Source organism: Manis javanica, chromosome X, assembly GCF_040802235.1.
Source record: "Manis javanica isolate MJ-LG chromosome X, MJ_LKY, whole genome shotgun sequence".
NCBI classification, from domain to species: Eukaryota; Metazoa; Chordata; class Mammalia; order Pholidota; family Manidae; genus Manis; species Manis javanica.
Genome location: NC_133174.1, coordinates 93,789,327 through 93,861,415, shown reverse-complemented (window position 1 = coordinate 93,861,415; position 72,089 = coordinate 93,789,327). Strand labels below are relative to the sequence as shown.

The 72,089-nt window shown below is 44.3% G+C and overlaps 1 protein-coding gene across 1 annotated transcript; it reads left to right on the top strand.

The window, feature by feature from the left end:
• The first annotated feature begins 17,000 nt into the window (after positions 1-17,000).
• Positions 17,001-64,232, top strand: NXF3 (nuclear RNA export factor 3). The gene is given in 19 exon segments (XM_073227517.1): positions 17,001-17,004; positions 45,147-45,313; positions 45,316-45,323; positions 45,545-45,698; positions 46,317-46,377; positions 46,380-46,399; positions 46,492-46,552; positions 46,555-46,595; positions 46,716-46,796; positions 46,918-47,001; positions 54,577-54,686; positions 55,702-55,738; positions 56,103-56,171; positions 56,254-56,309; positions 56,445-56,552; positions 56,646-56,710; positions 56,811-57,059; positions 59,128-59,217; positions 63,991-64,232. Coding segments are annotated over 19 exon segments (1,707 nt in total).
• Positions 64,233-72,089: the final 7,857 nt, after the last annotated feature.

Below are 72,089 nucleotides of genomic sequence, written 5' to 3'. Positions count from 1 at the left end.
AAACATGGGCAGAGGAGCTGAACAGACAGTTCTCCAAAGAAGAAATTCAGATAGCGAACAGACACATGGCAAGATGCTCCACATCATTAGTAATCAGAGAAATGCAAATTAAAACCACAATGAGATATCACCTCACACCAGTAAATATTGGCACCATCCAAAAGAAGAAAACAACACATTTTGTCGAGGATGTGGAGAAAGGGGAACCCTCCTACACTGCTGGTGGGAATGTAAACTAGTTCAACCATTGTGGAAAGCAGTATGGAGGTTCCTCAAAAAACTAAAAATAGAAATAACATTTGACAATGGAATTCCACTCCTAAGAATGTACACTAAGAACACAGCAGCCCAGTTTGAAAAAGACATATGCACCCCTATGTTTATTGCAGCACTATTTACAATAGTCAAGAAATGGAAGCAACCTAACTGTCCATCAGTAAATGAATGAATAAAGAAGATGTGGTACATATACACAATGGAATACTATTCAGTCATAAGAAGAAAACAAATTCTCCCATTTGCAACAAAATGGATGGTCCTAGAGGGTATTATGCCCAGTGAAATAAGCCAGGTGGAGAAAAACAAGTACCAAATGACTTCACTCATCTGTGGAGTAAAAACACAAAACAAATTTCCCTCATTTATAGAGTATAACAACAAAGTAAAACTGAAGGAACAAAACAGCAGCAGACTCCCAGACACCCAGAAGGGACTAGTGGTTACCAAAGGGGAGGAGTGGGGGGGGGAGGGAGGGAGAAGGGGATTGAGGGGCATTATGATTAGTACACATGGTATAGGGAAGGTCACAGGGGACACAGTGTAGCACAGGGAAGACAAGTAGTGACTCTGTGTCATCTTACTACATTGATGGACAGTGACTGCAATGGGGTTTGGGGGGGACTTGATAATATGGGTGAATGTGGTAACCAGACTGTTTTTCATGTGAAACATTCATAAGAGTGTATATCAATGATACCTTAATAAAAAAAGAATTTAATGACATGATTTCTTCTTAGCTGAACAAAGAGCTTCTAAGACTTTGCCTGATCTTCAGAACTGCCTGAGGCACTACTGAAAAATAAAAGGTTCTGGAACCCTTCACTGACCTGATTAATTAGAACCCCAAGGACATAGGCATGGGATTCTCTGCATTTAGCGCACACTTTGGATGATTGTTATATGAGGGAAGATTTGAGAAACACTTGGCCAGAAAGGATTGATAAAATACTGAAACATTTGTTGGCATAGGGAGGGAGAGGCTAGGAACAAGGATAACAATTCATTCTAACACTGTTCAAAGCGAAAATATTTGTGAAAAATAAAAATAAAAATAATAGCAACAATAAGCAAACAAATATAAAAAGCTTTGCATTCCCATCAACAGGAAAAAACGAACTATGGTGCATTTATATGATATAATACTATACTTAAATTAAAATGAATGAACTATAACTCCACCCATCAATATGGATGAATAACAAAGCATAACATTATGCAAGAAAAGTATGTTTCAAAAGCATGTATTTCTTATAGTACCATTCTCAACAGGTCTTAAGTCACCAAAAGTAATATTGTATATTCCTTATGGACATAAAAATATCTAGCAAAGTATAAAAATGTACATCGTGTGTACATCAGTCTTAAAGTGTGGTTGCCTTTGGGGAGAGAATGGAGTTAACGGAAAGTGAGATGATTTCAGGTATACCCATAACATAATTTTTTGAAATCTAAAACATATGTGATGAAATGCCAGTATGTTATAAAATGGTTGATGAGTACATTGTGTCTGCTATGTCCTTCTCTCTATTTCTGTATGTTTTAAGCAATTAGAAAAGATTTATTATGTCTTATGTTCATGAGAGCATGATAAATCAGACATCAAAATATATTCACTGCCATTGGGCATATATGTTGGCACATATCTTATGGAATACAATGTGCATAATGTGTTATTGGTACAGTATTGATAATAAAGTGTGAAAGTAATTAAAACCTCTCAACTACTGATTGATTCAACAAATTATGGCATGACTTCAATGGATGTGTTTTCAGGAATTTCAAAGAATGAATATTGTAGAACCAAAAGTCAGCATAATTCCATTGTTAGATGTCCTTCTTTTTGGTCCGCATTTTTTAACAACTGATGAAGCATCCATCCACAAACAAACATGCCTCGGTTTTATTGTGGGATCCAACAGCATATACCAAGGGACCCAGCAGGAATCTTAGCCACCTGTGCATCTGGTAACAGCAACCACACCGCTACACAGGCTGTGAAATCAGCAGGAGCCTATGAAACTGCTCTAACCCCTCTCAGCCATGCTTGGGGAAAACCTGGAGATTGCTGATTCGAGCAGACATACAGAGATGTGACAAACTTTATAGAATGCCAGCATTCCTGAGGGGAGAAGAACCATAAATAGCATGTGATTACATCAAAACATAAATATATGATGTATATTTTTCTATGCATAGAAAAATAAGCTCTATACTAAACTTTCACTTTCTACACTATAAGGTTTATATTATTAAAAACAATTTAAACAGGCAATTGCTAAAGATAACAGCAATAAAATAATGTGTAAGATAAATTTTATATGTGGTGAGCTAAGATTTAAAGATATGTTCACTAAGTAGACCAGAATTGCCTGTGGTAACTTTTCAAACTGCTGGCTCCCTTGCCATATCACAGACCTATTAAAATTAGCAACTTTAGAAAAGGAATCTGTATATTTGCTTTTAAGATTGCCCTCAATATGTTGTTTTTGCTGCTATTCAATAAACTTACTGGGAAATTTCAAAAGGTAATAATAAAATGGGAAAAAACAGAAATACCGCTAATCCATCTAAATATTAAAATTCTGAATTTGGTTGACAATGAAGAACTTCCCTAAAGCAACAAGAGGATTCTAACAATGGTTTGAGAAGTGTGTACATATTATTCTAATCTGCATCCTTGCTTAAGAGGCCTGGTTCAACATGGCAAGGTTCAGAAGCCCTTGTCTTTATTGCTCCAAGGACAGAAGGAAAATACTATGTACTAAGGAAGAAAAAGAGGAAGAAGGGAAATCAGTCAGATGTGTACCTGTTGCAGATGGAGGCCAGAAGTTCACAGCAGGTCTGGGATAGCAGAGAAAAAAGTTTCCATGTACAAAGGTACCTGTAGGGAAAATGAGTTCCCATGACTCCATTTGCCTGACCCTGACCTACTTGTAACACTTGGCACATGCTATGCTATCTCATGACTCCTCATAGTGCTCATGCATCATGACCTCATGCCTGTCTATTGAGCATGTTCAGGCTGGGGTAATTGTTGTCAGGGGGTCAACATTGTCTGTGTTGCTATATAAGGACATTTTTCCAGTGCCATATTGTGGATTGTGGATTACAGACTTGCTGCATAAGGATATAGCAGATGTGATTTGATTGCTCAACTGGATGCTGGGAGAATAAACTTGGTATGAACCCTATAACCTTGTTTTTTCATTCTTGTCAAATCTAGTGTGAACCTGCCAGGACCTAAGCACCTGTGCTACAATTGGTATAGTTGGCAGGATTCACCACAGACTGAAAATACAGAGCAAGAGGCCCTCATGGGAGAGGGGAATTCATTTGGCTTCTCCTATGGGTAGGGGAATATCTGTGCATCCAACAATGGCTATGTGGTTCATGGTGGCAATCATCCTGGAGGCGTGGGCCCTCCCCAGGAATTAGGGGAGGCAGTGGATGAGTCCCTCCACAAAATCTGGGAATTCTTTGAGAAGTGGAGTGCATGCATGGCAGCAGAAGCAGTGGGCTGGCTATTCCTCACAGTATTAAAAAAGACTATAGTTGAGAATGACACGTTCTTGTGAGAAGCCTGAGAAAACACAGCACAAGAACATGAGATGTGAGGTGCTATGGAGAAGGTAAATGATATATTGGTGGCTGAGATGACAGCACTTTTCACAGTGCCAAGAGAGTTGTTGTTGGCCCTGGAAGCAGTGGAGGAGGATGGGAAGGTGGGGGTAGTGCCAGAGGCACCAACCCCTCCTCTACTGAAATTCTTCCCAGTTGTGGTCAAGAAGGTAAAGATGCAGCAACTGTGGGCCCCTCTGGGAGAAGTACAGCCCCCTCCTCAGGCCATGGATCACTCCACATTCCACCCCTATACACAGGTGGAGCTGGTGGATTGGGTTCCTGGTTTCAGCAGAAAGCCTTGAAGTCCATAGTAGCTTATATTATGCATTTTGGGGATATAGGGATGAATGGTATCCTTCTGTCTGAGTCAGAGATGGGAAAGTGGCTTTGGGTTAACATCCAAAATATATAAAGAAATCATATGCCTCAACACCCAAAAAACAAATAACCTGGTCAAAAAATGGGTGGGGGACCTGTACAGACACTTCTCCAAAGAAGAAATACAGATGGTCACCAGGCACATGAAAAAATGCTCCACATCACTAATATCAGGGAAATGCAAATTAAAACCACAGCAAGATATCACCTCACACCACTTAGAATGGCCACTATCGAAAAGACAAGAAACAACAAATTCTGGCGAGGATGAAGAGAAAGGGGAAGCCTCCTGCACTGTTGGTGGGACAGCAAGTTGGTGAAAGTGCTGTGGAAAGCAATATGGAGGTTTCTCGAAAAACTAAAATTATATATATCATACAACCCAGTAATTCCCCTTCGAGAAATTTATCTGAGGAAAACAAAATCCCTGATTCGAAAAGATATATGCACCTCTATGTTTATCACCACACAGTTTGCAATAGCCAAGATATGGAAAGCAACCTAAGTGTCCATCAACAGATGAATGCATAAAGAAGAGGTGATACATATACACGATGGAATATTATACAGCCATAGAAAGAAAAGAAATCCTGCCATTTGCAACAACATGGATGGATCTAGAGGGTATTATGCTCAGTGAAATAAGCCAGGCTGAGATAATACCATATCATTTCACTTACTCGTAGAATATAAAAACAGAGCAAAACAGAAGGAACAAAATGGCAGTAGACTTATAGACACCTAGAAGTGTCTAGTGGTTACCAAGGGGGAGGAATTTGGGGGAGGGCGGGGGAGGTGGAGATAAAAGAGCACAGTAATTCACAATCACAATATAAGTTGATCATGGGACTGTTGAACCACTGTGACGTACATCTGAAACCAACACAAGATTGTATACTAATGATACTTTAATAAATAAATAAATATAATGAAAATATGTATATATAAAATGTTTTAAACTTCATGGTTTGAAAGAACAGTTTCAGGAACTTTCACAGAGAGGCATACAAAGGAATTTGCATACATATGAGCTAGGGCGGTAAATACAGTATTGTTTGTAACAGAAAAAAACAGCAAAGGAATGCAATTTTCATCACTAGAATACTGGTGAGTTAAATTTCTGAGGCTTACGTGCAATGAAACACCCAGATGATGTAATAAAATTTAAAAACCTAAAGCTTTGTTGTAAAGCAGTTTAAAATGCTATCTTGGAAATGTATTTACAAGGAAAGATGGTCATAATAAGGGCCAAGGTGGGTTACAAGGATCATAAATGGCACAGATCCTTTTTTGCTTATATAGGTCTCTAGCTATTTTTCTAGAGGTTTTCAAAGATAAAAATAAAGACGGTCTTTTTCTTCTTCTCACATCAGCTTTCTCTTCAGCACAGAAAGCAGTCATCAGTAAGCCCGACCCTCGGTATGCTGCTTTTCCACCCAGACTCCCAGAGAGCTAGTTCTGTGGAGGGGTTGAGTTTGAGCCACAGCCTCTCCTGCCACCTTCCTGCTCTGCAACGTTCAAGCTGAAGTTCATGTCTCTGCGATGAGGTGCCACTAATGTACCTCTATTTTCAAATATCTCTACATAAATGTTTATTCAACGAACAAAAAAATACCCCTCTCTGAAAATCTAGCCCACGAACCTATGTACACAATGATTATTATCCTGTCTGCCAAGAACTGATAGGTGTAAAAGAAGACAGTGAAGGCATATTCTCCAGGGTCTGCCGACGACACAGTAAGTGGCAGGAGCCACGCCTTGTCAATGGGTGGAGAGCAGCAGGCTCAGGGCTGTGCAGGGCAGGTGGGAGGTGACTGAAAAGATGGGGCGTTGGAAGTGAGGATCTGGGCAGCTGTGCCCATAGCGTCCTGGGCAATGGGAAGAAACAGTCTGGCAGAAGGCCCGGGTAGCCTGTGTAGGGATGGGGTGATGGAGGGCTAACACCCTGCTCTCCAGAGGGTCCTTCTACTGTGTGGACACATCAATCTACAAAGAAGAGGGAAGAGATACATCAGTGAACATGATGTAGATTTGGGGTCAACAGCAAATGGAACTGCTTTACGTATGAAGTTTCTAAGCAGATTTGGTATCATAGTAAATAAGCCATTCCGAGGCATCTGTTATTCTTTGCAAAATGTACTCCTTTTCCTTAAAAAGGGAAAAATGGAGGTGGATGCAACCAGGTGGCCAGATCTAGGGGACTCAGCAAGGGGAAGGGAGGGGTGGAGTTTGGGATCTTGGCTCCATGGCATCAACCAGAGTTTTACGGAAATTTTTAACCGTCTATGTCCATCATTTTCTAGGATATCTAAACTGAACTGAAGATAAAGTTGTCCCTGGGAGTGTGTATTTGGGGTGACAGAGCCAGAGGAGACCTAGACACACTAGACCACACACACACACACACACACACACACAGTCAATTCAATTTTGTAATCTACTTCCCGTTGCCACAGAACTGAATACAAAGAATGCTTTTCCAAGGAATGAATATTTGTGCAGATTACTTTTTTCGATGTGTTCAAAAGCATTTTGTTTTCTATTTTGAAAATTCTTTTCTAAATACAAAGTTTCAAATAATATACAGAAATGTATTTATAAATTGGAATTGTCCTGCATCTCTCACAGTCCCAAATCCCACCCCCTGACCCAAAGGGGTCTGTTGTCCTAGGATGGTGCCTCCTCTCCATGTGTCCCTGTAGGTGAGGAGTACATGAGCATAGATGCCTGCACATACACAGGATCTCTTCCAAAAGATGATCCACATTACTTTTTTTGCACATTGTCTTTTCCACTTAACATGACCCTCAGGCTTTGTCTTTGCATCTTATTAGTTCTTGATTGGCATAGCTTAACAAATTGATTGCTTCTGTATATTTTTATGTGAATTATCTATAGAAACTACTTGCCCATCTCTTTGTGTTGGTAAGCATGCTTCACACAAACCATGGATAATAACCCAATAGTTGAGATGAAGTTTTGAAATATTTTCTGTCTAGTTTTCACAAAGTTTTTAGTGATTTTCCACTTTGAATATGTTTCTAAATTTCAATAATGTTGTAAGTTCAAAACTGTACAGTCATGACTTTGTAAATCAGATTGAACAATCTATGGGAAGCATGTGTTGTCAGCCTCCAGAAAGATTATGGTATTTGGATCTCAGGAGACATCAAGACAAAATGGGAAAACTTTAGAGTAATTCCAGAGTTAGCTGCTGATTGGGAGACAACAAAGGTGTCTTTCTACTTTACTTAAAGTCCCCTAAAGCCAATACCCTAAAGTAAATAATAGTCATAATAATCAGTAACTTGAATTGCTGTCAGAGTTAAAGGAAAGGAAAAATAAGGTATATTTGCTTCAAGCAGCTCCATACATATATAACCTTCCTTCCCTCCAGATCACCTGTCCCATTGGCAACACCTGAGCTTCTACTTGAGCCCCAGTCCTCTTTCATGGATCATCCAGTGGATGTGACCTGACACCCAGGTCCGGGCACGAGAGGAGAGGTTTCACTGCCATGTCATCTTCATTACCCAGAGGGGTTGTTGAGTGAGTGCCTGTGAGGCCACAGTGGCAGGAGAGTGTGGTCCTATCCTTTCTCCAGCCCAGGAAGCCAGTCTTCTAGAAGGAAGGCTGCTCTGTGGCCTCTGAGGAGTGAGAGGGGTGGAGCCTCATTCCCATTCCACCACTGATCTAGAGAGTTGACTCACGCTCTGTTAGCCTGAGCTTGGTCATCTGTGACGTGGGACTCAAGATACCACATACCTTCCTCTCAGGGCTGTCCTGAGTGGTAAATGAGAAAACCTGGCCAGAGCATATGGCAGGGAGTGGGACTTCATGGGAATTTAAGTAATGTAACATGGCAGTAGGGGCTCTCTGAGCCTCAGGGCTAAGGCAGGCATTGTGAAAAGTATTTCTCATTGTCTCTCTTAATGAAATTACAGACATCTAAAGGAAAGGAGCAAGTGCTCCTCTGATATGCCCTCAGTTCAAAGGTTTGGGGACCGAAGGTTCTCTACTTTCTTGGGTGTTTCAGAAGCTCAGAAGAGCTGCTCAATACCATGCCTCTAAGCAGACCCTAATCAAGTTCTCACGCTGTGACAACACGCTTGTCTTTGTCTCAGCCGGGGCCTCAGTGAGAGATGGCACCCGCACAGAAAGGTGTGATGCTTGCCTAACTGCCGTTAATATATTTGTAGGAACATTCTGGACACCCTCCACCCCCACAGCATCGCCACTAGTTGGGGTTTCCACAGGTCATGCGCTATCCAGCTGCATCACACCAGGACTGCAGCCATCTGCTGCCTCCCTGAGAGGCAAACATCCAAGAATATCTGGCATTTTTTTTTCCTCAACAATTCTCCATTCTCTCATTCACTAGTAACTAAATGCGTACTGAGCTTAAAACCCATACTATTGCACTGGAGGTTTCTTGTTAACTCAAACAGTGAAATAGAGGTTAAGAAAGGATGTGAATATATGGCAAATTTGGTGGTTAAATCTGAGATGAAATGGCTCCTTCACGTTAACTTTTAAATGTGTCTAAGTTTTGAAGAATTGAGGTTTTTAAAAATTCCACCTTGGATCCACCATCCCCATTCAGCCACAATAATTTATCTTCTTTTGTCTCTGTTTCTCTCTAACAGTCTCTCTCTGTCTCTGTCTCTCTTTTGCCCTTCAACGACACAGTGACTTTTACATTCTACACTGACTTCTATTGTTCATATTCTTCACTGCCTACTGGTGCCTTATCTTGATGCACTGTGCCTTCTGTCCCTACAATGCAGTGAATTGAGCTTTCACCAAGGGCACAAGCCACTTTTTTGTCAATAGGTCAGATATTTTGCATAAATACATTAATATACTTTTATGTGTTACTTTTAATGATGTCCTAAAATATGCATGTTTGTGAAGACTCTTTCTGTGACTTGACACCAAGCCTTGACAGCCTCCAGGCTCTGGAGCATGAGGTGCTAGGCACCAACCCAAGCTGTCCTGTTCCCAAACTGTGCAGTCCTGGCCTGAGTCCTTATTCTCAATTTAGCTCATATTTTAGAAATTAATAGACTATTTTTAGAGCAGTTTTAAGTTTATAGAAAACTGAGCAAAATATATAGAGTTCTCATATGTCCCCTGGACCCCCTCCAGTTTCTCCTGTTATTAACATCTCACATTAGTGTGCTACATCTCTTACAACTGATGAGGCAACATTGACATACTATTATTAATAGTGGATAAGCCCATAGTTTACATCCAGGTTCAGTCTTTGTGCTGTACCTTCCATGGCTTTTGTCAAATACATAATGACATATCCACCATTACAGTATCATACAGAATAGTTTCACTGCTCTAAAAATCCCCTGTATGCCACCTATTCATGCCTTTCTCCCCACTCTCTGGACTCCCAGCAACCCCTGATCTTTTTACCATCTCCATAGTTTGCCTTCTCCACAATGTCCTATAGCTGTAACCATACAGTATGTAGCCCTGCTGGACTGGCCGCTATCACTTAGCAATATGCATGGATGGTGCCTCCAGGCCTTTCCAGGACTTGAGAGTGCATTCCTCTTTCACTGCTAAATAATGTTTGATTTACAGATGCCCCACCATTTGTTTATCTGCTCATATATTGAAGGACATCTTGGTTACTTCCAATCTTGGCAGCTATAAATAAAGCTGCTGTAAGTAGCTGTGTACAGGTTTTCATGTGGACATAAGTTTTCAACTCGTTTGGATAAATACCAAGATATGCAACTGCAGGGACATTCATATAAAGACTATGTTTAACTTTGACAAAGAAACTGCCAAATCATCTTCCATGTGGCTTCACAATTTGCATACCCAGCAGCAATGATGAGAGTTCCCGTTGCTCACTATCTTCACCAGAATTTGGTGTTGTGAGTATTTTAGATTTTTGCCATTCTGATAGGTGTGCCGTGGTATCTCGATGTTGCTTTATTTTGCAATTCCCTAATAACATGAGTTTGAGAATCCCTTGTAAGTGCTTATGTGCCATTTGTATATTCTCCTTGATAAAGTGTCTGTTAAGTTCTTTTGCCCATTTTTAAATTGGGTTGTTTTTCTCTGATTGTTGAGGTTTAAGAGTTCCCTGTCTACTTTGAATAGCAGACCTTAATCAAATGTGTGTTTTGCAAATAGTTTCTCCCAGTCAATGGCTTCTGCTGACATCCTCTGAACAGTATCTTTCACAGAGTAGAACTTTTTGGTTCCAACTTATCAGTGTTTCCTTTCATAGATTGTGCTTTTGGTGTTGTATCCAAAAATGATCGCCAAACCCAACATCATCTAGATTTTCTCCTCTGTTAACTTCTAGGAGTTTCATAGTTTGTGTTTTCCATTTGTGTCTATCATACAGTTTGAGTTAATTTTGGTGAAAGGTGTAAGGTCTGTGTGAATTATTTTCCTTCCTTCCTTCCTTCCTTCCTTCCTTCCTTCCTTCCTTCCTTCCTTCCTTCCTTCCTTCCTTCCTTTCTTCCTTCCTTCCTTCCTTCCCTCCTATGTCTATATCCAGTTATTCCAGCACCAATTATGGAGTGGCCCTCAAATTTTTTTTTATTTATAAAACAGGGATTCCAGTAGTAGCTATTTCATAAGAGTGTTGTGAGCATTAAGTCAATGTTTTAAAAAGCACTTGGAACTTAATAAATGTTGACCATTTTAATTTCTTTTTATACATCTGTAAGTCCAGGAAGAGGAAATCCCAGGACAAAATACCTCTAAAAACCAAAATCAGTCAAAGGGAGAAATAAAGTTTAAAATCAATTTTATTGCTTACAAACTGCAATACAGGGCCATCTCTCTCCTTTGCTCCTGGAGAAGCAAGCAGGCAAGCAAGCCAGCCCCTCCTTTTAAACTCTCAGGTTCAGACATGCCCTTGGTTGCCCGGGTAATTACCCATTGACATGAAGATGAACTTCTCTCCAGCCCGGAGGATATGCAAATGCACTAAAGGCAGGTGAGATACCCTGGAAATGTTACAATTTTACCCACAGGCCACCCCTCCAGAAATCTCACCTTACAATCTACTTGTTCCCCTTCTTCCGCAATGGTCCCTGGGTGAGAAAACTGGAGCCTTGTGACAAGACTAATGACATAACAATAGCAACAGCAATAAGAATATGACAATCCTCAAGCTGGAGGATTCAGTTAGGTTCAAAGTCTTATGCAGATTAAGTCCATAGCTCGTCCATTCCATAGGCAGGCAGTACCTGAGGGTTCAGAGAAATCATCACGTAGCAGCTGCCGCCAGGGGGTGCATTCAGGCCACAAGGACTGTAGGAGAAAATAACTTTAAGGGCAATAAGATACATATTTTAATGATACCAGCATAGGCAAATCTTGTCCATCAGGTCAGATAAATGCAAGAGAGTTGTCTTGTGATAAAGCAGTGGTAGAAATGGGATCTTGTCTCCATCTAGTATACCAGACTTTCAACCCCCTCCCTGTGGGAGTTACAGATGGGTCAATATACAGGGCTCTGGGAGGTACATGCACTGGCCATAAAGATAAAACAAAACTTCCCCACAAGATGCTCTTACCTCCTGGATGTTCAACACTACTGTGACCTTTGGGGGCCATTCAGCTGTTACTCCAGGAATACACACGAGGCTAGCTTCCAGGTCTTTCCCCCAAGGTGTCAGAAGAGCCAGCCATCACTGGTCCATGTGTAAAAATGTCCAGGGCCAGGGCCATTCAACAGTGTCTCCAGAGCTTAATGCAGTAGGGGCTGGCTGCAGGATGTTGTTCTGCTGGCCATATCCTGGCTTCAATAGCTCTTCTTAGGTTTGGACGTGCAATTGTATAGGAGAGGCAGCAAGGTGTGTGAGAATATCAACAGGGCTCAAAGCTCCTTTACATGGTTTCTCATTCAAACGCTGTAGCACTGTCCACTGGCCACAGGCAAACTGGCCAACCCCATAGACTATTGGTGTCCAACTTCAGGCCAGATTTCAACAAACTGTTGTACCTCTCTATAATGCCTGCCCCAGTAGGATTATATGGTACATGAAATTTCCACTTTATTCCTAATTGCTGCACCCATTCTTGTAACACATGTCCAGTAAAGTGGGTGCCTTGATCACACTCAGTCACCTGTAGCCGGCCATAGGCTGCAAAGAGATGCTCCAGGCCCCTCTTGGTGGTTTGCTGATCTGTACAACATGCAGGAAAAGCAACAAATAGTCCATTAGCCGTGTCCACACAAGTCATGGCATACTGATATCCTTCTGATATGGACAGAGGTCCAATGTAGTCTATTTGCCACCTGACAAAGGATATTAACCCCCTTACTATTGTCCCATGTTGCTGTGGGACTCAGTGTAAGTCCCTCTTAGAGCACACAGGCCCTCCTTCCAGAATCTGCTGACTTCTTCAAAGGTCAAGGCAAGCCCCAACTCCAGGCTACAGCCCACATTGTCTTTTGCCCCACGTGCAACAAACACTGGTGTAGCCATTGGGCCACATCAGAGGTAGGCTTTCCTTCTAGCCAGTGCACCTGGGACAATGTGTCTCATTCATCATTCCCTGGGGATGCCAAAGGCAAATGGCCAGTCACATGATATACAGTAAGTGTCTTAGTCTGACCAGAGGCCCATAGGTCTGGCAACAACTCTTGCCCCCAAAGGTGCTGGTGACCAACCATCCAGTTGGCATGGTACCCTGTCAGTAGTCACAGGATCAAGCCCCAATAGATGGCCCAGCTGTCAGTACAGACAACTATGGGGGAAGACTCCTGGGTGATCATAAGCCATACTGCTCGCAACTCAGCCCATTGACTGCTCTTCCCCTCTCCATCCTCCATCCATATTATCTCAGTCTTAGGATGGAAAGCCACAGCCCTCCACTTTGGGGGCTGCCCATGACTAAAGCCATCTGTGTACCAAGCATCTTCGGTATAGGGGCTTTTCTCTCCTGATAAGGAGTCTCGGCTACCAATACCTCAAAAGCATGTTATTCCTGCTTTCCACTGGTATAGGTCACGGGCCCCAATAAGCATTGGAATTCTCCACCTAAGGGCTAGTAGAGAGGGCGCTGTGCTGCTATAAATACGCACCCCATTTGGCCAGTGTAGGTGTCTGTACCACGCCACTCCATGGCCTTTGGGTCCAATCTCGCACCCACCCTGCAATGGGCTAGGTGGTTATTACCTTGTTCGGAGCTATTCCGGTGATGGGCTCCATAGTCAGCAAGGCATGGTACACAGCAGCTGATTGCTTTTCTATCAAAGTGTACCAGACTTCTGCTCCTTTCCATTGTTGTGTCCAGAATCCAATAGGTTGGCGTGACTGTTCAAGTCACTGCCAAAGACCCCACCCATAACCATCTTCGGTTACATGAACATCTAGCTCACTGGGCCTTGATGAGTCCATTACATTCAAGGCCTGTGAAGCCTTGACTGCCCACTTGGCAGTAGTAAAAGCAGCTGTACATGTCTCATCCCAGTTCCTCCTGATGCCCTTTCATACCAAATGGTATAAGGGCTTCAGAATTTGTGCCAAGTGTGGGATAAACACTCTCCAGTAGCCCAAAAGATCCAAAAACTCTTGTAATACTGCCACAGTGTAGGGGTGGGGAAAGCCTGGACCTTGTCTATAACTGCTTCAGGAACAGCTTTAGTTTTACCAGACCAGACAACCCCCAAGAATTTCACAGACAAACCAGGTCCCTGCACCTTTTTGTTGTGCACAGCCCATCCTTTTTTCCTGTAGATGTTGCAACAGTTTAGGAACTGCCCTTTCTAAATCAGAAAGATAATCAGATGTGAGCATAATATCATCAATGTAGTGATACAACTGCACTGTTTAAGTTTCCTCCATGTGGCCAGGTCCTGGGCTACAAGTCCATGACAGATGGTGGGACTGTGGAGATGTCCCTGTAGAAGGACTGTGAATGTCCACTGCTGGCCTTCCCACATGAAGGCAAACTGTTCCTGGCTTTCCTGGGCTATTTCGATAGAGAAGAAAGCATTAGCAAGGTCTACTACATAATGGTACATTTCCAGTTCATAGCTGAGGATGTCCGGCATATCTGCTATAGAGAGGACAGCAGCATGCAAAGGAGGTGTGACTTTTTTCAATTCCCTGTAGTCTACAGTCATATGCCAGGAGCTGTCTGGCTTTCTCACTGGCCACACTGGGGAATTAAAAGGACTATGAGTAGGCTTTATGATGCCCACCTTCTCCAACTCCTATAGAGTTTCTCCAATTTCCTTATGCCCCCCAGACAATTTATACTGCTTAATATTTGTCACCTACAGGGAAAGCTACAGATGGGTGTTTAGCATGTCCCCTCAGAACTGCATTTACCACACGTACCCTCAGTCTGAACTCATCTGCAGTGGTCTGTAACCACAGGCCCTGCAGGATATCTACCCCCAAAATATATTCAGGGATGGAAGACATGTACACAGTATACTCCTTTGGGGGTAAAAGCCCTATCCCCAAAGAGATTTGGGCTTTCTTCACTCTAATTGCCTTACCCCCATAGCCATCTACCACAGCAGAGGTCCTGGGAAAACACTCAGGGTTGCCGTGAATCAAAGAACACTCAGCTCCTGCATCGACCAGCGCCAGGACATGTTGTATATTCACAGGGGACCAATGAATTGCTAATTCTAAATGTGGCCTCTGGTCACCACCATGTTCCCCAGGGTGGGGACTTTGAGCCCCCCTAAGTCGAACCATAATGCCTAATCATCCTCCTGTGGGGGTGAGGGCTCAGGCGAATCCTGAGTACTGTCTCCTATGAAGTTTTATAGGGACACAGGCCGGGCATGAGGCCTTGACTCTGGTTTCCATGTCCTGGACCTCAGCAGCTGGAACTGCTGCTCTGGCTTTAATTGGTTGCCACAGCTCTAACAATACTCTATTGGGCTGCCCATCTATTTTTTTCTTTCACTACCCTGGCCTTTATCAAATCAACCCACATCTGGGTCCCTCGAGAGCTTCACAGGGACTTTTGCACTTCTCCTTTCAGTCATGGCCTGTACTTCCCTCTGTCCACTTATGGGTTTCCCTCAGTCGGGGGGCAAGGGTATTCACTAGGGACCCAAAGAGAGATGTGGGAGCTGTATGCAGCACCAGGTTTCTCATTCCTATAGTGAACACCTCCTCATCAGGGCCCTGGGGGTTCATATTATAGATGATATTTTCATACCCAATTCCCGCAGTACCTGTTGGAGCTCTACATACATTTTACAACTACTGGAAAAATATGGTAAATCACCCTGATTAAGCCAAACTATCCTGATGGCAGCTGTCAACCATTCTAGGGGTATCTGATTCCCTGAGGTGTGACAGGCATTTGGCAACCACTGCCAGAGGGAAGGGTGAGTCATCAGAGAAGCCATTCTACTCATCTCAGTAACCAACACAACAATGTTTTCCACCCCCATATCCCAGAGACATAAAAGCCATGTAGGCAGAGATGCCAATGGCCTATGCCTATACCAGATGCTCATGTCCACCAGCTCATTCTGAGTATAGGGGTGGAGCATGGAGTGCTCCACAACCTGGGGAGGGAGTTGCTCCTACCCCTGAGAAGCCTGTGGTTGTTTCATTTTTATTTTCTTAATTATATCTGGGCAGGCCTTTAAAACAGGGGAAGATGGTACCTCCGTTGGTGGCCTGGGTAGCAGATCTGTCAATGGCCCCACCTACTCCTCTTCTCCCTTGGGCTCTTCCACCAGCGGCTCCTCCACCATTTCCAGGGCTGAAGGCACTACTCTGTCCTTCCCCTCCCCCATGGCCTCCTGCAATGCAGCTTTTCCTGCCACCTTCCCTCTTGCTGCTGCTAAGGAGTCTTCTAGGAGAGTGACCTGCCTTTTCAGTAACTGTCTTTCTTCTTCAACAGCAACCCATAGGTTATTGCCCAGCTTCTCCAAGTGATGCTGAAGTGTGTCTCTCTCCTGCCTAAGTCCCTCAATGATCCTCTCTTTCTCCTATACAACATTTTCCACTATCTCAATGAAAAGAGCCCCTACAATGCTAGCCACTACATGGCCCCCTAAGGTCTCCAAGAAGTCTTCCAACTCACAGAGGGCTAATTCTGCAGCTTCCCGTGTTTCCACCCATCCCCAGTTCTGGAGAAGTCCACAACCCTCTAAGAGGTATTTTACCCTAGACCAATTAAACACTAGGGGTTCCCAACTTGGAAACCCTACACCTGGGGGGATAATAACAGGTGAAGTGGCACCCTCTGCTGCTGAATCTGCTGGGGCCTCCCTACCATTCACAGGATCAGCCCTCCCAAGGGTCACACCCATTATGACAGATATTGGGTTCAGAGGCATCCTGCCAACTACGCCAGATGTAAGTCTGGGGAGAGGAAATCCTGGGGCAAAATTTAAAAACCAAAATCAGTCAAAGAGATAAATAAAGTTTAAAACCCATTTATTGCTTACAAACTGCAGTCCAGGGCCATCTCTCTCCTCTGCTTCTGAAGAAGAAAGCAGGAAAGTCAGCGCCTCCCTTTAAACTCTCAGGTTCAGACATGCCCTCAGTTGCCCAGCTAATTACCCATTGACAGGAGATGAACTTCTCTCCAGCCCTGAAGATATGCAAGTGCACTAAAGCCAGGCGAGATTCTCTGGAAATGTTACAACTTTACCCACAACATCTTAGTTAGCATTACTATCTCTATAACAATGAAAAATAGGATATAGGCTGATGTTTATTCCCAAAGAGTGACATTTGAAGTACGCTATGGGTGAGTGTATTAGTCTTTCAGGGCCACCATGACAAATAACCACCAACTTAGTGGCTTAAAACAACAGAAATTCATTCTCTCACAGTTCTGGAGACCAGAAGTACAAAATCAAGGTGTCAGCAAAGCCATATTTCCTCTAAAGACTCTAAAAGAGAAGACTTCCTTGCCTCTTCCAGCTTCTGATGGCTGCTGGTTTCTTTAATTTGTGGCAGCATCACTTGAGTCTCTGCCTTGGTCTTCACATGAACATCATCCCTGTGTGTGAAATCTCCCCCTCCTTTCTCTGACAGGACCCTAGTAATTGGGTTTAGGGCCCACCCTGAATCCAGGATAACCTCATCTGGAGAACCTTAAGGAAATTATTTGAATCCTATTTCCAAATAAGGTCACATTGACAAATATGGAGGGTTAGGACTTGGGCGTATGTTTTCGGCAGGCACAATTCAACCCACAACAGTGAGAAAAATAGGTAACAAAACTAAGTGTAAGATGAGATTTTATCTTTTTTACGTGAACACATAAATGCATGCAAACAGCCATAAATCTATAAATGTCTTGATAATAAAATATCTGGAAGAATGTAAGGCAGATGAAAGTGTTAGCAGGGTTAAGCTCTGTGTGGTATGTTTTTGAGGCAATGTTATTTTATTTCATGTTCTACAGTTACTTTTTCCTATAAGAAATACCTGTTGCTCTTGCAATTTCACAAAAATAAAGCATAAAATAAAATGACAACAAACCATAAACATGCTCAACCTCACCCACAGGAAAGCCACTACATTTCAGAATAAAGAACATCTCTGAGGCATAGAAGAGAGAGATGAGACATTGAATGAGCCCCATCTACAGTTTAACAGAATTTCCCCATTACAAACCACAATTATTATCAATATATTAAATCTCTGCATAAATTGGCAAATGGACAGTTTGTTTTATTGTGCTGTTCCCTGCTTCTCAGTAAGATTGTGGTCTCATCACATGAGAACTGGTAGCATACACTGGTTACATGTGGGGCTCAGCAGCCATGCAGAACACATTCTAGTGTGCCCTACTAGCTCTGCCCTCACTGTGCCTCAGTTCCATGATGTTCAAAGTCGGGCAACAGGAGCTCCTTCTCACAGTGTTAGCACTCAGTGGCAGGTGAGCATAAGGAAGCACAGGGCAGTTTAGACAGTTGAGAGAAACGAGGTACCAGACTCGAATTTGAACTGCTTTATCCAGTGTCCGGGAGATGGGATGGCAGACAGGGGGTGGGTAAAGGAATGGACAGCATGTACAGGGGTGGGGTAATGGAGGGTAAATGCCCTGCTCTCTGGAAGGGACACTGTACAGTGTGTATACATAATCCCACATTGAGGAGGGAACAGATACATCACTGAACACAATGGATGTATATTTGGGATCAGCCACAGATGGAACTGACTTAGTGTACATGTGAGTTTTCCAAACCGAACTGGTATCATACTAAACAAACCATTCATAGGCTTTGCAAAAGATGCTCCTTTTCCTTAAAAAGAATAGTGGGGTGGATGCCACCAGGTGGTCAGATCTATGACAGCTCTGATAGTTTCAGACTTGGGGGTCAGCAAGTGGGGAGGGAGGGATGGAAATCGGAATCTGGGTATAATTGTTGTCATCAGAGTTTTCTGAAAATTTTCACCAGATGACAGCAGTCTCTCTGTCCATCATTTTCTGAGAAATTGAATCCTGAGATGGGAATTCGGCCTTTGTCTGAACTGAAAATAAAGCTACACTAGCAAGGTGAGTGACTGAGCTAAGAGGAGACAGAGACAGAAACACACATGCACACTGTGAATTCCATTTGCAATCTATTTCCTCTCTCTGTGAAACTGAATGCAGTCAACCATCTTCCAACGTAATGAACATATGTGCACATAGATGAGCACCACATATTCACCATTAAAAGGGAATTTTTAGAGTACCCTTGGGACCTAGTCTATCAGAGGACAGCAAAATGACCATTTCTCTGGCCCTGCAAGCCCATCTTCTAAAAAGGAGGCTGCTCTTTTGTACTCGAGAGAGGACCAGGGATGGAACCTCACTCCCAAATGGCCACTCCTCTGAAGAGGTGGAGTAGGTCCTGTGAGCCTGAGCTTTGTTGACTGTGAAATGTGACTCAGGATACCTTTGGCACAGAGCTGTCCCAAGGGGAAAATGAGAACATTTGCCTGGAGCATATGGCAGGCAGTGGGACCTCAAGGGCCCTTTAAAGGTCGAGGCACATCAGTGGGGCTGGGCTGAGCCTCAGGGTTAAGGCAAGCCCTGTGAAAAGTCATTTCTCATTGTTTCCTCTGATGAGAACATAGATATGTTTATAAAGGAAGCAAATACCTCCCTCATGTGCCTTGAGTTAAAGTTTTGAAGACACAAGATTCCCTACTTTCTTGGGTGTTTCAGAGGCTCATAAGCACTGCCCAACACCATGCCTCTGAGCAGACCCTTACCCAGGTCCCCATGCGTGGAAGACGGGCTTATCTTTGACTCAGTTGGTGAGCTCAGGGAGAGAGGGTACAAGCACAGGAAGGTGTGGTGTTTGCCAGTTGCTGCTTCTGTAATGCTCCTTTTCTACATACGTAGTATTTATAGCAAAATTCTGGACCTTCCCTGAAGTTTCTCTATCTTTTATTTTTGATATTTTAATTATTATGTGTCTTAGTGTGGACTTCCTTGGGTTCAGCTTGTTTGGAGCACTTTGTGATTCTCGGACCTGGATGTCTGTTCCCTTTCAGCAATTATTTCTTCAAAGTTTTCCACCCCTTTCTCTCTTCTTCCTCTGGTACCCCTATTGTGCAGATATTGTTCCTTTTGGATTGGTCACACAGTTCTCTTAATATTGTTTCATTCCTGGAGATCCTTTTATCTCTCTCTGCATCAGCTTCTATGCGTTCCTGTTCTCTGGGTTCTATTCCATCAATGGCCTCTTGCATCTTATCCATTCTGCTTATAAATCTTTCCAGAGTTTGTTTCACTTCTGTAATCTTCCTCCAGACGTCTGTAATCTCTGCCTGGACATCATCCCTTAGCTCCTGCATATTTCTCTGCAGCTCTGTCAGGATATTTATGATTTTTATTTTGAATCCTTTTTCAGGGAGAGTGGTTAGGTCTGTCTCTGCAGATCCTCTCTCAGGCATTGTCTGAACTATCTTGGACTGAACTAAATTTTTTTGCCTTTTCTTTTCATAGTGATAGCAGTGGCTGTAGGCAGGTTGCGGGTGTGTCAGCTGGGAGAAGAAAGTCCTTTCCTGCTTGCTGGATGCCTTGCCCTTCTCCCCTACCTGTGTCAGTTACCTGCACTCCTGGAGAGGCCACTGGGTTAATCCCCTAAGCTGCTGTGGGCTGGGTCTCTGTCAGAGCAGTGCGGAGGCCTGTGGGGGTGGCAGGCATGCCAGGTGCACTCCTCCATTATAGCAATGCCCCTTCTGGGCTGCTGTGTGCCAACAGCAGCCTTCGGGCCTGGCCCAGGTGGCTGTGCATTGGGCTGGGATTCTGGTTGGCTGCTGGGAGCACACCTGCTCCCTCTGGCTCCGCTGCAGGTGCGCATGGGGCTCTCACACATGGACCTCTCCCATACTCCTCTGGCTCCACTGCCGCCAGTTCACATGAGCCACACCTGGGCTGTTCAGTCACTGCCACTGTGGGCTCGCATAAGCCTCTCCTGGTCCCCTCTGGTGCCATGGCGCACGCGATTTGCTCCCGGTCCCTTCTGGTGCCGCCGCCCCCAGCATGCACTGCCACTCTTCTGCTACTGGGCTGGTGTGTCGGGATCCACGCCAGTTGTAGCAATGACTGGCAGGCTGCTTAGTGTCATGAGGGTCTTCAGAGCTGTGCTGCCTACCTGGAATTTAGGGTGCCTAAGGTTCCCCAGGATTCCAAGCTTCTGGCTAAGTGTGCTGGGACAATTTCGTCCAGCTATAGGGTCCCTGTCTCTTTAAGACTTGCAGAAAGAACTCGCTTTTCTTTTGTCTCAGGGGTGCCAGATGTGGGGACCTGCCCACAGGTTTGCTTTTCCATTTCTCTAATATCCAGCACCCCATGCATCTTGTGTCTGTGCTCCAGGTGCAGATTTCTAGAGCTGGTTGTTTAGCAGTCCTGGGCTTTCACTCCCTTCCCGTTTCAAATCCTTTCTTCCTGCTGGGTTCTGGGGTTGGGGAGCATTCGGTTCCCACCTGGCCACAGCTTGTATCTTACCCCCTTTGTGTGATGTTGAGTTCTCACAGATGTAGATGTATCCTGGCTGTTGTACTGCATCCACTGGTGTCTCTTTTAGGAATAGTTGTATTTATTGTATTTTCATAAATATATATGTTTTGGGGAGGAGATTTCCTCTGAACTACTCATGCTGCCATCTTGCCATGATCCCATCACTCTTTAAGTGGTCAAAATTGAGGACATATGACGCATGCATTAATCATTGGTTTGCAGTCAATTTTATCATATCAGGGAGTAATCCCCCTTTTTGTTTTAATAAATAATGCTTAACAGTAAGATGACAATGTTCAATTAGAACTTGACTTGTAGAATTGTAAGGAATGCCCATTTTATGAGTAATATACAGCTGAAAAATTTCTTTAGCATAGAGAAGAGGTAAACTGGAGCACTGTCAGTTTTTATGGTGGCAGGAACGCCTACTAGTGCAAATGCTTGTAAAATATGAGTAATAACATGATGATATTATTCTCCTGTTAAAGCTGTGGCTCACGAAGCAGAAGAATAAGTGTCAATGGAAACATGAAAATGTTTAAGAGTTCCAAATTCAGGAACAATAGTAACATCTACTTGTCATAGGACGTCAGGGTGTGTTCTCCTGGGAATGGTTCTTGTTTGTAAATGAGGAGAATTAATTTGAGAACAGGTTGGACAAGAATTCAAGATATTTTGAGCTTCAGATGCAGAGAGAGAAAAACATTTCTGTAAGGTGAAAGAGGGAGCATGAGTCAGGTCATGATAGTGTTGAACTGGTGAGTAATTAACCAAAGAAAAAAGCTTATCTACTTTATTGTTATAGTATGATAAAAGACCTGGTAAATTTGAATGTGATCATATATGACTGATGAAGAAGGGATGTAGATGTTGATGGATACATGCCTGTAACTGAGAAAATAAAGTGTTAATAGGAGATTGTGCAGTGCCCAATGTTGCAGTTTCTAATAGAGGAACAGAAAAGGCAGCATAAGCAGAGTCAGTAACAATATTGAGATGACCTGGAAAATCCTGCAGAGCTTGCAATTCAGCATATAACTCATTTGTTGTGCAGAACTAAAAGACGTTTGAAAAGTTTTTGATAAACCAGAGCAAGTTGTATAGGCTTCCCTAAAAGATTTTGTACCATCTGTAAAACAGGTAACAGTATTTAATAATGGATTAGGAGAAGTTTTTTGAGGAAGAATCCATTGATGGCGCTGAAAAAAAGGAAAATAATTCATTCCTAGGATAATGACAGTCAATGTTTCTCAAATAATCTGAAAGTGTAATTTGTCAATGAATATTTTCTTGAAATACTTGCATAATATTTTGTTTAGATAAGGGAAGAATTATGGAGTGAGGGTCTTGACCAATCATCTGTCTTAGTCTCTGTCGTCCTTTAAGGATAATGGAGGCTACTTTGTCAATGTAAGGTTGTAAAGTGGGTTTAGTTTGGTACTGCAAAAATATCCATTCTAACTAACCATCACATTGACAGAGCAATCTTGTAGGAGAATGAGGAGTAAAGTAAATTAATAAAATTCAGAGTTTGTGTAAGTCACTTCTTGATAATTGACCCTTTTGAATGTGTTGTTCTATCTACTTGAGTTCTTCCTCAGCTTTTGAGGTTAAGTCTCTAGGACTATTAAGATCTGGGTGTCTTTTTAAGTATTGAAAAGATGTTGTAATTTATAAGTTGGAATTTCTAATAATGGTCGGATCTAATTAATATCTCCTAAGAGCTTTTGAAAATCATTTAAAATTTTAAGATGATCTTTCTTAATCTGAATTTTCTGATGGATTATTAAATTTTCTTGAATTTTATTCTCCAAATAATTCATTGGGTATTGTATTTGTATTTTATCTGGGGCTATTTGTAATCTCCATTGTTTTAATTCAGTTTCAGTCTCATTGAGAATATTGGTAAGAGATAGATGTCTAGGTAGGGCTATGAGAATATCATCTATATAATGAATGATATAAGCTGAGGGCCATTTTTCACATATAGGCTGAAGAGCCCTGTGCACATAATTTTGACAAATTGTAGGGCTGTTTAACATTCTTTGAGGAAATACTTTCCATTGGAATCTTTCTGAAGGTAGCTGGGAGGGACAGAAAAAGCAAGGAAGGGACAGAAAAAGCAAACTTTTCTCTGTCTATTATGGCTAAAGGAATTGCAAAAAAAACAATCTTGAAGATCAATTATAGCCATGTTCCAGTCTTTCGGAACTATAGCCGGAGAAGGGAGGCCTTGTTGTAAAGGTCTCATAGGTTTAGGAACTGCATTAATTTGCCTTAAATCGTGTAAGAGTTTCAATTTCCTGATTTCTTTTTTATAACAAATACAGGAGAATTCCACGGGCTTGTGGAAAATTCTAACTTATCTAGCTGAAGTTGTTCTTGAACTAATGTGTGCAAGACTGCCAGTTTTTCTTTATTGAGGGGCCATTGATTCACCCAAACAGGTGTTTGAGAGGTCCACTGTAATGGCATAGGAGCTGGTAGCCATATATCAATGACCCCTAAGAAAAAGATTGAACTGATGAAGACTCATCAACAGATAGTGTAGTATGCCATTGTTGCATTAAATCTTGTCTCCAGAGATTAATTGCTACATCAACAATTAAAGGTTTCAACAAAGCTAATTGTTTTTCAGGGCCTAGACAATGTAAGGTAGCTGAACTTTGCCATACCAGAGAGGTTGTACCAATACCTGAAACTTGAATATGCTTTTCTTGTTTGGGCCAATTTTTTGGCCAATATTTAAGAACAATTACAGATACATCAGCCTCTGTGTCTAACAATCCTGTAAAAGACTTGCCTTGAATACTGATCTTGCATTGAGGTCTGACAGATGTGATTTTTGTATTAAGCTATATTTGTTTATTTGTACTTCTAAATCCACCTTGCCCTCTTTCATAAAATGTTGTTGAAGGTGGGAGATAAGGAAGTAAAAGTAATTGAGCAATTCTTTCTCTTTGAGGTATATATAATTCTTTATCAGATGATACCATTATTTTAATCTCACCCATATAATCTTGATCAGTAACTCTAGGTCTTACCATTAATCCTTTTAGTGTCTAGCTACTCTGGCCTAAAAGTAATCCTACAGAATTGGTTGGTAAAGGACCAAAAATTTCTGTACTAAATAATTGCACTCCTTGTGACCGGTGTAAATATACAGATTGAGAAGAGGCAAGATCTACAGCAGCACTTCCTTTAGTTGCTGCTTGTAAATCGTGCCATGTTCTTTCAATTGGAGAGGATGCCTCTGTATTATTTTCTAGGGCCTCAGAGGCTGGCCTGGTTGAAGGTTTAAAGGCTGAGACTCATTGATAGGATTACCATCTTTATCAAATTTTGAATGATATTCATTAGACTAATGTCTCCATTTTTTATATTTCGGGCAAATTGATGGTGGTTTATTTTTAAAATTTAACTTTTTTGTCCTCTTTTGCAATCAGAAGTCTCTTTTCATATGCTCTTGTCTGCCACAACCAAAACATTTCAAATTTCTTGCATTTCCTTTTGATTTTCTCTTCATAGCGGTTGCTAGTAAATTAGCTTGATATGTAGGGGAACCTATATTGGCACAGGCCTTGATACAATCTTCCATTCTAGCTCTTGCGGCTTCTAAAGGTCTAAAAACTCTCTGATACTCTTATTTGCATTATCACAGGCTAGCATCTGTAACAACAGATCTCTCAAATCTGGATGTGCTATTGTCTTTCTCAAATTATCTTGCAATCTCACAACAAAGTCAACATTGGATTCATTAAGGCTTTGTTTAAGTTTACTAAATGGCAAGGTTCCCCAGGCTTTTAAGCAACACAGACATACTTGTGTTACTGCCATGTCTTAGTATCTAGCTTGTCTTTCCATCTGCAACCAGTCTCCTTGTCCTGCTAGTTGTTCAGCAGTTATAAGAATTGGAGGATTGGCATGCTGATTTCTCAAAGCTTGTGCTTTTGCTTCTTCATACCACCACGTTTTAAATTGTAAAAGCTCATAAGAGTCTAAATAAGTATGAGCCAGTAAATCCCAATTGTGAGGAATCATCCTTTCCTGTTCTGCTGACCCCCTCAAGAGACCCACAACATATGGAGAATTAGTACCATAAGAAGAAATAGCCTGTTTAAAATCTTTTAATGTCTTGTAAGAATAGGTGTATAAAGTGCTTTGACCCCTCCTTGTGGAAAATCAGGATCCTCACCTGGCCCAAAAGGAGTTAAATTAACTGGTGCTACTAAGGGTGTCGGATAAGCATCTACATCACGCTCCCTCTGGGCTTTACGTATTCCTGCTGCGAAAGCAGACCCAGCAGGAACAGAGACTGAGGATTTTTTACAATGAGAGGAACGAACAGAACTCTCATCATCTGTCTCTGAAGAAGAGGAAGAGGAGGACGAAGAGGAGTCAGACAGATGTAGGGATGAAGATTGCTTACTTGATTCCACCACATCTTCTAAGAGTTCTCTCTCACACTCTTGTGTGTCTGACTTGGTTTCAGACAGCGGGGGAGTTTGTAAAGGCTGCAAGGCGAGAGTGATCAAATTACATAAAGACCAAACAGGCACAGGGATGACATTTCCCTGTCTGTGAGCCTTTTTAAAGTCTCTTACTACATTATCCCAATCAGCCTGTTTAAGTGTCCCTTGTGGTGGCAACCAATAACAATATTTTTTAATATATTTGTAGAGTTGAGCAAAGTCCTTTATAGAAGATCTCTCTCCTGATGTTTTTAGGAGGGCATGGAATAATTTTAAATAATCCTCTGGTTTAGCTGCTTTAGTTTCAGTTTGGCCCATTATAGTGTTCCTGACGTCTTGATCCTGTCCCTATGCGTGCTTTCCCAGGAGTCTTATCAGATTGACGATCTTCGCAGCTTTTTCCTACCTTTGAATTGCAAGTGCCTCCGAGCGGAGGTTCTCCGCCCTGAGTTCTGACAATCTTTCAAGTCCCTGTTCGGGCGCCACTTGTGGGTCCTTTCCCTGTCTCTGACCCGCAGAAAAGGGAAGAGACACGATGAGTCGTTGAAGACCTGAAAGGACCAGCCAGGGGACTCAAGGCATGACAGCGCAAGAGTGATGCTGAGAGAGCACCTCTCATATGAATTGATTAAATGGCTGTTAACAACAATAAGATCCTGTATAGGGGAGTCTATGCACAACCATTAATCAAGTCCAACTCTTATCAGTCTCCAATCTTCTGAAGTATAACGAACAATTTCTCACATGGTGAACAAGTTCTTACATAGGGAACAATACAAGAGCACTCGTATCACAGAAACTGTTTCTGTTTTGACTACGAATCATGAACTATAAACAATCAAGTCAAATATGATTATTCTTATGATTTTTATACTTTATATATGAATTCCTACAGTATCCTTACCCTCACTCTAAAACCCATACTTAACTCTAACACCTACCCTAAATTCATCTGAAGCCTAACCCTGATCATTTTCCTACCTCTACACACCCTCTCCTTATGGAACCCTGAAACTAAACCTAACACAAACGCCAAGAATAAAGCTGAACCCAAACTCTAACCATAACCATATCCTCACCCTACACTTATCCTTCAACTTAACCCTAACCCTAACCATAGCCACATACCCTAACACCTCCCCCTCACCTTCAACCACACCTGATGCAATCTTAAACCTCAACCTAACCCAAATACTAACTGCAAATCATCATCCTAAGTCAAACCCTAACCATATCCAACCCTACAACTATAGCTGGACTTAACCATAACACAAACCCTGTGCCTGACCCATAACCCACATGCACAACTTCACAAACACACACGCGTAATCCCAAACCTTAGTTGAACCTGTTACTCTAAACCCGATACTTAGCCCAAACCACAACCCTAAATACACCCTAAGCAAAACCCAAAACCTAAACCCAAGCCGAACCCTAAACATACCCCTTCCTCTAAACCCCCATCAACACCCTCACCTTCACCCAACCATACCATAACACTAACCCTAAATTATAGCCTACCCTAAAAATAAAGCCTAAAACTAACTCTAACCATACGTATTTCCTCACCATGCACTTCATTTTAATCTTGAACCTAACCCTAAGCCTAAGCACTAACCCTAACACCTCATCCTCAAATTCACCCATACAACATATAAACCTAACCCTAAAAGTACTGCAAATACTAACATTGAACCTTAGTCCTAACTCTTACTGTAACCATATCCTCACAGTGCTACTTACACTAGACCAACTCTAAGCCAAAACTGACACCTACCCCTACCCCTATCCATCAACCTCACTTACATGGAATGTAAGCCTAAACCTAAATCGAATCCTAACCCTCAGCCTGAATCCCAAACCTCACTCCATCCCAAAACCGAACTTCAAGCTAAGCCTTACCCTACACCTAACCTTAACCCTAACCCCACAACTACCCCAAAACTCTCCTCAACACCTTTAGCTTCCCCCACACAAAAGCATCAGTGTAAGCCTAAAACTTAACATAACCCTAACTCTAATGTTGAAAGCTAACTCTAATCATACCCACACCCACATCCAAAATGTAACCATCAACCTAATCCTAAGTATAACCCTAGTCACTAATCCTAAGCACTCACCCTCCCCTTCAACCAAACCTAACATAACCCTAAATGTGATGCAGACCCAAGGCTGCTACTTAGGAAATATTTCCATTCATTACCTTAGAGAGCCATCAGATTAGTCCAGGACATGATTCATTTTTATTCTTTCTTCATTCTTCCCTAGAGGTAATCATTAGCCAACACTGGAAGATGAATGTTTCTGTGAATTGTTTGATCCCTTTACTCCAGATCACAGCTTCACTGAGCAAAATACACTGTTGTTTGCATGTTTTCAGTACACACCACTCCCTTCCACACACACACAAACACACACAAACACACAGACACACAGAGTAGGTGTCCTCATGCCTCCAACTGGCTAATTTAACACTGTGTGCACACATACATTCAAAGGTAGAGATACCTGGTTTATTATATGTAATATGTGTATATGTAGATAGAGCACATGTACACACTGACACAAACCCAAATGTGATCCTTACCCTCAACTGAAAATTGTGAGCAGTCATATGTAACCCACATGTCATGAGCATCCCTTCTATGTGCATGTGTAGAGAATCGAATGGGAGGAGGTACCCAAATAATAGATGTTGGTCACCGGGATGGTAGTATAGCATGGAGAATTTAGCCAATGTTCTGTAACAGCTTCCTATGTTGATAGATAGTAACCAAACCAGAGGGGGTGAAGTTTTTATAGCATGGGTAACTGTTGAACCCCTGTGTTGTACAGTAGAAGCCAACATACGTTTGTCTGTCAACCATACTTCAATAAGAAGAAAAACCATAAGGATCTGAACTTGCATATATTTATAGGAAACCTCTAGCCTTTCTTGAGCTGCTACTTCTCAGATTGAACATGCGAATTTAGAACACCACTGTGTCCACACTTGAGTTCTTTGTTGGTGTCCAGGGGAAGTCTGTCACTGAACTGATACGTGGCGTTTGGCCTTAATGGCTGCTAGCTGTTGAATGGATGGCTGGGTGGCTGGAGGGATGCAGGAGGTGTGGAACTTGTGCTGGGAGTTGAGAGATTTTGCCACGCCAGGGCAGAGCTCTTCCTGCAGGTGAGTGAAGCCATGGTGTCAGGGCACACAGCTTCTGAGTGCTCTGACAGGGATGCGGCCAAGTGGGAAACACTTCAGGTGTTGTAGGCCAGCGGGAGCATCCAGGTTGCCACAGCTCCCTGACGTCACGTGGTGGCTGTGATGACCCTTTCCTAGAGACCGACGCCGCCTGGTGAGGAGAGCAGGTCCTGCCTTCAGGGGTTGGGGACTGAGCTGAGGGTGCGGGGATCTGGGATGGGGTCTCTGCATTGGGAGATGACCACCCTCCCGGGAGCGAGAGACAAAGGGACCTCGCTGCCCTGGCTGGCTCGGCGGCAAAGCAACGGGTCCCACCCGGTCCCAGGGAGTGTGGGTCCTGCTCTGAGGCTGTCTAGGAGCCACATTGCTACTAAAGGCAGGGGTGCAGGAACTAAGACATGTTACGCCTCTCTGAGCCCAGCTTCCGCCTTGGCGAAATGGGGATGAGAATACTTCACCCACAGCATCGCTGGGAAGATACAGGGATACCAGTGAGCAGCCCACAGCCCTGTGCTCATGGCGGGATCGTGAATGCCTACATGAAGTCAGGCCTCTTGGTTTTGCTTTTGAAGTTTCTAAATAGTGCATAGTCGAGGAAAGCCAAAGAGAAAGGCCCTGGGGAGAAGACCCTTGTAACACGTGGTGGTCACAATCAGTACCAAGTAGTATCGGTGTCATGGTCACTATCCCAGTGCCTAGCATGGTGGAGGCACATAGTTAGTTCAGTAAAGTGTAGTGATGGCTGGATCTGTCTCTACCTGTGCAGCTCTGCATGCCAGTGGCTGAGCTCATATCAAGTGTCTGAAGAAGTAGATTCTGAGGATCTGTGTCCTGGTGGCAGCTGAAGCTTCTACTCCAGGTTCAGGGACAGCAGGGAGGTCATGTCTTTGGTGGGACGTGATGCCTGACACTCAAATGAGTTCACAGATATGAAAAGAGCATGTTATGGAATAGTTCCTGTGAGGTTCACAAACTGGCCAAAAGTAAGGGACCCCTGGGTCTCATCCTAGAAGAGATTTAGCAGGAGAAATTCTTCTTTTCGGCAGCTACGTAATGTGTATTAGCCCCTGAGGCCCATGTTAGATGCCTTTGTCTGGTCTGAATGCGGTGAATGATCTAGATTGAGGAAGGATCTTGATATTAAAAATGCAGGTTCAACAAATTTACATATCTTTTTCTGACTGTATAAATAAATAGATTGATGTTGCAATATCCATGAAGCAGTGATCATTTCTATTTGAACAAATGTAGTGTGGGCCAACTTGATGAGACATAGTATGGATCTGTTAATATGACAGGAGCATTTTAGTCAGAATTTTTCTCCTGAGTCATTTAACTTCATCAAAGACTTAACAAATAACAAATCTGTTTCAAATGCTTTACTGAGGTATATGATTGACACCAAATACCCTGCACATATTTCAAGTATTTGCTTTAGTAAGTTGTGACATATGTACACATTGTGAAACCAACGTTACAGTCGAGGTAATGAACATATCCATTACCCCAGGAAGCCTTTTCCTGCCCCCTTTGTCATCTTCCCATTTACCTGTGTCCAGCCTCCTTGTCTCTCTGACCTGTGCCTGTTTCCAGGAAACTATGGAACTTCTGTGACAGTAGATTATTATTTTTTGCCTATAATTTCCCAGCCTGAAATCTGAGGCTCACTTTCATCAAATTAAGAAAGAATCACCATGTGGACTTTGTAGTTATGTCAAAGGGGTTAAATACTATTACGTCAATGAAAGGATAAGTCAGGGTCAAATTATGCACACAATTAATAAGAATGTGAAAAATAATGTCTCATCAGAGGTTAATGAAAACTTTTGCTTCCTTCCTTATTTTATTTTTCACTCTTTTCCAAATTCATTTAAATATTTCAAAATATGTTTAAGTAGGAGTATTTCACAATGCAGATTATTTATTTAAAAGCTTTCCAATTTGTAATTCTACCTCTGGAACGTTCATCTGGTCTCTGCCATGCAAAACCGTATCTGCCAACAACCATAGACTGTCATTACAGTCGAAGAAGAAGCGTCAGTCCACAGCCTCCACAGCTTCTCTGAAGTACCCGCCCCCATTGCTATCTGTGGATCAACCCTGTATTTCCACTGCTGAACTGATCTGTGTTCTGGTCATCCTCCTCAGAAGTGGAAGAGGTGAAACTGAGGCAAATCTTCAGATAAGAAATTTTGAAAATTTCACAGTCTTTGGTTCATTGTGTGAAGCTACAGCCCATGAAAAATTTTGAGCTCACAGTCTTTGGTTCCCTTTTCCATGAAAAGTGTATCCGGAGATGGTCACAATGAAGTGGTGGAATTACTAGTTGCCTAAGGGTAATCAAACCAGTAGGGTGTGTCTGAGAATTCGCACAGAAGTGGCTCTTTAAGCCACATCGGAGGCTAAGGAAGCATTGGCCGGTCTAGGAGGAAAGGCGGGGGACTAGCCAGTTATGTAATTCGAAGGAAATACCTCATAACCTGGCTCATCCTTTGGGAAGTCCAGTGTAGAAATCCCTAACCCAGCCGTTTGGCATCCTGGGAGAAATTCTGTGAAATCTGACAGGACAACTGTAGAAAGTTCCTGAATCCTTTCTGCCCCCCTTTGCTTGCAAATCAGGCCTACAGTATCCACCAGCCCTCTAAGAGGAGTGTGATATTGCTATGAGAGAAGAAGAAAATTGTTAGGTAAAGTAATCTGAGCATGATCTGATTTTACATGTTCTCCCACATGTAAATGTTCATGTCTTTTTGCAATGCAAAATGACATTTAATAGATTCTTTCCTTTTCCCAAATAGTATTTTTCACTGGAGGAAATTCAGAAGTTGGGGTTCTGTGCCATCTGGTGACCACATCAAGAATGGCAGCTTGGACATCAACTACAGAATCCTTGGAAGGAGGGAGGGAGCCAAGTCCCCACCAGAGGAAATTTCTGGAAGATTTTATGGCAGATGAAGCATTATGAATGATTCTGAGCCCATGTACATTAAATGTAGTGGCAAGAAGTTTTCTTCAGCTCCTCCCTCCCAACTATGACAAGAAGCCTATATCTGTGTGATTGAGACACACAAATGATGTGAAAGAAAATGCATAGGTATAGATATATACAGTCAAGCCACATACATACATGTTTTTTTTGTAATAAAATTCCCAGCCGGGTATATACCACACTATTATTTACATTAGTCATTTTTGTGACTTCAAATTAAATTTTTTATTTCAAGATCTAATGCAGTGCAGGAACATGTATTGATTAGACAAAATATTTTTGTATATCCTTTCTTTCAATCTGTTACATAGCAAGATGTACAACATTGATAATTTATTTTTTAGCCCCCAGATGTATTTCTCTGTGTGCATTACTATATAAGAAGGTTTGCATGAATATATACAGTCTCCCAAATTTTCCTCACCATATGAATAGACTGTTCTTCATACGTTGTATATATGTTGATGTACACAAGTATATGTAACTATATGTATGTGCATGCCTACATAATTGTTTTCACATGTGTTTATTCTTGATTATGTTTGTGAGCCCAGTTCTTATTTGAATTATTCTATGTTTGTGAGTATAGCTCTTATTTGAATTATTTCAGTAGGCTCTGGATGGCACTTTTTTACTCATCAGATTTATTTATATGATTGAATATTTAACATTTGCCTATTAAATGTGTTCCATGTATTTTTCCCATAATTTGACCTTCCTTAGAGGTAACATTTTTGTATGGGATGGATAAGGTTGTTTTTTCCCTTAACGTCCCTTTAATTTCTCTAATTAGATTTATACCAGAGTTTAAAGCTTTTCTTTGGTCACATATCTAGTTTCTAATCCTTCTGGTTTCTGTGCCATGCTGTTAGGATACTCAAACCACCCTTTCCACCATGTGTCGGTCTTGAAGATGATGGTGGAAATGAAATCCCATCCCTTAGGCCTTGAGGCCTGCATGTAGGCCCATGTGGATCCCCACGTGTCCTGGGGATGATGGAGTGTGGGGGGGGGGGGCACAGACAGAAGCAGAAGAAAATTAACCTCCATGGAGGGAAGGAAATGATCATTTACAGAATTACTTTAGCCAGAGGCACCTTGCATGCTAACTCCCATAGGCAAACAAGTATCCAATTAGTGTTCTGAATATTCGCAGATGTAGGATTATGTCTTATGTCTAAAGGATTTTTTCCTTTATGCCCTGAAGGTTTCAATGCTTTGAATCTGGAATTCCCAGTGGACTAGTATTTGATGCAACCCTATGTGTTACTCATTTTTTTTCTGTCGTAGCTGTGTGATATTTAAGTAAGGAAATTTCATGGAAACTAAAGCAGTTTCTGTACTGTCAGAAAGAAAAAAACCCACAAGTGTGGAAAGCTGGGAGTAAATATTGCAAGCAATATTACAAAATTTGTGCTATTGTGTGGGGAAATAAAGGAACTTTATAAATCAACAGAGAAAGGGGCCAAACATTACATACAAATAATTCACCTAGAAAGCAAAATGCTTCTCCAGTAAACATCTGGAATCATGCCAAACCACATCAACTGAAGAAATTAAACTCTGGCGAAGTCATGGTAAGTGAAAAGATCAATTTCAGAAAATTATGTGATTGGAAAATTTAGGAAGACTATAAAAGTGCATAACTGCACAAATCTTTCAAGGTTGGTATACATGTGATCTAAAGAGAAGCACGTCTGGAAAACGTACAACCATCTATTTACAATGAGTATCCTGGAAATCTATGAGTCATAGCAAAGGGATCATACAGATGGAAGTACAAAATGACTTCGTTTTTTAAGTGTATATCTTTTCCCTCTTTTTTATTTATTTTTAATTTTTTATAAAGGTACTATTGATATACACTCTTATGAAGGTTTCACATGAAAAAACAATGTGGTTACAACATTTACCCATATTATCAAGTCCCCACCCATACCCCAATGCAGTCACTGTCCATCAGTGTAGTAAGATGTCACAGATTCGCTATTTGCCTTCTCTGCACTACACTGTTTTCCCCATGATCCCCCACACCATGTGTACTAAAAATATTATCCCTCAATCCCCATCTCCCTCCCTCCCCACCCGCCTTCCCACACCCCTCCCCTTTGGTAACCACTAGTCCCTTCTTGGAGTCTGTGACTCTGCTGCTGTTTTGTTCCTTCAGTTTTGCTTTGTTGTTATGCTCCATAAATGAGGGAAATAACTTGGCACTTGTCTTTCTCCTCCTGGCTTATTTCACTGAGCATAATATCCTCCAGCTCCATCCATGTTGTTGTAAATGGTAGGATTTGTTTATTTCTTATGGCTGAATAGTATTCCATTGTGTATATGTACCATGTCTTCTTTACCATTCATCTACTGATGCATACTTAGGTTGCTTCCATATCTTGACTACTGTAAATAGTGTTGCAGTAAACTTAGGGGTGCATATGTCTTTTTGAGTCTGAGAAGTTGTATTCTTTGTGTAAATCCCAAGGAGTGGGATTCCTGGGTCAAATGGTCTTTCTATTTTTAGTTTCTTGAAGAACCTCCATATTGCTTTCCACAATGGTTGAACTAGCTTACATTCACACCAGCAGTGTAGGAGGGTTCCCCTTTCTCTGCATCCTCACCAGCATTTGTTGTTCTTAGTCTTTTCAATGCTGGCCATCCTTAGTGGTGTGAGGTGATATCTCATTGTGGTTTTAATTTACATTTCCCTGATGATTAGTGATGTGGAGCGTCTTTTCATGTGTCTGTTGGCCATCTGAATTTCTTCTTTGGAGAACTGTCTCTTCATATCCTCTGCCCATTTTTTAATTGGGTTATTTGTTTTCTGGGTGTTGAGGCATGTGAGTTCTTTATATATTTTGGATGTTAACCCCTTGTCAGATTTGTTATTTACAAATGTATTCTCCCATACTGTAGGATGCCTTTTTGTTCTGTGGATGGTGTCCTTTACCATACAGAAACTTTTTAGTTTGATGTAGTTCCATGTGTTCATTTTTGCTTTTGTTTCCATTGCTTGAGGAGATGCTTTCAGGAAGAAGTTGCTCATGCTTATACTCAGGAGATTTTTGCCTATGTTGTTTAAGTGTATAATTTTAATGCTTAATATTTTGTGATTAGGCAAATTTGTTGAGAGAAACACTTTGAAATAATTACCAATTGGCAAAAAACGTACACATATACTTACCATGCCCTTAAAAAGTTCACATGATACTGTTCAATCAAAAAAATAGTAGCAAATCTCAATTCTTGATGTGACAGTTTGTCTGGGTATGTGTGTACATTTCTGTCTAACACTTCCTTTACCCCACATGTTCACTGTCATGTGCAGGTGTTTCTTCCCTTCTCTCAGGGGTTAGACCTCCTCCCTTAGTGCCTAGAGGTCCAGAAAGGGATTGTAGACAGGCAGTGGAAAATTCCAGACGGTAGTGAAAAATTCCACAAAGTTCTGACTGATGCACTGGAGCCCAGGTTGCTCCTGCCTCCTTCCCTCTCCCTTGCAAAGCCCTCTGATCTGAGATTCTTATGAGCTACAATTCTGGTTCGGACCAATGGGGGGCATTTTCTACATGCAGTACATATTCTTTTTAAAAGGAAAGGTCCTGATTTGTTTTCTCTGCTCTCATTACGGTGACCCACCAAAGGCTATTTGCTGTTTTCTACTTATTTTTCTGGGTCTGTTTGTGGATTTTTGTTTTGTTTAGTTTTTCTCTCTCCAGAATGGGTTGGAGTTAATGCCAGCCATGTGACTGTTTTCAGACTATTCTGTTACTTTCCCCTAACTTAAGAAAACCCCACGTATTGCAGCAAGACTTTAGTAAAGCTATGCATTGAGAGGTGACCCTCATTCCATGCAGCTCAATTACCATCTCTTTTATGCCATGTAGCCCCTGAATAATTCCTTACAAGCTTCATCACCTCAGTAAGCCTCAGCAACCTTGGAAAACTGGTGACTGTGCTATCAGAGTTTCTTTGTGGGAAATAGGCAAAAGAACAGATGCAATGCAGCAAGTCCAGAAACTGGCCTACACCTGGCACTCAGAGTTCTCTGGGTTTGCGGAATGAAGGAGCACAGTGTAATGAAAGCTTCCCAGAGTCTGTCCAACAGAGTTCCTGCATATGTAGCCTCGAGCAACTGGGTCCAAGGCCTCCTGACTCAACTTGGCCTCCTCTGCAGAGGTGCTTCAGTTGGAAACAGTTCCCTGGGTGTCAAGCTTGTAGCAAACTCAGGGATCAGTACTTACAGGAAGTAAAGTCTCTGGCCCCCAGGACTCTCTGCTCTGTGCTCCTCGGGACACAACTTCCTGTAAGGACTCCATTTTGTTCATGTGACCCCAACAAAGAGCTTAGGACTGGCTCTCTCCTCCATTGGCAGCCCTCCTGGGATCTCTCCAATCTGCCAGCTCCAGAGCCCACAGATTGTCTTCACAAGAAGCCTGTGAGGATGTTGGTGGCAGGCCACTCACTGCCTTCCAGCCACACCATGGGTGCGTTGGTTAGCATGAGGCCTTGGCCTGAGATCCCCATGAGGCTGGAGGGATTCTGGGTCCCCTCTCCCAACCCAAACCACAGGACACCCAGCCCACCCCTGTTTAGAGTGGGGTGGCAAGGGACTAGGCTGAGCCCCGTCCACTGCTTGAGTAAATGGGTCAAGCAGGCCCTGATACACTGATCCTGGTTCCACATGGACAACATCTCCTCCTCCTATGCAGATGGTCATGGCTGAGGTGGAATTTTGTCCCTGGTTGAGGGGGAGGGCCTGAGTCAGGTGGTCGTCGCACATCCAGGGTCTGGAGATTGGGGACGGTCCCCTAGGTGGAGGGATTGGGAATGCTGGCGTAAATAAACGTTCTTTTGAGTCATGCTGCAGGAGGGCGAGGGGCAGAGAACCCACCTGTACCCTTGAACCTCATGTCAGCTATTCAGGGTAGCTTGTGTTTACATCATAAAACTTTCTTGAGGCTTGCTGTATGGCCTAGCATATACCATACCCTGGAATGCTGCATGTGTAGTTACTATGTGCATTGGTCTATTTCAACTAAGTAAACTGGATAATCTAGTTAATTCACATTTTGAAATCTTCTCCATCTAGCTGAATTTTTATCTGCCACTTTGTATGTCACCAAGGAAGGTGTGTTAAAATTTCCCACTCTGACAACGAATTTTTCCATTTCTCCATTTACTTCTGTCAGTCTTTGCTGTGCATATTTTGGCTGTGTTAGGACATGCATGCAAATTAGGACTTTGCATTGATAGCTTCTTATTGCTTTGAATCTTTTTACCTGAACCAAATCTCCCTCTTTTCTCTAGCAGCATTTCTTTTTCTTAAAGGGTACCTTCCATTTACTAATATGCTCATACCAGCTTTCAGTAGGTTAGAGTGTAAATGATAAATCTTACCAATATTTCTTTTATTTTCCAATTTTGTAGATCACTGAATTTTGCATGTGTCTCTTAAGGAGCATCTGATGTAGTGTTACTGTTGTCGTTGTTGTTGTTGTTTATATTTTTTTTTACTTTGTTATCATTAATCTACAATTACATGAGTAACATTATGCTTACAAGACTCCCCCCATCACCGAGTCACCCCCCAAATATGCCATCATAGTCACTGTCCATCAGCATAGTAAGATGCTGTAGAATCACTACTTCTCTTCTCTGTGTTACAAAGCAATCCCTGTGCATCCCCCAACATTATACATGCTAATCGTAATGCCCCCTTTCTTTCCCTGCTCCCTTATCCCTCTCTTCCCACCCATCCTCCCCAGTCCCTTTCACTTTAGTAAGTGTTAGTCCATTCTTGGGGTCTGTGATTCTGCTGCTCTTTTGTTCCCTCAGTTTTTTCTTTGTTCTTATACTCCACATATGAGTGAAATCATTTGGTATTTGTCTTTCTCCAACTGGCTTATTTCACTGAGCATAATACCCTCTAGCTCCATCCATGTTGTTGCAAATGGTAGGATTTGTTTTCTTCTTATGGCTGAATAATATTCCATTGTGTATATGTACCACATCTTCTTTATCCATTCATCTACTGATGGACACTTAGGTTGCTTCCATTTCTTGGCTATTGAAAATAGTGCTCCGAGAAACATAGGGGTACATCTGTCTTTTTCAAACTGGGCTGCTGCATTCTTAGGGTAAATTCCTAGAGGTAGTATTCTTGGGTCAAATGGTATTTCTATTTTCAGCTTTTTGAGGAACCTCCATACTGCTTTCCACAATGGTGGAACTAGTTTTCATTCCAACCAGCAGTGTAGAGGGTCCCGTTTCCCCACAACCTCGCCAACATTTTTTGTTGTTTGTCTTTTGGATGGTGGCAATCCTTACTGGTGTGAGGTGATATCTCATTGTGGTTTTAATTTGCATTTCTCTGATGACTAGTGATGTGGAGCGTATTTTCATGTGTCTGTTGGCCATCTGAATTTCTTTGGAAAAGTATCTGTTCAGCTCCTCTGCCATTTTTTAATGGATTATTTGCATTTTGCTTGTTGAGGTGCGTGAGCTCTTTATATATTTTGGATGTCAACCCTTTACTGGATATTTCATTTATGAATATATTCTCCCATACTGTAGGATGTCTTTTTGTTCTATTGATAGTGTCATTTGCTGTACAGAAGCTTTTCAGCTTAATGTCGTCTCACTTGTTCATTTTTGCTTTTGTTTCTCTTGCCCAGGGAGATATGTTCATGAAGTAGTCCCTCATGTTTATGACCAAGAGATTTTTGCCTATTTTTTTTTCTAAGAGTTTTATGGTTTCATGACTTACATTCAGGTCTTTGATCCATTTTGAATTTACTTTTGTGTATGGGGTTAGACAATGATCCATTTTCATTCTCTTACATGTAGCTATCCAGTTTGCCCAACACCATCTGTTGAAGAGGCTGTCATTTCCCCATTGTATGTCCATGGCTCCTTTATCATATATTAATTGACCGTATATGTTTGGGTTAATATCTGGACTCTCTATTCTGTTCCACTGGTCTGTAGCTCTGTTCTTGTGCCAGTACCAAAATGTCTTGATTACTGTGGCTTTGTAGTAGAGCTTGAAGTTGGGGAGCAAGATGCCCCCTGCTTCATCCTTCCTTCTCAGGATTGCTTTGGCTATTTGAGGTCTTTTGTAGTTCCATATGAATTTTTGAACTATTTGTTCCAGTTTGTTGAAGAATGTTGTTGGTATTTTGATAGGCATTGCATTGAATCTGTAGATTGCTTTAGGCAGGATGGCCATTTTGACAATATTAATTCTTCCTAGCCAAGAGCATGGGATGAGTTTCCATTTTTTAGTGTCCTCTTTAATTTCTCTTAAGAGCGTCTTGCAGTTTTCAGGGTATAGATAGGTCTTTCACTTCCTTGGATAGGTTTATTCCTAGATATTTTATTCCTTTTGATGCAATTGTGAATAGAATTCTTTTCCTGATTTCTCTTTCTGTTAATTTGTCATTAGTGTATAGGAAAGCAATGAACTTCTGTGTATTAATTTTGTATTGTGCAACTTTGCTGAATTCAGATATTAGTTCTAGTAGCTTTGGAATGGAGTCTTTAGGGTTTTTTATATACAATATCATGTCATCTGCAAATAGTGACAGTTTGACTTCCTTTTTAACAATCTGGATGCCTTGTATTTTTTGTTTTGTCTGCTTGCCGTGGCTAGGACCTCCAGTACTATGTTGAATAACAGTGGGGAGAGTGGGCATCCCTGTCTTGTTCCCGATCTTAGAGGAAAAGTTTTCAGCTACTCGCTGTTAAGTATGATGTTGGCTGTGGGTTTGTCATATATGGCCTTTATTATGTTGAGGTACTTGCCCTGTACACCAATTTTGTTGAGAGTTTTTATCATGAATGGATGTTGAATTTTGTCGAATACTTTTTCAGTGTCTATGGAAATGATCATTGGTTTCTCTCTGTCTTTTGGTTGATGTGGTGGATGATGCAGATGGATTTTCTAGTGTTGTACCATCCTTGCATCCCTGGGATGAATCCCACTTGGTCATGGTGTATGATCCTCTTGATGTATTTTTCAGTTCGGTTTGCTAATATTTTGTTGAGTATTTTTGCATCTACATTCATCAGGGATATTGGTCTGTAGTTTTCTTTTTTGGTGGGGTCCTTGCCTGGTTTTGGTATTAGAGTGATGCTGGCTTCGTAGAAGGAGATTGTAAGTATGCCCTCCTCTTCTATTTTTTGAAAAACTTTAATATGAATGGGTATTATGTCTTCTCTATATGTCTGAGAAAATTCTCCAGTGAATCCATCTGGCCCAGGGGTTTTGCTCTTGGTTAGTTTTCTTATTACTGCTTCAATTTTGTTGCTGGTAATTGGTCTGTTTAGATTTTCTGTTTCTTCCTTGGTCAGTCTTGGAAGGTTGTATTTTTCTAGGACGTTGTCCATTTCTTCTAGGTTTTCCAGCTTGTTAGCATATAGATTTTCATAGTATTCTCTAATAATTTTTTTGTATTTTTGTGGAGTCCGTCGTGATTTTTCCTTTCTCATTTCTGATTCTTGTAGACTGTGTAGATTCTCTTTTTCTCTTAATAAGTCAGGCTAGGGGCTTATCTATTTTGTTTATTTTGTCAAACGCCCAGCTCTTTGTTTCATTGATTTTTTTCTATTGTTTTATTGTTCTCAATTTTATTTATTTCTTCTCTGATCTTTATTATGTCCCTCCTTCTGCTGACTTTGGGCCTCATTTATTCTTCCTTTTCCAGTTTCAATAATTGTGACTTTAGACTACTCATTTGGGAATGTTCTTCCTTCATTATATATGCCTGGATTGCTATGTACTTTCCTCTTAGAACTGCTTTTGCTCCATCCCACAGAAGGTGGGACTTTATGCTGTCATTGTCATTAGTCTCCACATATTGCTTTATCTCTGTTTTAATTTTGTCATTGATCCATTGATTATTTAGGAGCATGTTGTTAAGGCTCCATGTGTTTGTGAGCTTTTTGTTTTCTTTGTACAATTTATTTCTAATTTTATACCTTTGTGGTCTGAGAAGTTGGTTGGTTGAATTTCAATCTTTTTGAATTTACTGAGGCTCTTTTAGTGGCACAGTATGTGGTCTATTCTGGAGAATGTTCCATGTACACTTGAGAAGAATGTGTATCCTCCTGCTTTTGGGTGTAGAGTTCTGTAGATGTCTGTTAAGTCCATCTATTCTAGTGTGTTGTACAGTGCCTCTGTGCCCTTACTTATTTTCTGTCTGGTGGATCTGTCCTTTGAAGTGAGTGGTGTGTTGAAGTCTCCTAAAATGAACACATTGCATTCTGTTTCCTCCTTTAATTCTCTTAGTATTTCTTTCACATATGTTGGTCCTCCTGTACTGGATGCATATATATTTATAATGGCTATATCCTTTTGTTGGACTGACCCCTTTATCATTACGTAATGTCCTTCTTTATCTCTTGTTATTTTCTTTGTTTTGAAGTCTATTTTATCTGATACCAGTACAGCTACTCCTGCTTTTTTCTTCCTATTGTTTGCATGAAATATTTTTTTCCATCCCTTGACTTTTAGTGTGTGTATGTCTTTGGGTTTGAGGTGAGTCTCTTGTAAGCAGCATATAGATGGGTCTTGCTTTTTTATCCATTCTATTACTCTGTGTCTTTTGGTTGGTGCATTCAGTCCATTTACATTTAGGGTGATTATTCAGAGATATGTACTTATTGCAATTGCAGGCTTTAGATTCGTGGTTACCAAGGGTTCAAGGTTAGCTTCTTTACTATCTGTCTAACATAACTCGCTTATTAAGCTATTATAAGCAAAGTCTGATGATTCTTTACTTCTCTCCCTTCTTACTCCTCCTCCTCCATTCTTTATATGTTAGGTGTTTTATTCTGTGCTCTTTTGTGTTTCCTTTGACTGCTTTTGTGATTAGTTGATTTCATTTTTTGCCTTTAGTTAGTATTTGGTTGGTCTCCTTTCTTTGCTGTGATTTTATTTTCTCTGGTGATGTCTATTTAGCCTAAGGAGTGCTTCCATCTAGAGTAGTCCCTCTAAAATACCCTGTAGAGGTGGTTTGTGGGAGGCGAATTCCCTCAACTTTTGCTTGTCTGGGAATTGTTTAATCCCTCCTTCATATTTAAATGATAATTGTGCCGAATATAGTATTCTTGGTTCAAGGTCCTTGTGTTTCATTGCATTAAATATATCATGCCATTCTCTTCTGGCCTGTAAAGTTTCTGTTGAGAAGTCTGATGATAGCCTAATGGGTTTTCCTTTGTAGGTGACCTTTTTTATCCTTCTGGCTGCCTTTAATACTCTGTCCTTGTCTTTGATCTTTGCTATTTTAATTATTATATGCTTGGTGTTGTCTTCCTTGGGTCCTTGTGTTGGGATTTTTGTGGGCTTCCATGGTCTGAGAGACTATTTCTTTCTCCAGTTTGGGGAAATTTTCAGCAATTATTTCTTCAAAGACACTTTCTCTTCCTTTTTTTCTCTCTTCTTCTTCTGGTACCCATATAGTGTGAATATTGTTCCATTTGGATCGGTCACAGAGTTCTCTTAATATTCTTTAATTCCTGGAGGTCCTGGAAGTCCTATGCATCAGCTTCTCTGTGTTCCTGTTCTCTGATTTCTATTCCATTAATGGCCTGTTGCACCTCATTCAGTCTGCTCTTAAGTCCTTCCAGAGACTGTTTTATTTCTGTATTCTCCCCCCCAACTTTATCCTTTAACTCATGCTTATTTCTCTGCAGATCCATCAGCATGGTTATGACCTTTATTTTGAATTCTTTTTTGGGGAGATTGGTTAAATCTATCTTCCCAGGCCCTCTCTCGGGGGTTGTCTGGGTAATTTTGGACTGGACTGAAGTCTTCTGCCTTTTCATGGTGATACAGGTAGCTGTAGGCAGGTAGCACATGTGTCAGCTGGGAGAACAAAGTCTTTTCCTGCTTGTTGGTCACCTTGCCCTTCTCTGTTGCCTATGTCACTTAGCCACACTCCTGGAGTCCTGGAGCAGCCTCCAGATTAATCTCCTAAGCTGCTGTGGGTGGGGTCGCCGACAGGGTAGTCCCGAGCCCTGTGGTTAGTGGCAGGCACACCGGGTGTGCTCTCCAGTGGGAGCGGCACCCCCGCTGGGCAACTGCGCACTGGTGTCAGCCTTTGGGTCTGGCCCAGGGACTGTGCGCTGGGAGGAGATTCTGGGCAGCTGTTGGGGGTGTGCTCGCTCATGGGCCACTCTGCTGCCACTGCAAGCTTGCACAGGAAGCTCCCGAGCCACTCGCTCACCCACCGCCAGTGAGTGCTCATGCAGGCCGCTCCAGGGCCCCTTGCTCGGCCCCTGCCACCATTGCCACCTCACACGGGTTGCTAACTCGGCCGCCACCGACTTGCACGGGCCGCTCCCAGGCCTTTTGCTCAGCTGCTGCAGCCACTGCTGTCTGCTCGCTCACTATTGGGCTGGTGTGTCAGGGTCCACGCCATCTGGTGGAATGACTGGATGGCTGCTTATTGCTGTGAGGGGCTTCAGAGCTGTACTGCTGCCTAGGGAGTTAGGTCACCTGGAGTTCTCTGGGATTCCCAGCTGCTTGGCTGAGTGTGCCAGGATGATTCTGTCCAGCTGGAAGGCCCCTGCCCCTTTAAGACTTTCAAAAATTCAAAAAGCACTCGCTTTTCCTTTGTCCCGGGGGAACTGCTTGTGGGGATCCGCTCACAGATTTTGCCCTTCCGTTTTTCTAACATCCAGCACTCTGTGCATTGTGTGTCCATGCTCCCGGTGTGGATTAGTCTTGGGCTTTCACTCCCTCCCTGCTCTGACTCCTTTCTTCCCGCCAGGGAACTGGGGTGGGGGAGCACTCGTGTTCTGCTGGGCCCTAGCTTGTATCTTACCCCCTTTGTGTGATGCTGAGTTCTTGCAGATGTAGATGTAGCCTGGCTGTTGTACAGTATCCACTGGTCTCTCTTTTAGGAATAGTTGCATTTTTTGTATTTTCAAAAATATATATGTTTTTGGCAGAAGATTTCTGCTGAACTACTCACTCCACCATGTTGGCTCCTCCCCCTTACATTGTTGTTGTTTTAACCCAGTCTGGTAATATGTCTTCCTATGTGGACTATTTAGTCTGGAACTTCTCATGTAAATATAGATATAATTTGGTTTATACATACCATATCACTGTACATTTATTTTTGCCTGATCCAAGTTCTTTCCCTCCTTTTTTCTTTGAAATTATTAAGTTTTAAGCATTAAATTATCTAATTTAGCTAGATAGTTAAATACCCTTTTGCCATTCTTGTGTTGTTAACCCTTAAGATTACAAAGCATGTTTGCAGTCTAATGTAAACCAGCATTTTTAAGGTTCCTCTGACAATGTCAGAAGTTTGGAACAATTCGATTGCTCTTAACCCCCTCCCAACTCACTGTTACGCATTTCAGTTCTCTCTACATTTTAGCTCAAAAAAGAAATGAGTACCATCATGCTGTAATAGCCAGTACTCACTTAGCTTTGCATACATATTCACAAATGCCATTAGTTTTTCTTTCCTGCACCCACTTGCATCCCTCTGGGATCATACTTCTTTCTCCTAAAAAATAACCTTTGGTATTTCTTTTGTTTGAAGTCTCCTGGTCACAGATTTTCCCAGTCTTTGCTATGTTAACATCAATATGAAATGTTGGTCTTTTCTTTAGGAATGTTTTTCCTCACAGAGTACTTTTGCTACTAGAATTGTTATGCTGAATTGCTATCTTGTTATTTTGGAAACTTCTCAGCCAAGAGCTCTGCAAATACTGCTTCTCCCCTATTCCCTGTCCTTCTCTCCAAGACTCAAACATGAGTAAGATTTGTTTGCTACCTCTTCTCTAAATCTCTCCCCACTGTGTTTTGATATTCTCCATTTTATGTGTCTCCAGGCTTCATGCTGGGTATTTTCAACCTATTTATCTTCCATTTCTCTAATTCTTCCTTCAGGCAGGGGGTCACCTTTGACCCTTGTCCCATAACACCAAATTTCCAGGGTAGATTTTAATACCCCCCTAGAGCAGAGGAGGGAATGAGAGTTAGAGATGATAAGCAACGTGCCCCACGTCACCTAGCCTGAAAAGAACTAACATCACTGATTAAACCCTAAACCCAAACCCTGTCCTCTGTGCTTATTTTCTTCTCTTCTACCAATATGCCCCACCTCTCACCTCCCATGCAGAACCATATTGAAGTATTTCAGTCTTCTTAGCACTTCCCTTAGAGTATGAAAGTCAGTGGTATTTCTTCAACAGCCATGGTACATCCCCAGGACTTCTTCTGGTATAGGGACCATTGCTGCCTTGTTCTCAATTTCAGGACACAACAGCGAAGGCAACCCCTCACAGAGAAGAGCAAGATGTTGGAGTATTTACTGGAGAAGATGTAACAACTGGTCTGAACAAGTCAGTTTTGGCATTCACCTTCCATCAAACCAGCAGCAAGATGGAGATGCAGCAACAGCTGACACTCACGTGGACACACCTGAGTAAGATAGTAAGTGACCAGTCAGTGTGGCTGAAATGGACCAGCCAGTGGAATACACAACCCTGTGGTGAAACGTATCATTCTTCTCTCCAGCCTCCAAGAGTGTCACGACAGGATCAGGTTAAAGATCGAGCAAACTTTATTGTAGCCCTGGTATCAGTGGGGCGAGCATGTATAGAAAACTTTCTGAGCACATAAGGACTGCTTGCTTCTCTCTGCTTTCCCCAAAGTGCTCCTTATCCCATCCCACCCTGTCATTGGAGAGGCAGTTTTCAGAAGCAGGACCAAACCCTCGTTAAAGTGAAGAGAGAGCAAAAGCCTGCAGAGAGAAGAATGGAGGGGAAAAGTCAGGATGAGGCCTCAGGGAACTGGTTCAAGATCGAGGTGAGTGTCCTGGAAAAATGGACTTTAGCTGCAGAAGGAAAACAGAGGGAGTTGTGTTGGACTCGTGTTGAGTTTTTAGGTGCTTTTCCAGGGCAGAGGAGTCAGTCATTTGTCTTTATAATTAATTCCTGGGAGCTAGCATCCTAGGTCATGGAATGGCCGGTGTAGAGAAGCAATGTAAAGGGAGCAGACTGACTGCAGAGATAATGGGAGGGGATATATAAATGCAAAGGAGGCAACCACTGCCAAGGAGATGGAGCAAGTCGACACTGGAAGGATCATTTTGGCTTTAGTTTAGAGTGGGAGGAGGTTGAGTCTGCGGGGTCCTTGTCAGAGGGTCAGAGGGCCAGGCCCGGTGTGCCTTAGGTAGGGTCTCTCAGAACTCTGTAAAAGGAAGTTTAACACATTAAACACATTAAGGAAAAGTATCTGAATGTAAAGAAAGGGCATTTAGGAAATCCATGTCTGGTGCACAGTTATGAGTGATGGGTACTGTCCTACCTTAAGATATACTTTTAAAGCCTGAAAAAAATCTGGAAGGAAGACATGGTTGGGTCATGTTTTAACCTGAGATTCCATTATATGAATCTCTTCTCCCATCTTTCCTCTGGCTCCCAGATTCCATTCAGCATAAAATACGATGAGAAGTGGCTGCTGAAACTGATTCAGAAGCAGTGCAGGGCCCCTTCACTCCAGTCGAGGTAAGAGAAAACAGTGGGGTGGATGAAAGGAAACAGGGCGGAAGAGCAATGGCTCTGGTCTCATACTGTTTCTCTTGCCACTGTCCCTACAGTTTGACTGGGTGAAGATGCAGGCCCAGTTCTTTGTTGAGAACGCCAACATTGCTTTCTCACTGAAAATGTCAATGGCAAGATTTGGGCTGATGATAATGAAAGGGTGTGGAGAGGGCACGACTGGGGTCAGCTGGGGATAAGAGGCCAGGACACGGGTGAGGTCCTGCTTGATCCCAAGGCTTGAGTTCCTGGTGCTTACCCAGCCCTTCTGTGTTCTCCACAGATAAATATCTTTGTTAAGCACTGGGCGGCCCCCGACTCTCTGCAAAAGGAGCTGAAGTCAGAAAAGGTGGGGCACATCAAGGTAACGCAGACTCAAGACAAGTCGTGCATCCACAACTCAAACCACCTCTTCTTCCCCCACTTACTGCTCTCCTTCACCACCTCAGACTCCGAATTACTGAACCCCATCTCTAACCCCACAGCTGACCACGGACAAGCAATATGGTGCTGCGCCACAATCTCTCAGGGCCCAAAGACTCCTCTTTGACTCTGGTGTGGCTGTGGCAGTAATGCTAGGTCAGATGAGGGCACAGGGGACGGCCTAGAAAGACACTAAAGGATAGTAACATGGGGATGGCTGGGTGCCAGAGCTGTCTGAGATGGACCCTTCTCAGCCTCCTGATTTTCTCCTCTTGGCTTCTTGGAGACTTGATGACCTGTGATACTGAAATAGCACCAAATCCTAGAAACTGCATTGCTGTCTCCCTGCCGATCCACGAAGAGAACATGGCCATGGTGAGGACTTTGTTCCAGTGCCATGGTTGATGGTGAGGGGGCAGAGATCAGGTAGAAGAGGCAGAGGGGTCTCACATATCCCCTTTTGGGGTCCTCACTCTAACCCTCCCCTCACCCCACTTTTGCCTTTGAACCTGAGCAATAAGAAACCACAACAGCTGAATGTCCTGTATAACACTATGCTGAAAACCTCCAGCATCAAGAACTTGAACCTCTCCAGCAATGAGGTGAGGTCCAGTGAAAGGAAAGGAGTGACACACAGCAGCAATTCACTGGAGAATTCCGCTTTATTAGGGAAAGGTGCTGGGTTATATAGGAAGGGGTATAGGGTGATTGTGGTGTTACTTCTACGGGGCTGGTGGCTGTTGGCTAGGTGCTGGGATTGGGAGGGGGGCGAGAGGTGATTGGGCTTCAGGTGGTGCCGGTGGGAACCGAGGACCCCGAAGAGAAGCCGGAAGTTTGCCATCTTACTGGTGGGGACCCTTCATTCCCCCCTTTCTCCTCTATGGGGTTGTGGATGTTGCTTTCTCTCTGACTGCTTCCTGCTGAACAGGGGCGGAGAAGGGAGTGAGGGTTTGAGGATTGGGAGGAAAGGGTTGATAGGATTCCCCACAGTAAGGATGAGTAGGTGTGGACTTCTTCAGGATGGAAATCAATGAAGGTTCCCTGTAACTATAGGTCGAGGACCTGTTGATTCCAATGATGCCAAGAGGATATGGGTGTCAGGAGCCAGGCGTCTGCGGCCATTGTTTCCAGGAACAGTTTCCAGTGGAGAGAGGGGTCCATCTCAGCGTGTGGTGAGGAGGTCACGTGAGGGTGAGGGATCTTCTGAGGCCAGAAGCTGGTAGTTCCTGAGTAAAAGCTGGTTGAAAGCTTGATTAGAGATTTTTCCGACTTGGGATTTGACGAACGTTATTATACAGAGTAAGAAGAGACAGATGAGAAGAATGACTATTATGGGGGCTGCCAGACCCAGGTAAGGAGGGGGTTTGTTAGTATTGAAGAGAATGGGTTGGAATTGGAGGCAGAGTGGAGACTGGAGGCAAGGTCGGTAAGTTTGGTGATGTCAGTTTCTACAATGCCAGATTCGTTGATGTAATAGCAGCACTCTTCCCGGAGGAAGACACAGGTGCCGCCCTTCTCAGCTGTAAGCAGATCTAGGGCCCGCCGGTTTTGAAGGGTGACTTTAGCTAGCGAAGTGACCTGTCTTTGGAGAGAGGCTAGGGAATCAGCAGTGGATGTCAGGGCTTCCTCAAGTTTGGCGTCGAGATCTCTAACTGCCCATAGAGAGTGACCCAAGGCTTCTCCCAAAAACCCTGCCCCAATGGCTGAGGTGATCAAAGAGATACCGACCATGATGGGAAGGAAAGCAGCCCTTTTTATGCACGAGGGCAAGGGAGGTTGGAGCTCAAGGAATTCTGCCATGCTGTAAAGTGTAAGCTGCGGGATTAGGGTGACGAGAATGCAGGGTGTGCTGGAGTTGGGAGGCAGTGAAGTGCGCTAGAGGGGGGTGGAGTTGGGCCTACACAGTGGTGGATGGTGAGATTATCTGCGTATTCTGGTTCCCATAGGGGTATGTCTGCCAGGGGGCAGAGGGGTTGTCTTTCTGCATGGAAGGAGTAGTTGGAAATATTAAGGGGCACGGCGGCCAGCAGTGGGCGCTGTAGTGATGTGCACAAGAAACAATTGGCTGTGTTAAGGGTATGGTTGATCAAGATGGTGGTGTCCTGAATGAGCTGTAACGAAGAGTAGGAGAAATGGGAATAGGGGCGAGGATAAGAAGCTGAAGAGGCGCCGTCAAGAGTTTGGATAATGACTTTTTTGGAATGTCTGATATCTGATGCAACTTGAGAGATCTGGGAATGAGAGGGAACATACTTTTGAGAGATATGAAGGGTACCGTGGGGGGTCGAGGACCCCACGTAGTAAACTGAGGCTGTGAGTCTGGCAGCCCATCGAGAGTCCCAAGGATCTGGGATTGATAAGGAGAATGAGCTGTTGGGGTATTTCATGAAACGGTTGGAGGAGTAATACTGTGGGTACTGGAAGTTACCCATGTAGTGAATGGCACAAGACCAGTAGGGACATCTCCTGTAGGTGTCTGGCCATTGCCTGCAATAGGCTTGTCTTTGGTCATAGAGAAAGCAGAGGTAGGGAGAATAAGGGTAGCTGCTAGTGAACACTTCGGTGGAGGGAGGAAAGTGGAGGTATAAAGGCTCAGAGCAGCTTTTCAGAGGGCAGTCTGGTGTGGCAATGAGGGCAGTAACTTTTGTTTGATGCTATGTGTAAGTCTGTCTGACTTTAAATCGCCATACAAAGGAGGCTGGGGTGGTGGGGAAGACAATAGGAATGGGGACAAAAAGCGAGAGAGCAGGAAAGGAGGAAAAAGTCATGATTCGGGTATGGATGGCAAAGGGGGTGAACGGGATTTTGGAGGAAAGAGGACAGTAAGGTCAGGAGTCTGGATGGAGGGAGAGTCTGTAAACTTTTGTAGGTTAAGAGATCTTTTAGGTGATGTGGGGACAGAATGGTAAGGGGCGCCCGAATGTCAGTTTATGAGCTTCTTTCTGCAAGAGCTGTCTAGCGGCTAATGCCCGTAGGCAGGGGGCCCATCCCCAAACTGTGGGGTCTAATTGATTGGAGAGATAAGCTACTGGGGCAAAGGATGGGCCATAATATTGGCCTAGGACTCCTAGGGCTTGACTGGACCTCTCATGAATGTATAATGAGAAGTATTTTGACAAATCAGGTTGATGGAGAGCTGGAGCTTCCACAAGGGCTTGATGGAGCTTAATGAAGGAGTGTCGGGGTGAGGATGATAATGGTTCTTCAGGGGGGGCCCTTGCTGAAGTTGTATAGGGGTCTTGCCAACAGGGAGAAGTTAGGTATCCACGCTCTAAAATATCTAGCCAGTCCTAGAAAGGAAAGGATTTATGTCTTGGTTTTGGGAACGGGCAGGTCAGAGAGGACTTATTTTCTGTCTAAGGTAAGGGACTTTCTTTGTTGAGACAGAAGGAATCCAAGGTAAGTGACAGAAGGGGAAGAGATTTGAGCTTTGATGGAGGATACCCAGTAACCTCTGGAAGCTAGAAGGTTAAGTAGAGACACAGTGTCAAGTTGAGACTGTTCCCCCGAGGGACTGCAAAGTAGAAGATCATCTACATATTGTAATAAAGTGGACTCGGGGTGATCATGATGAAACTGTTTAAGGTCTTGAGTAAGGACTCGTCCAGAAATATGGGGACTATCTTGGAAGCCTTGTGGCAAAACTGTCCAAGTAAGTTGTTCAGGATGTCTGGTGCATGGGTCCGTCCAGGTGAAGGCGAAAAAATCTTGGGAGGAGAGGTCTAGAGGGATAGAAAAAAATGCGTCCTTGAGATCTAGGACTGAGAAGTGGGATGCTGAGGCAGGGATCTGCGATAAAAGGGTGTATGGATTTGGAACTAAGGGATGGATAGGGACAACGGCCATGTTGATAAAGTGAAGGTCTTGGAAAAGGTGGAAAGATCCGTTGGTTTTTTTAACAGCTAATATGGGGGTATTAAATGGGGAGTGAGTGGGTCTGAGGTAATTTTTGTTTAAGAGATCTTGAATGATGGGTTGGAGGCCTATGAGGGCTGAAGTGGTTAGGGGATATTGGGCCTGACAGATATACTGAGAGGGGTCACGTAATTTGATAGAGGCAGAGGGACATAGGGTCACGGAGGGGCTTGTAATGTCCCAAACTTTGGGATTTACAGGGTGTATGAGGGTGGAACTGGAGCTTTCATTGGGTAGAGGGGGGTCATTGGCTATGAGGGCCATCAGAAAGGGAGTACTGGGGGCTGTGGGAGTGGATATAGTTATGGAAACGTGGAGGAGGGAAAGGATGTCTTGTCCTAGTAAAGGGATGGGACACTGGGGCATAACCAGGAAGGAGTGGGAGAAAGGTATGGGATTGTCTAGGATTGTGCATAAAAGGGGGGGGGATTTAATGGGAAAATCTGTTTACCTCCTACCCCGACTATAGGAGTAATGGCTGGCGTGCTAGGGCCCCGGTATTCTCACAAGACTGAGAAGGTGGCTCCTGTATCTAGGAGGAAGGAGATGGGGCGACCGTCTACTGTTAAAGTAACCCTGGGCTCCTGTTTGGTGATGGAAATGGTCGGGCGAGAAACCCCCGGGCCCCATGAATCTTCTTCTGCCATCCCCACTACGGCGGGCTTAGAATGGGGGTTGTTCGTCCAGCCTCCCCTTCGGGTGGTTGGGCAATCAGACCCCCAGTGGCCCTTTTTGTGGCATCTGGGGCATGGGGTGGTAGGAGATCTGGGGGAGGGGCACACCCTTGACCAATGTCCCTCTTTTCCGCACTTGAAACAAGCTCCTGGGGGGGGCTTGTTTGTAGAGGGGCGCCCAGGTTGTGGTTTTATCAGCTGGGCCAACATTTGAAAATTGGCCTGATCAGCCTTTTGTTTATGGCGTTCTTTCTCCTCCTCCCGGTTATGGAAGACTTTAAAGGCCACTGTTAGGATCTCAGTCTGTGGGGTAGTGGGGTCCTGTTCTAACTTTTTGAGTTTAGCTTTAATGTTGGGGTAGCTTTGAGCTAGGAAGTATGTCATAAGGACACGTCTTCCTTCAGGTGTTTCTGGGTCCAGGTTGGTATACTGTAATAGGGCTTGAGTGAGTCTGTCTAAGAACTCGGAGGGGGTTTCATTTCTCTTTTGAATTATGTCTTGGAGCTCTTGAAAATTGACTACTTTATGAGCTGCCTTTTTCAGACCTGCTATTAAGCAGGAGGCAAAAATATCTCGAGAGTGGAGACCTATGGCGGTGTTATAATCCCAGTGTGGGTCTTGTTCGGGGACAGCAGTGGACTCAGGGGAATAGGTGGGGTCAGTTCTGTGGATTTCGGTAGCATGTGTTTGGGCGAAGTCCCAAACTCATCTACGCTCTTCAGGGAGGAGAGTATTGGCCAGGAGCATGAAAATGTCATGATGCATGAGGCTGTAAGACTGGAGGGTCCATTGAAACTCCCTGATGTATGTCGTGGGATCAGTGGAAAAGGAACCTAGGCATTTCTCTAGTTGGGCTAAATCTCCTAAGGAGAAAGGGACGTGAACGCGCATGATGCCTTCGGATCCTGCTACTTCCCGGAGGGGGGCGATAATTTTGGGAGGCCCTCAGGACCGGGTCTGAGGGGGACTGAAGGGTTCTGGCTCAGTCTGTGCGGGCGAAACAGGTGATGGGGGCAAAGCCGCAATAATTTTGGGAGGCCCTCGGGACCGAGTCTGAGGGGGCAAAGACGGAGGAGGCTCCTGAAACTTAGTTAGAGGGGGGCTGAAAGGCTCAGGCTCGATCTGCAGGAGGGGGGATGTGAGGGGGATGGAGGAGGAAGGGGTGAGGTGGGGGAGGAGATGGTGGTGGAGGGAGGGGAGGAGGGGGAAGGGAGAGGACAGGAGGCTTCTGCGGGGGTGGTGGCAGTGGCGGTGGCGGTAGAGGAAGGGGGAGGGGCTATTGTAGGAGAAGAAGGGGAAGGGAGAGGACAGGAGGCCTCCACTGCGAGGAAGAGGCAGCGGGAGCAGCGGAGGGTGGAGGGGTTGTAGGAGGGGGAGGGGCTGAAGGGGGAAGTCTGTATGGCGGAGGCTCATCGGCCAGGTCAAAGGTAAACGAAGAGGGACTGGGAGTGTGTGGAGGGGAGGGAGACAGCTTGCAGGCTAGGAGAGCTTGGGGCGGGGAGCAGGTGGTGCAGAGGCTGGGATTTTGAGCTAGGAGGCGAAAAGCTTCGATATAGAGAATCTCCTTCCATTTTTTCAGGCACTGGCAGTAGTTAAAAAGATTGCGAGTGATGTTAGGATCAAGAGTTCCCCCTGCGGGTCATTGGTTGTTATTGTCTAGGGGGTATGTCAGCCAATCTTGGGAGCAATATTTATGGAGTTTTGGTTTTATATCAGGCATCAAGGAGAGGGTAGCCAGATGCTTAAGCAGGCATTCAAGAGGTGAACTTTCAGGGAGGGATGAGGAGGCTCCCATGGCTAAAGGACAGAGAAGGAGACAAACAGGGGAAGATGAACGGAGATCCTCGGACTGGAAGCAGACCACAAGGAAACAAAGGGCGTCCCCGATGATCCTTGGTGGTCTGCAGAAACTTGTATACGAGTCGGAATTTCTTAGGAAGTGTGGGTCCTCACCCAGACTTCCCTAAGAAGGCAGTTTGCCAGAGTCACGAGGTACCTAGCGCTAGGAATTTTCGACAGACAGAACAGATTTCGGCGGACGGAACAGAAGGAGGTGGGGGGGAAAGGGAGCATTCTCATCTGCAAAGGAGTCACCTCATTTATGGCTGTTGGAGGGGGGCCTGAGGGTCCGCCACAGCCGTGAAGGCTTGAGGCGGGGATTTATAACTGTCGGAGGAGGGGCCTGAGGATCCGCCACAGCCATGAAGGCTTGAGGCGGGGATTTATAACTGTCGGAGGAGGGGCCTGAGGGTCTGCTGCAGCCGTGAAGGCTTGAGGCGGGGAGAGTTCCCTCCTAGTCCCCGAGCATCAGGGCCTTACCGAACGATCACGGTCAATGGCACTGTGATATCTCGGAGAAGAGTGGCCCACCCCGGGGAAATTTTGCTTAAAAAGTTTCAGCACAGATGGAAGGGATGGTGAGTGCATTTATGACTATCAGAGGAGGGGCCTGAGGGTCCACCGCAGCCATGAAGGCCTGAGGCAGGGAGAGTTCCCTCCTCATCCCCGAGCATCAGGGCCTTGCCGGACGATCATGGTCAATGGCACTGTGATAGCTCGGGGAAGAGTGGCCCACTCCGGGGGAAAACTTACCTAAAGGCCAGAGAGGAGTGGTGAGTGTGATGAGCCAGCGCTGGAAAAAGAGGACGAGGGCAAGCTGCTGCTGGTGTCGGGGGGAAGACGGGGCCCAGTTGGGGTGTCCTGTCTCCTGGGTTTCGGCACCAATGAATGGAAAGGAGCGACACACAACAGCAATTCACCGGAGAATTCCGCTTTATTAGGGAAAGGTGTTGGATTATATAGGAAGGGGCATAGGGTGATTGTGGTGTTACTTCTACGGGGCTGGTGGCTGTTGGCTAGGTGCTGGGATTGGGAGGGGGGCGAGAGGTGATTGGGCTTCAGGTGGCGCCAGCGGGAACGGAGGACCCCGAAGAGAAGCCGGAAGTTTGCCATATTACTGCTGGGGACCCTTCATCCAGCATCCAGATGTTTCTTTGAAGGGAAGGTGGGAGGGCTCATGGGGTGGTGACAAGAGGCAGGGAAGTGGACTTGTTGGCAGGGGTAGGGACTGGGGGTGCAGGGTCGCTCTGGCCACGGTTCTCTGCTCCATGCGTTTCCTGCCCACAATTACAGGTGAAGTCTGCAGGGCTGTTGGACAAGGGCAAAGGGCTGGAGCTAGAAGAGATGAGGGCTGACTCAAAACTACTGTGTACCACCTTCCAAAGTAAGTCAACCAACATAAGGTCAATTGTATCCTCTGTCACCCTTGGGAGTCTGATCTACACCTGACGGTGCCTGTTTGCAGGAGGCAGCAGTCTTCATCCTCTTGGAGGCCCTCAGGCCCTACACTCTCCTCCCTGTGCCCCTCACCTGTGCTTAGAGCTCTCCTTTCCTTCCTCGGATTTGCTCACCTGCTCTCCTGGGCTGGAGTCTGTTCCCTTACCCTCGGCACCCAGCCTTCTGGAGCATGTCCATTCAGAGGTGTGCTTCAGAAATCAGGGCTCCCCTGCTTGCCAGGATCAGGAGTGACCAGCCTTGCCCCTGATGCTGGTGCCCTGGGCTGAGAAGGGCCCTCCAGCCCAGGTCCTCATGCTGAGATAGGCCTTCCTGACTCTGAGCTGATGTGGGCTTCCCTCCCCTGCCCTGAGAGGGGCCCCTCTTTCTCATGCTCCAAAAGGGTCCCCACTCTAATCCCAGGATAACCTGGGGGTTTCCTGCCCCACGTGGAGTTGGAGCCTGAGGCTTTACTCCTTCTGGATGAGGTCTCCTCCCCCTGTGGCTGCCTCTGGGGCCATTCCTGGGGTGCCCTGGTGTGGCAGAATGCTGGACCCCCGGTGAGGTGGATGACCCCTGGACTCCCACCCTATCTGGACTCCTAACGCTCCTCTCTGGGGCCTTCACGGGGAACCTGGAAAGAAGGAAGGGAAGCAGGTATGGGGAGGCAGGCTGGACCCTACCTACAGATGTGGCTTCTTGTGGTGCTGGAGGTGGGACCCAGGGCCATCTAGGTGGGAGCTGCCTAGGAGGATGGAGAAGGAGAAGGTAGAGGGTGAGGGAGGAGGGAGGCAGGGAGGAAGGAAGGCAGCACTCGCACTCTGAGTCAGTGTACAGGGTTGGTGCCCAGGGCCTTGGAAGGCTGGGGTGCTGGCGTGTAGGTTGGGAGGCACTGGGCTGTGCACCTGGGCTAAGGGTGCTTGCTCCCATGCACACAACTGCTCTGTAGTTTCACTCACTCTTCGGTTTTGTCTTGACTGGCAGCTCCATCCTGCTGTTGTTCCCCAGGTTACTCCTTTTGGTAAGTGTACTCCATGATCACTCCACCCTCTAAGGGGCACTGACACCTCCCACAGCGTCCTCTGAACCCTTTTGGTCTCACTCAAGTTGAGTGTTTGAACCTGACTCTTAAACCTCCTGGGAGGGAGGAGGATGGTAACCGACCCATGTGGGAACCTGACAAAGGCTCTGGATCCTTCCCAACCATAATCTCCAAAGACTTTAATGGCCCCATGAGGATGACCCCAAATGTAGTCTTGCCCACAGAATTTCCATGCATCTTTCTCACCCGACCTTACCCTCACCCTCTCCTGGGCCCATCCTTCTCCTGATCATCCAGCACTGCCCCCTGGTCTGCAAAGCTGACTGCCTCTTCCTTTCCCCAGGATGGCCAGGACTCACGGCCACCAACCATCCCTGGTATTGAAGCCTGCAAGATGTTACCGAGGTGCATGGTGAGAAGGGGGAATCATGCAGGTTTTAGGCAGTGCCTGAGGAGGGGATCCAGCCGTAGTTCTGGGGACCATTTGATTCCAGGGAAGAGTCTTTGGATCCGATGTGCTGGAGAGTCTAGTCCTTCCATTCCTGCAGCAGTAAGTACACCTGGGACCAGGAGGCTGGGGTGGGCAGGGACAGGAGGGATTTCCTAAGCTCATTGCTCACTGCACCCTTGAAATCCCATGTGGGGTCCAGGCACAGACTGGACTGTCCTTTTAGCTCCCCCAAAGTTATTACATGATCTATGACTGCAGAGACTGACAAGGTCTCCTGGGCGCTTACCACATCGAGGCCTGCTTCTCCCTGACCGTTCCCTTCAGCTCTGAGGCCCCAGCCCTGTGAGTACCACAGCTCAGACTCTGCTCTGAGGCCAGCTCCTGGGAACACCCACCTGGCCAGAGCATCAACACTCTTCCTCTTTTTTCACCTAGAAGCGGCTTGTGCAAGTATGCCAAGGACAGCAGGAATATAAAGGAGCTCAAGGACCCCTGTGCATGTGTGGTGGGCAAGACTGCCCGGGCTAGGGGGTGGGACAGGCCGGTCATGGTCCCAGAGTATGGCCACTCCAGCCTTGGCTAGCTTCTCCTTCCCCACAGATCTGAGGTTTAAGCCACTGAAACACACATAGCGTGACATCCTGTGCTCCCTGTGCATATTGTCAGGAACTCAATATGACCTCAGCTCCTTCGTGGTGGACACGTGGCTCCATACGGGAAGTGGCTCTTCCCTCCCTTGGGCCGGCCCAGGGAGCCTCATGTGGGTGGGAGGTTTGGGTGGTGCTGAGCGCCAGGGCACGTCCCTTTTGGGAGACCATGCTCTGCTTCTCTGTCAGTGGGGTCTTCAAGGTAGGTGAGACTGTGCAGGGGCCCCTCTGCAGATGCCCCATGCTCCCTCCACTAGCCAGGCTCACTCTCAGAACTCTCCCAGCTTCCCTGTCCTTCCTTTTCATGCTATTGTTTCCCGCCTCCACTCTGCCCCCAACCATCCAGGTCTGACCCGCATCCATGGCTCTCAGGCACCCACAGCTTGGACACCAGCGACACAGGCCATGCGAGTTTGCTGCCTCTCATCTTAGGTCTTCACCCTGGGACTTTGGGCCCAGTACCTAACCTCCCAGTTTCCTTGTTTGCACACTGGGGCAAACTGAACCCACTTCTTGTGGAGCTGTGAAAAATGAATTAAATGGGCTTGTGAAATGGTTGTCACAGGGCGTGGCACACTGTAGGGGTCCTAGTTGCTCCCCCCTTTCATGATGCCCTGACTCTCAGAGAACGTTTATCCCCTTCAGTGGGAATACCAAGCCTGACCCTGACTGGGAACTCTGTGAGAGCGTGGGCCTCTGTGGGGTTTTGTTGTTTATTGCCTTTGAAGTGGACGGAACATCTGAGGACTCAAACCCAGGTCAGTCTGAGTCAAAAGCCCAGGCACTGCCTTTTGCCATCTTCTCTCTGAAACTCGGGTGATGGCATGGACCTCTGAAACATGGATACCCACGCAGTCTGATGTGAGCCTCACTTTTTAGTAAGCCCTTCAATAGCTTGATCTTTCTTGAAAGGCTTTATGATCAGCTCACAGAGTAAAAGCAAAAGCCTCAAGTGGGCCTTCCTGCAAAGGCATACACGGAACCCTATTTTCTTGGGTAACTACTGGAGAAGTGCTCTCAAGCAGCAGTTAGCAAGTTCACCACTTGCCGTGCTCAATTCTATACTACAATAGCTGTCTCAAGCATGTGCAAAAGCGTTCCATATTCCATAATTGTGTCCAGTTTGCCATGCTACAAATTGGTGGGGGGAAGTGTAAGAAGCAGAGAGGGGGAGAAGACTTCATGCTGGGATAGCCATTACTTGGTGACCCTCATTCAGCTCTCTACACCATAAACATTTCTGCATAAACCCAAATGCTGTCCTCACACATAGAATATGCAGCTATGGATCCGAGGAATTGGTGATCCCGTCAATCAGTGTCTTTGCCTCTGACTAGTTACCACACAGTTATGTCAGTATCCTTTCCTTGCTCTTTATAGATGTTTCCTCACCATTTGGTATTACTGGGGAGAACAAAATATTCAGTGCCACAGCAAAGCTGGGGGCTCTGTTATAGTTATTATTTCTGAAAATAACAGTCACTCGAACACTGGCAGTCTATGGGGCGCATATAACCAGAAGATCAAATAAACCAGAACTGACTCTACCTCCAACCTTGCCAGCTGATTGCACGTCTTTTCCTCGCCACCCTTATCACAGACACTGCTTTGTCAGTTGTTGTTGCTTAAACCAGGCATCACTAAAATACTAAGAGTACTCATTGACTGAACAGCAACGGTGCCAGGCAGTGTGCCAAGCACTTCATGGGAAGAACTCAGTTACCCTTCATGCCATGCCTGGGAAGTAAACAGTGTCATTCCTCTTTTTATGGATGAAGAACCTGAACCGCAAAAGAGCATCATGTGCCCGAGGTCGTACAGATAGGAAGCTGGGGAGACAACAATCAAATATATCTTGACTAAATTACCAGAGTAGGAGCGAGGTACTCCTACCTCTTACCACTCAGTTTCCAGGCGCTCATTAACAAGCAGCATAGGCGGGGACCTTCAACTGCTCTCACTCACTACTTTGAATGAGGACATTCAGTACAAGATCTCAGGGAGCCTCCCCATATCCTCCAGACCAGGACGAAGGCCCCAGGCATTTCCTCTTCAGAAGAACCATGTCTTTGTCAACATCCCATCTTTGTCATCCAAGCTCTCAACCATGGAAGGTGTGTCATTTTCCTCTCCTTCTGAGTTAAGTTAGCCTGCCATAGTTTCATAGATTCTGGAGAATACAAGAGACTTCTGGGTCAGAGAATAAGGAATGTGCTACCCACAGAGCAGCTTGATGTTTGTGCTGATGCTCTTGCTTTCTTCTCCCCCAGTTCCCACACAGGTGCCATGCTGTCAGAAAGAAATGCAGTATAAGCCACACCAAAATAAAAGTGAAAACCTCCTAAAGTTAAAAGAATCAGGTGAGTTTTAGTGACTTTTATTTAACACAAAAGTGAACAAAAATGACAATTTCAACATGGAAACCAAGACATTGTTAGTTTTTACATTTCTTAGGAAGCCTTTGAAGTGCAGTGTGGACTTTCAACACATAAGCAATATGGACAAATTACTGTCCATTCTCTTTTTGTTACAAAGTCTTTGAAATGCTATCTGTTACCATTTCAACAAAGAAGCAGTAGACGTGATTCATTTACTAGCTCTTTTAACAGGTTCGTCCAATGCTGTGTATTGCTGCCAAACATAGATGAAAAATGTTAACTATTTTTATTCATTATAAATTTTTACATTCTTTACTCTCAGTCTTTGAAATGCGATTTGTTATTGCCTGTGTAAGCAACACGAAAGAATAACTCTAAATTACTTTTTATTGAGCCTTTGAAATGCATGTGTTGTCATTTCAACATGGAAACAATATAAGTATTCCATCAATTACCTTTACATTCTTCTGTCTTACCAAGTCTGCTCTCATTTCAACAGAACAGTATGCACAAACTACTGATTATTTTTCATTCTGTTTTTTTTATGAAGTCATTAAAGTTCAGTGTGTTATCATTTCAACATGTAAGATGAACAAGCAATTTTACATTCTTTTTTCTCAGTATGTCTTTGAAATATAGCACTTTATCATTCTGACATGTAGGCATAAACAGATCATTCATTAGTCATCTTCACTCTTCATACTCTTTGAAATACAGGGCTACCATATCAACAGGTAAATATAAACAATTTACATTCTTTTTTTCCCTGTCTCTGACATGCAGTGTGTTATCCTTTCAACATGTAAGCAATATAAATAAACTATCAATTAGTTATTCTACATCCTGTTTCTTACTAACTGTTGGATATGTGGTGTGTATTTAACACCTGGAGAAAATTGCATTTCGGAGTAGCCAGATTTCTAGCACTCAGTGGCCACGCATGGTTAGTGTGTACCATCGAGAGCAGTGCAAACCTAGTGGAAGATCAGAGGAAGCAAACACATGTGTCGCGACCCTTCAAGGACAGAAGCAACACCAAGGTCTTGATTCTTCTCTAGGCTTTATTGTCTAATCTCTCACGGTGGTTACAGCAGTTGTCGGGAAGCTCCTCTCCCTCCCGGCGGGCTCCCTTATATTCAGTCACCCAACCAATCCGGGGTAGTATCATGCGTGACCTTTAAGCGAATAGGTGTCACGCGCCACTCTAAGCGGGCAGCACGAGCTGTGCATGGGTATGGAAGTCTGATGGGCCAATCCCCAACAGGGGAGAGGGGAAAGGGTAGTGAGCAGGAAGCAGGCGCCATCTTTAGGGCATTGTCCAGCTAGAGTGGGGCTCAGCCTCAGCCGTAGGCCGGGCCCCCACATCTCCCCCTTTATTGTTTTATAACCAAAGGTCTGTCGGGATCATGCCTGTCTTAGGTCGTCCGGAGTCTGTGGCATTCTTACCCGTCCTCAGGCAACAGACAGCTTAGGTCTGCGCCCTGTCTTAGATTGACATGCGCAGCTCCCGATCTTACCCGTACTTGACTACTGATCCAGCATATTAAGCCATACTCTAGGGGAGATGCCTTCCTCTAGCACTGCTGTGGCCTGCAACAGGACCTTCCATTCTCCCCGTTGCTGTTTTTGTAACAGACTTTCCTCCAAGCAGGAGAGGCCCACAATTAGCAATATTCCTATGACACCTACACCTGACCAGGCTTTGGTGGCATTTAACATCTTGCCTAACTGTCTGGACAAGTTGGCAGCTTTAGAATAATTATGAAAAGGAATACCAGTAATACACCCTCATATACGCAGCCCACAGACAAAACCTCCCCCAAGAGGTCCAATTGTTCTTGAAGAAGGTTCAGTGGCCTGGGACAGACCATTCAGCGTCTCTGCCATAGGAATGGTGATAGTCAGCGCGGTGGTGGCTGCAGCTGCAGCTCGGCTCCGCCGTCGCCTGCTATAAGATCCACGGCAGGAGCAGAAGCAGTGCGATCATCTTGTACCTCTGGTCCGGGGTTTTCCACTCTGCGTATCAGACGTTCAGGCACCCAAACGGGGTTCTGCTGGTCCTGTGGAAAAACACAAACCGAGCCTCGGGTCCAGATTATCACTGGGTCCGGGCCTTTCCATGTTCCTTCCAACACATCCTTCCACAAAACTATAGGCATGTGTTTTGGATTGGATTGTTGGCTGTGCCACTCTGCTGCAGTGTGGCCATTTTTGTCCAGTGTTAAAAAGTTTAAAATGAATAATATGATGTTTAATTTGTCTCTGGGGGATCTAAAGTCTTCTCCTATTCCCCCTTTTTGTTTATATAAGGCATTCTTGAGGGTGAGGTGGGTGCGTTCCACCATACCCTGACTCTGAGGGTTGTCTCTAGCTCCCTGCTGCTCTCATGACACAAAAGGATGTCATCCATATAATGATAGATGATTATCAGGGGAAACTGTTTCCTGACAGTTTGTCTTTACATACACATGGTGGGGCTATTAGCCATGCCCTGTGGCAATAAACCTTTGACAGTCTCTGGGGTGAAGCGGGATGGAGAAGAAACAGTCTTTGATATCTATCACTATTGAATTCCATCCTCTGGGCAGGGCCGCAGGGAGAGGAAGGCCTAATTGTACAGGTCCCACAAGCTCCATCTGTCTGTTCACTGCCCTGAGATTATGGAGTAATCTCCACTTGCCAGACTTTTTCCTAATTACAAAAATAGGTGTGTTCCATGGCAAGGTAGAGGGCTGGAGGTGACCAGCTGCTATCTGTTCTTGTACTAAAGTGTGGGCTGCTTCCTTCTTTACTTCGGTGAGGGGCCACTGAGGTACCCACACGGGCCTTTTTGACTGCCATGATATTTCTATAGGCTGTTTTCCCTCAGTGGCCCCGAAGAAAAACCCAATCCTGGTCCTCCAGGCCCTTTGGGCGGTCTCCCTGCTAAAAGGATTGGTTGTTCTTTCCCTTGGAGATCCTTCCCTAGTCCTCTAGTGCCCGCGTACCCCTGTTTTTTCATTATGGCATTAGACTGCTCACTGTAAAAAGTCTCTGTGGTTAGTTTAACTCTGCTATTAAACCTGTTCTCTAGCTCATCCCCCGAAAGTTCCCCGTCTTCATCCTCATCAGATGGCAGTCCCTGTTCAGATTCCCCTTCCGATGCCTTTGCGAAGGCATGCTCTTCTCGTACTTCCTCTAATATTTCCTCCCCCTCTTGGATGGCCTCTTGGCAGCTTGGCTTCTGTCCCTTCAGGCAATTTTTTACTTGACCCCAAATAAGGATTGTCCCTGGTGGAAGGGGCTCCCTCTTGTCTGCCCGGTGTAGGTCATCCCCCAGCCTGTCCCATAAAGGGCTGGTGATTTTTCCTTCATCTAAGAACCATGGGGCATGATTCTCTATAGTGTTCAGGAATGCCCTGGCAGTCTTCATTTTCAAAGGGGTTCCATTAGCTCTAAGGAGCGCTTTCAGAGGTTCCTTGGCCCTAACCCTAGAGGCCTCCATCCCCATCCTCTCTCTAAAGGGGCAAGTATCCTAGTTATAATTTAGATGGACTACATCGCTAATTCCACGAACCTTTTGATTTCGTCGTCACTCTGCGAACCTTTTGATTTCATCACCACTCTGTGAACCTTTTGATTTCGTCGCTGCTCTGCGAACCTTCACTGGCGCCTCCTCATTCCATATATTATAATAAACAATGTCACAAACACTAACAGGACACACACACAACACATAAACACCCACCGCAACTGCCTGCCGTCTGCCCTGCCACGTATACTTTCAGTTTACTCGCCGATCCACTCACCCTCCTCGGTTCCCTCTCCCAGTCTGGCCAGCCGACCAAACGGCGTCCAGCGGTGTTCCTGAAGAGTTACAAGCTCTACTTCATTGGCAGGCGCCAGGGTCAGCGGATCAGGTCGCGAAGAGGTTTAGCAATTCCCGGGGTTCGGCACCACTTGTCGTGACCCTTCAAGGACTGAAGCAACATGCCCAAGGTCTTGATTCTTCTCTAGGCTTTATTGTCTAATCTCTCACGGTGGTTACAGCAGTTGTTGGGAAGCTCCTCTCCCTCCCAGCGGGCTCCCTTATATTCAGTCACCCAACCAATCCGGGACAGTATCATGCATGACCGTTAAGCGGATAGGTGTCACGTGCCACTCTAAGCGGGCAGCACAAGCTGTGCAATGGTATGGAAGTCTGCTGGGCCAATCCCCAACAGGGGAGAGGGGAAAGGGTGGTGAGCAGGAAGCAGGCGCCATCTTTAGGGCATTGTCCAGCTAGAGTGGGGCTCAGCCTCGGCCATAGGCCAGGCCCCCACACATATGAAATAGCATATACCATGAAAGAATATTCATGCACATGGCACACTGAGACCAACAGCAAGTAACAACCTACTTAAATGGGGAAGTAAGAGAAAACCTAGTGGAGGAGGTAACATTTAAGCCATGACCTGATGGTTGAGCAGCTATATGTAAGGGAAAAAGTGAACAAAAATCTGGGCCATGGAGGCATAATTTTCCCAAATGTCCTAAGAAAGAGTGGAGAAACGGACAAAACATAGGAGCAGCTGTTACTATGAGTGGTTTGAGATCAGGGACTTGATGTTTCTTAGCACCTGGAACAGTACCTAAAGCACAATAGACATGGGGTGAGTGCATGTGAAGTAAAAGCAACTGAACCAAGGGTCTGAGACCTGCAGAGGAAGCTAGCACCATGATGAAGACACCAATAGGCAGTGAGAGTAGTTTGTTTGGTTCCTTTCCCTTGCATAGGGTTTCTCATAAGCAACCTAAGGCAATCATACATACAAGAAGTATTCAAGGCCCTCGAGGGTGAACTTATTGGCTTCAACAACTACCACAGCCAGGGAGAGTTTCAGTTCATGGGACTCGTGCCAAGGGCGTATAAGATGATGAATGAACCCACCTGTGTGCACAGGGAAGTGATGGAACATGACTGGGAGAGCTTCCATCACGTAACCAACACTGTACTTAGCAAGCAGAAGAGGATGTAGAGGGCAATGGGCAACAGATCCACAGGAGCTTCCAAATTCCTCTCCTTCCTTCTTAGAGTTCCTTTTTCACAGAGGTCAAGGACACAGCCAATCTTGCTGAGCCCTGCTTCCCAAACAGTACAATTTTACATGTGTCTCTACAAATTAGGCCTTCAAGCAAAACACTGAGCACTTTTGTGGCCACACATCAGTGCTGACACGACTCCTTGTACTACGGTAATAATGCAGTATGAAAAGTCCAGTGCATGTCCTTCCACTGTACCGCCTGCAGCATTGTCTTCAATTGGTCCTGAACTTCAGCCAACTGCTGTCGGTCAAAAAAGCCACAAACATCTCATCGTCTGTAGCAATGGAGAGGGACTGGATAAATCACATGCTTCAGTACCATCAAGGATGTTAGGTGCTGCAGAACACTCGAAAGCATAGGCATTCTAATGGGTTTGGAGGCAAAACTAAGCACACGGAGGCATGAACAGTGGCTCAGAGCTAGCAGGAGAGCAGAGAGAGTAGAATCAGTTAACAGGCAATTATTTATTTGCAGATGCTGTAGGGTACCTGAGGCCCTCTCCAGCAGAGTCTGGAAGGGCTCATGAGCCTCTGAGAATATCTGGTTGTGACAGAGATTCAACTGCCTTAGGTGGGTGGCCTGAGAGCTCTGGGAAAGGATGGTGACATCTATACTAGACAGACCACAGTAAGACAGATTCAGTGTCTTCAGCTGAGGTGGCAGCACTCTGCAGAGAGAAAACAGAAAGGTTATTTCAGAAGAATGAGTGTTGGACCAGGGCAGTGAGCCCTGAATAACAGGCACCTAAGATCTAGAATAAAATAATCTGTACATATCTTCTTGTTTGGTTAGGTTTAGTCCCAACCCAGCCCCTCCCCGTGGGTCACTACTGTACTTATTTTGCAACAGTCCTTAGTCATGTGGGCTTTGGAATCAAGCTAAATATATTTGTGACCATGAGAAAGTTACTTTCCCACTCGAAGGCACATGTTCTTTATCTTTAAAATGTGCACACCAGTAATTATTGTTACAGAGTTCTGCAGCAGATTAAGTGAAAAAAAACTGTATGCACTTAGGATATACAACATCATCAATGGCCACTCCTGGTCACTTATGTGGTGAGGACAGGTCTGGGAAGGCAGCCAACTGAAGGCTCCCTTTGACTGGTTCCCAGATGACTGCCCCTCCATTCAGTGTCTAAGCCTTGGGGAAAACACAGGAGCAAGAAGATCTGGCAGTGTTAACTACTGTGGCCAGTCCAGAGGGATGTGCATCAGTGTTACAGCATAAGATTTTTTCCATCTGAACGCCTCCTCTTGCTCACTAGAGAGCTGTAGACACCACGAGGACAGAGACTTTTACCAGTATACTTAGAGACTCATCATAGAGTCTACAAATGGCTGTCTGAATGAATGAATGCACGAATGAGCACAGCTTCCTTTTCTAATCTTGTCTTTCTCCTCACCATGAAGTACCTCTCTCTAGCCTGGCCAAATGCTAGTTCCCAGCACTTCCCATGCTGAGGCGGAAGGAGAAATACTTTACAAGGAGCTTAGGAATATCTAAGCATGCTCTCTTCTCTTCTCTTACTCATGGGGTATGCAGGGAAACCAGGATCCTCCCACCTGCTCACCTGAGAGGTCTGTGCAATCGATCTCTGAGGAACAAGGCATACAAGTCGAGCTCTTGGAGGTTGTCCAGCTTCCCAAGATAGTTGAGAAAAGTTTGGAAGTGTGTCTCCGTAAAACATGTAAAGCGGATGTTAGACACACAAAGGTTGTACAGGTGGACCGTATGTGGCACAGAAGCGTTTACTTCACTCAAAAGAGCCTCATCTACCTGAAGGTGAGCAATGCATTGTGGATCCAGAAACTGCAGCATACTTCGGTGGGCAGACATGTCAAAAATTTTCAAATGTCTGCAGCAGAGGTGCAAAGTCCCAAAGCTCTCCCTGAGTTTACTCTGAAGAAAGGAAACAAATTTCTGTGTTCTCCCGGTTAGGCCAAGGGAGAGGTCTACCAGTAATTCCACAGATTCCGAGGCTGAGTGAGGCTCTGATTTTGAATTGTCAAATCCATGGCACCTGACATTATGCTGGGCTTCTTCTGTTCTAAGAGTAGAGTTCTGAAAGTAAGCACAAGACCAAAAGCAGGGGCGGAATGTGGTTCTGATCTCAGGGCATATTATCCTACAGTCCAAGCCCTGCCTTAAATCTAAGAGCCTCAGTTTTGGGGGCCTGTAAGGAGAGGAGACAGAACACATGAGAGGTAGCCGATTGTAATGTAATCTCCCAAGATCAGTGTTGAGAAGGAACAATACCCTTTATCCCCGGTTTCTCACAGCATATGTCATTCACCAAGAATTCCTTTCCTAGAAATTCAGTACCTTTCGTTCTTTTCCCCCTACTTTGTTTACCTCTGGTCTCCTCCCATATCAATGCCCATGTGCTTCTTCTATGTAATTGCACTCAGGAGATAAATCCACCCATGGTATCCTCAGTCACCTCTATTCTGTAATCAAGTCTGTGAGACATTAGAGTCATTAAGGTGACCCCAAGTGTTGGACCAGAAGCCCCACAGAGATCTTCAGCATTCACTACTGGCTACTTCGGGAAGACTGTTAGGTATTCCCCTGCCCCAGGCTCCAGAACACTCTCCTGCTGACTCACTCTATCGCTACTGGATATAGTCTTACCAGGAAGAAGAGTTCTGGGCAAAGAGGAGCTGCAGACCATCAATCATGGCTTCCAAGATGTCATAGTCTGACCCTTGTGCACTCAGTGTCCCGATATGGAGACAGCAAAAGGGCCAAACCCTCACCATTGCCTTTAGTATCTCCTTATGCCTGCCCAAGAAGGCAGGAATGAACAGTGGAACAAAGAGGTCTCTTGGGAGCTCATCCAGGGCATGGATAACAGCCTGCTCATTACTCAGCAGACTCTTTGCAGCAAGCTCTAGCAGAGTGCCTGTGGTCTTCTTGTCCATCTTGAACCTGCTTCAGGGTAAAAAATATTTAGAAATCCTAAGAGGACATCCGCAGCCTCCAATGTCAGTTACAGAAAAAATATTTATTGAATAAATGTATGGTGACCTCTAGTGACCCCTACTACAGGGATAGAATACAAATAGGCTTGTGTGTTTAAGTATGTGTGTGTGTGCATACACACACACACACACACAACCCCCCCCCCACACACACACACTATAAAATGCCCCTGGAAATCACAGGTAAGTTAGCAGAATATGATGTTGACCACGAAGCTGTCTTTCTCCCATTATATTTCCTCCCAAAAGGATACCGACCAATCAGAAGGAAAATGTAAATCTACACAAAAGCCACAATCTTATCATTAGTTTAACATAGAAAATGTGAAAAGCTCAACGTAATTGGGAGTAACAAAAATCGTGAAATTCCAGCACACAGGCTGTCACACTCCCATCACTAGGCTTTCTGGTGTGCAAAAACAGACCTAGAAAAGCTGTAAGACATACAGATGGAGGAAAACGGTGTGGGGCTTAAACTTCATCTAAAACTGCAGCAGAATAAGTCTGAAAATACTAAAGCGGTGTCCAGGAAGCTGAGATTTCTACCTACAGGGAAAAGAATCTGGAATATGAGCATTTAAAGTGGTAGGAATGGTATAAAGGTGAAGTCGTTGAAAGACATAACTTCTAGGGAATATTAAAGTCAATGAGCAAAGGAGAAGCATCCCAGACACTTGAGTAATGGGGAAAATGAAGGATCTTCCAAGACATAAGAGAACCACAAATCAGAGCAATCACAGCTTCTCCCTCCCTTATCAAAAGAAAATAAATAAAGGATCTGGACTTTGCTATACTGACACAAGAATAACATCACTAAAGTAGAAATCGTGGCAAAAAACACAATATCATACACATGAGCAAAAGGAAGGGGAATCCAACATGAACCACTGCAAAAAAAAAAGATGAGGAAAAAAAATTTCACACATATGAAACAACCATAAAGCAGGAGACTGTAAGCCAACACTCCAAACAGAATTGCACTCAAGCAAGCATTTGAGGATATGACACCTGCTTGAATCAGAATCCTTTTAAAACTATAAAAACAGAGGTGAACCAAAAGTAAGTCTGAAGTTGAGATTTTCCATCCCAGCTAGAGTGTCCTTCAAATATCACAGCCTATAGAGAAAGTTTTTCAACACATAGGAACTTGGGAATTCAGCACCCCTCAGCACTTTCTGAGGTATATACTAGAACAGGGCTTTGCAAACTGCAGCCCATTGTGCCAAATCTAGCCCATCGCTTGATTTTGTAAATAAAGTTTTATTGGAACAAAGACACAATCAATCGTTTATGTATTGTCTATAAATGCTTTTGCACTGCAATGGCAAGGCTGAGCAGCTTTGACAGAGAAACTGTGGCCCACACACTTAAAAACATTTACTATATGCCTCTTCACAGGCTGACTGCCAAGAATCTTCTAAAAGATGAAATGGGATTGTGATCCCCTATGTGATGATGGAAAACGTCACCAAAATATCTGATGGTGAGCATGTTACAGCTAATACAAAAATCTAGGTGGTGGAAAAGGTGGGAAGACTAATGTAGAAATGCTTCAATATTGTGAAAACACAGAAGTTGTGCAATTAAACATGAGAGAAAGCAGAAGAATAGAACAAAAGACAGTTAAACATTTTGTCATAATGCAGTAGGTGAGTTTTAAATAATACTGGGTGGTGAAGAAGAATAGGTGAGCAATGCATTGTGGATCCAGAAACTGCAGCATACTTCTGTGGAAGAAGATAGGAAAGAGTTCAGAAAACAGGGTAGTTCAGGATGAGTTTTTTAAAAGCATTTAACATGACAAAGGACACATGTTGATGACAAAAGCCAAGATTAACAATGAAGATGTAACACTTAGGAAAATTTATACACTAAATAACACAGCAAACACTTTTATGAAGCAAAAAGGCAAGGAGACATAGATAAAAATATGGTTAAAATGGGTGATTTAATAAATTAATTAGTATAAGACAGATCAAGTAGTATAAAAATTGGGATGAGATGTAGAAAATCTAAACAACATAATAAACTATATGTGTATATATACGTGCTCTGACAATAGAGAGTATATTTTCTTGTCAAAATTGATACAAATTAAACAGGGATGGCATCATTTACTTCCATAAATTAGAAATAGTCCAAATAGTCCTCCTTATCACAAAGCACAAAAAGTTAAAATTAGAAATACCCCAACTAGTCCTCTCTAATCACGAAGCAACAAAAGTTAAAATTACTAACACAAACTGAAAACAGAAAGGCTTTTCTACCAGGAAAGGGTTTCTGGTTTAAAAATTTTTTGCGTTAAAGAGGAGAATCAAATTAAAGTTACACAAACTATGTATCAGGATCTATGGGATAAACATAAAGCAGTGATCAGAGGCAAACTCGGAGTGCTAAAGACTTTTACAAGAAAAAGTGGAAGAATGAAAATAAATATTGAACAGAAAAAAGACATTCCTGTGCAACCTCTTTGCAAATAACTTTGAAAATCTACATGAAGTAGATATTGTCCTAGAGAAATTCAAACTAACAAAATGCTAACTCTAGTGTTAAAAAGCTGAAATTTGCCAATTTTCATAGAAGAAATAAAGTTATTATGCAATTACCCCCAAGTAGCATTTTGCTCAGGTGGTCTTACAGGTGAATTCTAGTAAAGTATCAAGGATTCCACAGAACCAATGGCCTCTCTATAAATTATTCAGTAACATTAGAAAGGAAGGAAAAGTTTCTAACTCCTATGAAGCAAGTATGACACTGATAGGTAAAATGTAGATATGAAATCCTAAATAAAACATTAGCAAGCAGGCGGAGCCAGGATGGCAGCGTGAGTAGAGCAGCGGAAATCTCCTCCCAAAACCACATATATCTATGAAAATATAACAAAGATAACTCTTCCTAAAATAGAGACCAGAGGACAAAGGACAACATCCAGACCACATCCACACCTGCAAGAACCCAGCACCTCACAAAGGGGGTAAGATACAAGCCCCGGCCTGGCGGGACTCTAGCACACCTCCATCCGGCCACTGGTGGGTGGAGAGGAGTCAGCAGGGAGGGAGAGAGAGCCCAGGACTGCTGAACACCCAGCCCCAGCATTCCGGACCAGAGCACAGACACAGTGCATGCGTGGGGTCCTGGATAGTAGGGAAAAAGGGCGGCAGGACCGGTGAGCGGGAGCCTGAGGCTGACGCCAGAGAACAAAGAAACGAGAGCAGTTGTTTTTTTTTTTGGCGAGTGCTTTTTGGAAGCCTTAAAGGGACAGGGACCCCCAATACTAGGGAAAAAGGGCAGCAAGACCGGTGAGCGGGTGCCTGAGACCAGCGCCTGAGGACAAAGAAAATCGCACGTTTTTCCCTTTTTTTTTCTCTCTCTTTCGTTGTTGCTGTTGTTGTTTTGGTTTGGAGACTACTTTTTGGAAGTCTTAAAGGGGCAGGACAGGACACTTAGCCCAGAGGCAGGGAATCTGGGGATCTCTGGGTACTCTAACCCCCTGGGCAACAGGGAGCACAGAGGCCCCTTACAGAGATAAATAGCCTCCCGGCCGCTCCCCCTCCAACGGGGCTCCACCATTTTGGAGGAGCAGCCCCAGCCAGGCCACACCCACAGCAACAGCAGAGATAAACTCCAAACCAACCGGGCAGGTAGCTGAAGCCCTGTCTGTGCACAGCTGCTAAGCATAAGTCACTAGAGGTCGCTATTCTCCCAGGAGAGGAAGGCCACAAACCAACAAGAAGGAAAGCTCTTCCAGCTGTCACTCGTCCCAGCTCTGCAAACTATCTCTATCACCATGAAAAGGCAAAACTACAGGCAGACAAAGATCACAGAGACAACACCTGAGAAGGAGACAGACCTAACCAGTCTTCCTGAAAAATAATTCAAAATAAAAATCATGAACATGCTGACAGAGATGCAGAGAAAAATGCAAGAGCAATGGGATGAGATGCAGAGAAAAATGCAAGAGCAGTGGGATGAAGTCCGGAAGGAGATCACAGATATCAGGAAGTAGATCACAGAAGTGAAAGAAACCCTGGAAGGATTTATAAGCAGAATGGATAAGATGCAAGAGGCCATTGAAGGAATAGAAACCAGAGAACAGGAATGTATAGAAGCTGACATAGAGAGAGATAAAAGGATCTCCAGGAGCACAACAACACTAAGAGAATTACGTGACCAATCCAAAAGTAATAATATTCGTATTATAGGGGTATCAGAAGAAGAAGAAAGAGGAAAAGGGATAGAAAGTCTCTTTGAAGAAATAATTGCTGAAAACTTCCCCAAACTGGGGGAGGAAATAATCGAAAAGACCATGGAAATACACAGAACCCCCAACAGAAAGGATCCAAGGAGGACAACACCAAGACACATAATAATTAAAATGGCAAGGATCAAGGACAAGGAAAGAGTTTTAAAGGCAGCGAGAGAGAAAAAGGTCACCTATAAAGGAAAACCCATCAGGCTAACATCAGACTTCTCGACAGAAACCCTACAGGCCAGAAGAGAATGGCATGATATATTTAATGCAATGAAACAGAAGGGCCTTGAACCAAGGCTACTGTATCCAGCACAACTATCATTTAAATATGATGGCGGGATTAAACAATTCCAGACAAGCAAAAGTTGAGGGAATTTGCTTCCCACAAACAACCTCTACAGGGCATCTTACAGTGACTGCTCTAGATGGGAACACTCCTAAAAAGAGCACAGAACAAAACACACAACATATGAAGAATGGAGGAGGAGGAATAAGAAGGGAGAGAAGAAAAGAATCTCCAGACAGTGTATATAACAGCTCAATAAGTGAGCTAA